This window comes from Emys orbicularis, chromosome 14, assembly GCF_028017835.1.
Source record: "Emys orbicularis isolate rEmyOrb1 chromosome 14, rEmyOrb1.hap1, whole genome shotgun sequence".
Lineage (NCBI taxonomy): Eukaryota > Metazoa > Chordata > Testudines > Emydidae > Emys > Emys orbicularis.
Window position 1 is genome coordinate 38,302,865 of NC_088696.1, and position 66,010 is coordinate 38,368,874.

A 66,010-nucleotide genomic window follows, 5' to 3' on the forward strand; every position below is an offset into this window, starting at 1 on the left:
TGGCCGTTCTTATGTTCTTGATCTTCATTGATTTCAGTGGGAGCAGGATCAGACCTTTCAAGTGCTGGTGATATGGGAACATGAGAGGAGCTGCCAGACCAGATCAGACCATTGGTCTAGCTAGTTCAGCAACCTTCCTTCAGCAGTGACCAACACCTGAGGTTTTAGAGCAGGGGTCCCCAACGCGGTGCCCGCGGGCTCCATGGTGCCCACCGGGGCATCTATGTGCGCCCGCCTGCTGGCCGCCAGACAAGCAGCCGCTGAAATGCCGCCGAGAAGCAGCAACATCAAGAAGCGTTGCCGTCGAAAATTTACTATAATTTCGGCGGCGGCACCTCTTGATGACGCTGCTTTTCGGCGGCATTTCGGCGGCGACACTTCTTGATGTTGCCGCTTCTCGGCGGCTGCTTGTCCGGCAGCCATGGTCCTCGGTCTGGAGCCCGCCACACGGAAAAGGTTGGGGACCACTGTTTTAGAGGAAGGGGGGGAAAGCCGAGCTATCATGCACAATTTGGAAACACTGCGCATGGGGGTGTGGGAATATTTCCTCCTCATTCCTGCAGGTGACCATGTTATGAAATGTCACATTGTACATGTGTGACGAACTGGGACTGTTCTTACTGTGGTCTTTGAATGCTGACAGGGGAGTGTAGCTAGGATGGTCTGCATTGGGGGATGGGAGACTGGCCGAGGGAGAATACCTGAGCATGTAACATGAGAACCCAGGAAGGGGTTAGAGGCCAGGTGACACCTATGCCCGGGAAACTGAACAAAGGCTAGAGAGAGAGTTCAGGGCTGGCTGGTGACATGGCTGGGAGACAGACGGGGACTCTGACCTCCCAAAGGGGCTAGGGTGCCCTGGGACCCCAAGATGGACCTAACTGAGGGGGTCCTGTTGTTTGTGCCTGCAAGACCTGTCTTGGACTGTATTCCTGTTGTCTAAATAAACCTTCTGCTTTACTGGCTGGCTGAGAGTCATAGTGAATCGCAGGAAGCCGGGGGTGCAGGGCCTTGTGTCCCCCCACACTCCATGACAACATGTGGGGGAAAGGGATAGCTCAGTGGTTTGAGCAATGGCCTACTAAACCCAGGGTTATGAGTTCAATCCTTGAGGGGGCCACTTAGGGACCTGGGGCAAAAATCAGTACTTGGTCCTGCTAGTGAAGGCAGGGGGCTGGACTCCATGACCCTTCCAGGGTCCCTTTCAGTTTTGTGAGATAGGTATATCTCCATATTACATCAGAATGTTGCTAGTGGTCATAGAATTATCCTAACTTCTACAACATCCTACCATAGTATTTTACCTCTGCGGGTATCGATGCAACTTGTGCAGAAGAGACCCCACCTTGCCAGCCCAATGTTAACGCATCATCATGGGAGAGCCCCACTGACCCCCAATCATTAGTTTAGTCTCTTTAATAAATCTGTAAACTCGGGGGAGGTACCGATGGACTGGAAAATAGCTAATGTGGTTCCTATTTTCAAGAAGGGGATAAAAAGTGACCCGGGTAACTACAGGCCTGTTAGTTTAACTTCTGTAGTATGCAAGGTCTTGGAAAAAATCTTGAAGGAAAAAGTAGTTAAGGACCTTGAGGTGAATGGCAATTGGGACAAATTACAACATGGGTTTACGAAAGGAAGATCGTGCCAAACCAACTTGATCTCCTTTTTTGAGAAAGTAACAGACCTTCTAGATAAAGGAAATGCGGTGGATCTAATTTACCTAGATTTTAGTAAAGCGTTTGATACTGTGCCGCACGAGGAATTACTGGTTAAATTAGAAAAGATGGGGATCGATATGAAAATCCAGAGGTGGATAAAGAACTGGTTAAAGGGGAGACTGCAGCGGGTAGTACTGAAAGGGGAACTGTCGGGTTGGAGGGAGGTCACCAGTGGGGTTCCTCAAGGTTCGGTTTTGGGTCCGATTTTATTTAATCTATTCGTTACTGACCTCGGAACCGAATGTAGGAGTGGGCTGATAAAGTTTGCGGATGACACAAAGTTGGGAGGTATTGCCAATTCGGAGAAGGATCGGGATATTTTGCAGGGAGACTTGGATGACCTTGTAAATTGGAGTAACAATAATAGGATGAGATTCAATAGTGGGAAGTGTAAGGTGATGCATTTAGGGATGACTAACAAGAATTTTAGTTATAAGTTAGGGACGCATAGGTTGGAAGTGACGGAGGAGGAGAAGGACCTCGGAGTCCTGGTTGATCGCAGGATGACTATGAGTCGGCAATGTGACGTGGCTGTGAAAAAAGCTAATGCGATCTTGGGATGCGTTAGGCGAGGTATTTCTAGTAGGAACAGGGAGGTGCTGCTTCCGTTATACAAGGCGCTGGTGAGACCTCATTTGGAGTACTGTGTGCAGTTCTGGTCTCCTATGTTTAAAAAGGATGAACTCAAACTGGAACGGGTACAGAGAAGGGCCACTAGGATGATCCGAGGAATGGAAAACCTTTCCTATGAAAGGAGACTCGAGGAGCTCGGTTTGTTTAGCCTAACCAAAAGAAGGCTGAGGGGGGATATGATTGCTCTCTTTAAATATATCAAAGGGATTAATACCAAGGAGGGAGAGGAATTATTTCAGCTTAGTAGTAATGTGGATACGAGAACGAATGGATATAAACTGGCCGTGGGGAAGTTTAGGCTTGAAATTAGACGAAGGTTTCTGACCGTCAGAGGGGTAAAATTTTGGAACAGCCTTCCGAGGGAAACGGTGGGGGCAAAGGACCTCTCTGGCTTCAAGATTAGGCTTGATAAGTTTATGGAGGGAATGGTTTGATGGGATAATGTGATTTTAGTCAAATAGGCATTAACGGGCCATCGCGGGTAAAATGAGAGTCCAGCTGTAGAATCTTGCCTGTATGCTCGGGGTTCTGCTGATCGCCATATTTGGGGTCGGGAAGGAATTTTCCTCCAGGGTAGATTGGCAGAGGCCCTGGAGGTTTTTCGCCTTCCTCCGCAGCATAGGGCAGGGGTCGCAGGCTGGAAGATTCTGTTGTGGGTGAGTCAGCTTTTGTGGCCTGCATCATGCGGGAGGTCAGACTAGATGACCATATTGGTCCCTTCTGACCTTAAAGTCTATGAGTCTATGAATCCCCCCATAACCACGTACCTGAGCATCTTGCTTCCCCCTGGCCAGAGGCTGTGGAATCACCTTCTCCATTCCCTGAACAAACCACTTGAACACCCTGCCAATCAGAAACTCCTGTTAAACTCCTCTTACAGCCCTTGCTTTCTTCATCGGTGGGGTTTGCATGCACTTGAGCCAGGGCAGACTTAGCACCACAAAGGGCCCACAATGCAAGAAGCAAATTTACCCTATATCTGTGTCCACCCTCTGCGTATTGTTCTGCACCAATTAATTCAATCAATCAATCAATTAATGATAAGGTGCCAGAGGTGGCTAGACACACTCGGCATGTTCTTGGGTTCCCTCCATTAGAATGAATGTTCCACCAGGCAAAGACGGGGGGATGCACACGGGGAAGCAATGGAAAGGGCCAGCAGATCAAAGTATTAGGGAACCCAAATATCTAAGAAACCAAGGACAGTCCCAATGCTACAGTGGAACATTTCAGAAGGATTCACACTGCACTACCTGCCACCGTCGCCACCTAGCGTCTGAGGAAAGAGAGAGGCGCCAAGTCCCGACAGGCCATCTGTAGATGCCGTCTGTGAGGTTCCTGATACGCTGTGACTTGCTTGAGAGCTTCCCTTTAGTGCTGTCCTTGTCTGACTCGCTTTACTTTCGGCTTGAGATTGTTCACAGCGAGAGAGAAGCGACACCGTGAGTTTCATTTTAAACAGTGAAGGCCTTTAAGGCATAAGCCATGTAGGTGAAATCCACCCTTGTGCAGAGGGCCAGATCCAACGAACATCACTGGAGCTACGACCGTCTACCACAGCTGAGCACTCAGCCCAAGGTCAGAACTAGGTCTATTTTGAGGGCATAAGTGGCACAGCCTGTGCCAGCCCTCTGCACAAGGGAGAGCTTCATGCTGTAGGACTTGTCAGCGAGGTAAGAGCTGCCACCTGCTCACAGTGATGCTTGTTGATTTGTATTGTAGTGGCACCCGGGGCCCAAATCACGGATCAGGGCCCTGTTGTGCTAGCCACTGGACAAACCCACAACTAAAAGACAGTCGCTGCGCTGAGGCATTTACAATCTGACAACCAAAACACCAGTATCAGCACCGCTCTCAGTCACGTATCTGCATCATCCCAAATGATCACCCGCATTTTGAACTCTAAACTCTGTTAAAACCCTCATCAGAAGGAGAAGAATGGATGGAGGGGAAGCGTCATTCTGTATTTTCAGTCGCTGGTTTCTGATTGTTTGGTTTGTGCTCAAAAATGAATACAGCGCAGAGTCTAAATGGCATCTTAGAGTCAACACTTTCAAGCGCACAAGGGGATGTTTCAGAGGGTGAAATGAAAACTGAGGTGCTGTGGAGCACTAAGGGATAAGACTCGCCCTTTTAATCTAGTTTTATAAACATTGACAGCAAAGAACGCCCCAGATACCTTTGCTCTGCTATCAATGTATCCGTCCAGGATTTCTACGAGAACTAGGACGAGTACTAACCAGTACCAATTTCCCAGGCGTGCTCGGATGGGTACTAGCCCATTAATCAGCATAGGATAGCCATATGCACCCGTGTTTGACAGCACCAGTCCCTAGACAGCACAAGTACAAGTAATCAACTTCCTTTCACTGCCTGCAACTCCAAGGCTATGAAACCGGGATACTGAGGGGAACCAGTGAAATACGATCTTAGAAAGACACTTGGCTATTGCAGACTATGAAGTTTCCATTCCTGAAAGTTCTACAGTCAGGCACCCCATTCACCCCAGCAAAAATCACTCACCTTCTCTTACGGCTGCCGCTTCAGATTTCCCCTCCTCTACATCCTGCCATACAAACACATATGGAATAGACTGACATTCCGACATCTGAATTAAAGTGACGATGCAGCTAATAGCAACACCCCATCAGCATTCATCTTCGCATGCCTTGGCCTGACAGCAGAGATGCCCGGCAGACAAACAGTAACCAGCATTTATAAAATGGACAGAAATGAAGGAGTGATTTGATTGGCTCCTGCTACTTCCCAGGCAAATGTACAACTCTGGCTAATCTGACAGCTCGGTTCTACTTTGCCATGTTATGCCTCCCAGTATCAATATCCCTCTGGGGGAAATACATTTTGGCAAAACGTATCTCCACTATCTTTTTTTGTTAATTGAGTTTAAATTTTAGAAAGCAATCACTGAAGATTGTAACACCCTGCAGATCCTAAGGAGCTATCAAAATTAAACTTTCTGCGTACTTGAGAGCTAAGCTTAGACCTCATGGTCCTGTCTACACTAGGGGAATTGTTGGTAGCACCAGTAGGAATATTTCAGTCAAGATTCACAGGGCTGATTCTGATCTCACACAGGTTTTACACCCATGTAATTCATTCCATGTAATGATATCAGTGGAGTGATTCCTACATACACTGATGTAACTGAGAGCAGAATCAGGCTGTCACCTACTGGGTATAAAATAAAAAGTTGTTTGTTTTCTTTTCCAGATGCTCTCAATGGAAAATCATCTGTTTTTCCTCCCGAGGGGTTTTTGCCTAAATAGAGCGAGAGCAGGAAAATAAGGAGCATGCTTTTCCCTTTGGTCTTTCACTGACCTGACCTAAAGGGCAGTGTTTCTTGCTCACTTTGAAGTTAACATACCCTGCTTGGGCTAAAGATGCTTTCACAAGAGAATTCTGCCTTTCAATAGAAATCTGTTTATTTTTGATCCTCAAGCTTGTTTGTATGCTGAAAATAATTCCCCGGCCCCCCTCCTTTCAGGTCAATGTTTAGTCCTGAATAGGCTGGGCAGGTATAAAAACAAGCAGGAAAATACCCTCAGGTGGATCAGATAAAGTATCAAAGAAAAATGGGTTCATTTTCTTCACAAGAGATCTCTTCTTGAGGTACAACTCCATTCAGAATTAGCCCGGATGATTTCCACTGCTGGGGTATTTAAGAATATCATTACAGTCATTATTACTGGAAGGTCAGAACTACAACTGTCACTGTCCTTAACTGACCGCAGATTAGCCAAGAACAAGGTGGTTTGCAGGACCGTGTGTCCCTGTACAAACCACACTGTATCACCACACTTAAGTCTTCTGCTGCTTTTAGCTTGCCGGGGGCTGTTTAACTCCGAATGTCCCAACCTTCATCTGTATGGGTCAGATGCTAGGTGCTCTTTTAATGCAGAGTTTTACTGTTTAATTTGTAAAACTGGAAAACAAGCAGGGGTGGAGGAAAATTTCCATATGGGATGGTGTTCACTAGAAAATTAAGTCATGTCAAACCATGCCCTTGAGGAGTTGTGCTACCAAACAGAATGTTGAACACCATTAAGTCGTCCAGGTTACAGGAACCACGATACTTAACATTGTGAGTAACACCTGCTAGAACCTAGGGCTAACCACAACCAGCTGACACAATGTTAAACACAGCTTGTCTCTCTCTGCACTGACTCCAAATTCTTTTAATAGCGTGTTAGTTAACGTGCTTCCTCAAGCTCATGTTCGTACACGACCTAATTTTCTAGTGAGGACCAGCCCAGAGACAGCCGTAGCAGCATTTACAATGGCTGAGCTGTTAGAAAGTCAACGTATGTGTATTAAGCCCGATAGATTCCTCATGGAAAACAGTATGTATGAGACAATCCTGCTGTTGCACCTTATGTTTACTGTATTTATCTTCCCATTTTTCACTTCTAGAGACTGGTGGAATGGAATCTTTATTTTAAGAGCTCACCCTTCACCCAACATATATGGCACTCCAGTCAAGGTGAATAATACGCAATTCTGAAAATTAGCATAATGGAGGCTGGAGTGACACAAGGAGTTGCTAATGGAGATTTTCACCCCTAGTCCATGAGTTCACATATGGACCAAATCAATAGTAACTGGAAGCCAGTATCACCTGACAGCTGTCTAGTGGCTCATACAAAATGGGCTGGTGGGGCTCAGTCCAGTGCTAGGGGGAAAGTGTCCATATCACAAGTGGTACTAACTGGCCCCTTTCTTGTCTGCAGCATTGTTATAGCCTTGATGGTGACTATGACTGGAGTGGTGTTAATGGGCCACTTCACCGTGAGTGGTTCCTTGAAATGTGTTAACTCCTCGTGCTAAACAATCTGTTCCACCTTGTATTTAGCTGTGAAGCTCTGAGCACGTTTCCCAGATCTGAAGAAGAGCTCCGTGTAAACTCGAAAGCAGAAGTTGGTCCAATAAAAGATATCCCCTCACCCACCTTGTCTCTCTAATGGCCCCTTTGTTAACAGTCTCAACAGAAAGATCACAGATTGAATGAGCTCCAAAGACTGAATTCCCCTCTCTCTCCTAGAAGCAGTCCCTTGGCTTCAGGATTGGAGACTGGTATATCTGCTACTTATATTGCACTGTTCTGGAGACAAGCAGAGGACTCCAGTCTCCAGTGCCGTTAAAGGGAGACTTTGCAGAGAAGGCCAGAAGGAGCCACTAAGATCCTCTTGTCTGAGCTCCTGGCAGAACACAGACCAGAAAATTCCATCCAGGCATTCCCGCAGTGCAGGGAACGGCACTGCCTTTCTGTAGAGCCCAATAACTTGTAGCCGAGCTGCAGCATCTTTCAGAATGAGATCCCGTCTGGATGGAAGGACTCCAAGCGATGGTGCATTTTGCCACACACCATGTCTAGCTGTCCCAATGGTTGATTATCCCCTATTAAAAAGTTGTAGCTTATTTCCAGTTGGAATTTTTCTAACTTCATTTCCAGCCATTGGGTCTGCCTATTCTTTTACCTGCTCATTTAAAGGTCCCCCTAATATGAGATGCATTTTCCCCATGGAGCTCCTTACAAACCGAGATCGAGACGCTTCTTAACCTTCTCTTGGAAAACTAACGAGATTGAACTCCATACGTGTCCGCATGCAAGGCACGTTTCCCAGACCTCACTTTTCAGTAGCATGAAACTAAGGTCCCGATTTAGGAAAAGATGGTTCAATAAGTAACAACCCCTGTAGAAAGCAGCTTTCCCCAAATTGCAAAATCATGTTATTAGGAATGAGTCACCGTGGGAAAGCTGAGGGTGGAGTGTACTTGAGGTCGAGAGGCTACCGTCACTTTGGGGGGCCAGAGGACTTGTGTACATGTCTGTGTGTGCACGGAGTACCATGCACGGAATACACCATCTCGTGATGACACAGTTGTCTGGCAGAACAATACAGGGAACTGTCCCATGCTACAATTGGAGCAGTCCCTGTTATCCCAATGTCTTAAAACAACATCATTGGGCAAAGGAGGGGAGGGGTCTCAAGAAAATTATTTTAAGTGACTTTACAAATTCTGGAGACAATACAAAGAAGTTACTAAACTGATCAAAAGATCAACATTAATGGCCTAGCGGATAGAGCACTGGACTGGGAGTCAGGAGCCCTGCACTCTATTTCCAGCTCTACCACTGGCCTGCTGGATGACCTTAGTCAACTCACTTGATCTATCTGTGCCTCAGTTTCCCCATATGCAAAATGGGGGTAATGATGCTGACCTTCTTTGGAACGTGCTTTGAGATCTTCTGATGAGATGTGCTAGGTATTATTGTCGTCATCATCATCAGGGGGTCTTCCTATGACAACATAGGCTGAAGTGCTTGAGCCTATACAGCAGAGGACCCCAAACTGTGGGGCACATCCCCCCCACTGAAGCTGCAGCCCTGCTCCTGGCCCAGCTCCGAGGGAGGCAGGGGGGCATGAACAGAGGTAAGGGGGGGGCGCGACCCTCAAAAGTTTGGGGACCACTGCTATACGGTCTGGAGATCATATCGTCTTATTATAGTGCATAAGTACCCAAAAAGGATCACACAGACTGGAATAAAGATCTGTTTGAACTAAGTAGTTACAGGAGAAATCGACAATGCCAGCGTTCTTTTCTTCTGAGGTTGATCGGTGTTTGGAATTCTCCATAGGCGCTGGTAGATTCCACCTTGTGGGGATTCCAGAAAAAACAACCACCGTCATGAGGGTATTGGGAGCAGCCGGATGAGTGCATGGAGCAGATGCTTAACAACACAGATTTCTGCTCCCATGGGGAGTTTTGCCTGCATCAAATCTGGCCCTGGGCAGCAATTTTCCCCACGGCCATACTGCCAGGGCCTTCCTTGCTTGTCACTGAGCATAGAATGTTCATTAAGATCAGGTGGGCAAACTCCTGTAATTACAAGGGGCCTCAGACAACGGTATCCTAGTCCTTCCATCTTCCTCCTCTGTGTTTCAGTAATGTCAGAAAAGGAGGGGGCTAGTGACCATCCTGCAGGGACCTGTGGGGGGGAAGGGTTGAGGGGAGCCGTTGCGTGCGTGTGTGGGTGTGTGTGGGTGTACCTGTAAACCTATGGAAAAGTAGGACTTGTCCTTACACACTGGGATGTGTGCGCTCATGACATGTATTGGTGCTTCTCTTGTGCTGCAGTGACTACCTCTCTTCTTTGTCTTTGCTGCACTCACCTCAAGCTTCTTCATGTTTTCCGGCTGCGGGATCATTTTCCCAAACCCCTGCACCAGCCAGCTAATCACCCTGCTGCCGGTCCTGCAGAGAGAGATCACCCACCGTTAGGCAGTTCTCCTTCTACCCTCACTAGAGCTGGAGCAGATCCATTCGCCTCTCCTCTCCTATTCTCTCCTCCGGGCCTTGGAAGATTGCTCTCGACAGCTAAGAGCCAAGTCCTCAGCTGCTGTGCAAAGCCCAAATAATCAGGTTTTTTGCAGAGGCTGGGGAAAGGACAGAATCTCTCCCCCCACCTCCCTCAAACCCAGAGTCGGGGCACAGAAGAGAGACCTGAAGCATCTCCACAAGGCACTCTCCTCCAGGTGGTACTGGCATCTGCCAACCTCTATATCCCTTCTCTGTGGGTGTTTTGGCCAGCAGATCTCCATCATTCACAGGACCAATGGTCAGACATGGTTCACCCCCAAATCACCCCCTTTTTCTGCATGGCAACATGGATTCACAGAGTTTAAGGTGAGAAGGGGCCATTAGATCATTCTAGTTGGACCTCCTGCACATCAGAGGCCAGAGAATTTCACCCCATTAACACAGGCAGTCACTGTGCAGCAAATACTTTGCAGCAGGCAGAGAGAACCACAGAGCCCCCTCGGCTAGATTAGCTCATCTGGTCAGACCTCTCCACACCAGAACTCAGCTGTTCCATTGCTTTCCAGGCCACGTACCCCCAAGCAAGGGACCCTAAATCCCTCTCAGTGTTATATACATACAGAGAATAGCTGGGGATCAATATAACAGAGCCTTATGTGCAGTTTTATACATAGAGTAAGTGAAATTGGCATGACAGACAGAAGGATGAATCAGGCTCCGATGAATTACCTGAGACAGGGTAGAGCTGAGAGGGGGCAGAAGGCAGAATTCTCACCCTGGTCTACCAATAAATCCCAACCAAAGCCATCAGAAATACTAGTAACAGGCAAGCTGACTTTGTAAAATAAGCCCCATCACAAAAACCTCATGCAAAATCAAAATGTCCAAGCCTTTTCTGGCAATTCAGACGAGTGCAGTTAGCTTCATCATCGCTGTCTGCATCTCTGTGTTTCCCAAACTTGAGTTAGACTGGAAGGGGAAGTACCAAAATACTATGCAAACACCTGTTCTCATAACATTTCCAATCCAGTTTTGCAGAGCCAAGTGTGCGGGTGTGTGGCTGGGATTCAGAAAAACATGGCGCGAGTGTTGTCCAGTGTAGCCAGGCTGATTATTGCAATTATAAAATTGCTTATTGGGGTGCAACATGCACTTGTCACAAACAACAGGTTCTTTATTCTGGGGGCTACTTAGAGTTAATTAAAAAGATGAAACTGGTGAAGCACACAGAAACTCCCTGAGATTTAGTTAATACAGACAAATATAACTGAAGTCACAGAAAAATTAATATACATCAATCTATGAATCAGATAACTACAGTAAAGTGTTTCCTACATTGTTCATACATACAGTCTTGCATTGTGTGTACTTACAACCTTTGGAGATGTTAGAAACAAAGATGGGAGGACCAGTCAGTGGAGCACATCAGAGTGTTGGTCCTGATTCAGTTACACCATTTCGAGAATCCAATGCACCCAAAATTTAGGGAACTAAGTCACGTCTTTTATACCCATTCTTTATGTAACCATTGAGATAATAAAGTTAGCACCTGCCCATTAGCCATGCGTGGTAATCTGGGTTCCATAATTATACTTCCGATCACTGACCTAACCAATATGAGTCAATCCATCTCTTCATAGACCACATGCATCACTGTGGTTTAACTACCTAGTTACTACGGTACAAGACATTGGAGAAAATCCCCCAAACTCCCTCTTACTTGGGCAACTTGCGGTGTACCTGTGCTTCTGTGGTCACTTGTTTGTTACATCTAATAAGAAGGTATCATTCGTGACCTAGGGTTCCTCAGGCCTGCATTGACTTCACTTAAAATTCAGCCTGTGGCTGACTAAAATCAAGCTTTTTACACCGGGCTCTTTTACTCTAGCAAAGCCTAGGAACCCAGTTACGTGTGCTCCCTGCTTGCTGTTACCGCTTCAATACTGCTTCCATTATTATTTCTATGAGCAGACACAGCAGGCAGATTATATTTTACCCTACCCTCTAGACCCTCCAAAATTAGATCAGGGGTCCACACCAGAGAATCAGACAGTTCTACCCCCAGCCCTGCCACTGACAGATCTTGAACAAATGCTCACGACTGCTGTGCTGCTGGGGAGATTGGGGTAGTGTGTTGCTCTGAAGGATAATGGAGATGGTGTGTGGGGAAAATCAACCCTTTTTATTCATTGAACTGAAAACTGCAGGTGTCTTTCCCTCTTGCGCTAAGGGAAGGTGGGCCTTCCATATTGGCTTGAGTGCCCAGGATTGAACAAATATGGAGACTGGATTTCTCTTCACATCCCATAAAAGGGGAATCTCTGTAGGGCAATGCTGGCATCATGGTTGTCACCGGGAGTCTGTCTCCAGCGTGGTGATGCAGATTTGTTTAAAAATCCACTTCTCCTCGAAATCTTGTCATGGTGTGTGATCTTGAGCAAATCACTAAACTTCTCTGCGCTGCCAGATTAAACTCACCATGAGCTGGAAGGATCAGACGTGCGGTGTGCTGGCATCTGCAAAGTAGCCTGAGGGACTTGGGTGCCCTCCTGTTGAATGGCGTTTAAGTGCCTCGCTGTCTTAGGTGTCTCTGGGGAAATCCTAGACATACTTTTTAATGAAAATATATGGGCAGTGTGGGGCATCCATCTCTCTCTCTCCCGTGCCGCTAATCAAACTAAAGAGAAATACTGGGCATTGCTTTTGCCTCCTCCAGGATGAGACCGGTATTGGTTCTCCGGTGGCACCCTGCCTGTCCTGGGGCTCTGCTCTCTACTTGTACCTCATTGCATTCACTGAGCAAAATGCAGACCTGCATCAACCCTACAGCCAGGGACCAGCAGGGTTAGAACAGAATTACACTGCCCGCGATGAAGTCTATCAGACCAGAAGGCCACAGCGAGTCACAGGCACCGGAGGCAAGACACCATGACAAGCTTTTGAGGAGAAGTGGATTTTTAAACAAATCTGCATCACCACTCTGGAGACAAACTCCCGGTGGCAACCATGATGCCAGCATTGCCCTACAGAGATTCCCCTTTTATGGGATGTGAAGAGAAATCCAGTCTCCATATTCGTTCAATCCTGGGCACTCAAGCCAATATGGAAGGCCCACCTTCCCTTAGCGCAAGAGGGAAAGACACCTGCAGTTTTCAGTTCAATGAATAAAAAGGGTTGATTTTTCCCACACACAATCTCCATTATCCTTCAGAGCAACACACTACCCCAATCTCCCCAGCAGCACAGCAGTCGTCAGCATGTTAAACCCAACCTGGCTGCGAGTCAGGAGGGAAGATGGCAAACCCGCTTGGGGTGGCTATCAGATTAAAGCTCCAATGGAGAACCTCGTGTGCATGAAATAAAAGAGGAAAGTGACTGAATCCATGCTACACAGCTTTCGGGGGGCTTAAGGGAACTTACCCTTTTTCTGAGGCATTATTATCTGAGCTGGAATGCAACTCGCTATGCTCCTGAAGCTCATCTTCATCTGGAGCGAGGGTAGTTATCTCTTGAGGGGGAAAGTAATAAGACAGCATCAGGACAGCTAACCTCAAACAATGGGAACCATGCAAAACCCACGATTGCAAAGGACCCTTGTAGGTTTCAGCCACAGCTGATTAACCCACAACCACCCAATCAGGCATTGGGTTTGCTCTGCGGGTGGTGGTGGTGACCTGTGATATACAGGAGATCAGACTAGGTGACCTGCTGTCCCTTCTGGCCGAAAACTCTATGAGCCCAGCATTGCTCAGACCTGGCATCAATCTCAATGGGCTGGTTTAATGAACAATACAAGCTGACGGGGGACAATGGAGACTTCGAAGGACTGTACAGCCTGGATCTTCCCAGCAGCTAGTCTGTATTATTTGTATTACTGTAGCGTCTAGGCTGCATGGTGCTAGGCACTGTACAAACAGAACAGAAAGACAGTCCCTGCCCCCAAATTACAACCTAAGTAACTTCAGGCCTGCTCCCTGTTGCCCCAAGACTGGTTTTACAATCTGTGCGAACCAAGACAGGGGCATCAAGCAGGGAAAGTGCCGTGAGGCCCTCAAAAGAATGGGGAATCCTCTCCCAGTCCCATCGCTCGTCGGGAGAGACTGGGCAGCGATTTCACTTTCCCTGCCAGTCTTGCTGCTGAAGGAGATCAGGCGGTGAGTTACTTGTGCTCACGGCCATCCCCGCAGCTCTCATTACTAGAGAGCTCAGTATCGGGTATATGTACAGGGAGTTGAGGACGTGCACAGCCCATTTCAGTCAGGGTCTCTCTCTCTCTCACACACACAGGCACCCTGACAGCTTGGGCTCATCGCTCAGAGCTGCTTGGAGTTCTCAGTTCTGGAGGAGTCACGCGTGGGGTGGGCAAGACAAGATACACTGGAGCACGCTGGGGATACAGTATAATCCCTCCGAGCCCCTACAGAGCAGCAGGTGACATGCTCCCTCCTCAGTGCGGCCAACCTGCAGGACGGGTGAGTTGCTGCAGTGCAGGGTGAGCCTATGATGACAGAAGAGGATATTCCACCGTTTTGCACCAGCAGCCACCTTTAAGCAGAGTGGCCGAGTGGATAAAGCAGTGGACTGAGACTCAAGAGATGTTAGTTCTATCCTGGCTCTGCCACTAGCTCGATGGGTGACCTTGGGCAAGTCACTTCCCTGCTCTGTGCCTCGGTTTCCCCATCTGTCAAACATGGATAATGCTCTTGAACTCCTTTGTACAGTTCTTTGAGCGCTACTGATGAAAAGTGCTATATAAAAGCTAAGTATTAATATTCTATCATTAGTAAAATTTGTACCTAGTAGGTCGTCATCTTCCTTTATGCTCTGGACTTCAGTCTGAAGAGAACACACAAAACACTGATTAAAGCCACTGGCTAACATGCTGCTCACAATAGGGGAACTATGGCATGAAAATCAAACGCCGTTACTGAGTGATCCCATCGATCTGGTTCTGGTACATACCTGGTCAGGGAAGTCCAAACTGTTCTCGAAGCTCTTCCCGACGGTCTGCAGCATCCCTGGATTCTGGGCTGGCTGAGGGACTACCTTTCCCAGCTCCTGAGATAGCCATGAAAGTACACCCCTTCCAGCACTGCAAGAGAATGGACCGGCTAGGGTCTGCCAAGCTAATCAAACTGCAGGGGACAGTTTATCTCATACGCTTTCCCTTGTGGAGATTCCCCCACAAAGAAGTGGGGTTTCCCCTCCTCCATGAAGCAGATCACAGAATCCTCTAGAAACCTTGTGGACCCTGTGGAATCTGTAGGCGATCAGGGCCAGTCACTGACAGCTCTGCTCCAGCAATGTGTCCCCATCGGTCCCTCTCCAAATCCCAGCCAGCCCAGTGGAGCCATGCCAACAGACTCCCCCAAGGCCCAGAGACCCCAGCCTTAAAAGGGAGATCCCCAGTGCTGAGGGGACTCTGGGGAAAAGATAATGCCGCCTCAGGCTGTCACCTTTCCTTAGTAAGTTCCACAGAGCTGGATAGATGATAATGCTCCATTGGCCCTGCCCCTGGCCTGCCCATTCCTCCTCAGCATCCCCTTTCTCCACTCCCCGCCCACAAGAGGACCTCAGTGGAGGGGACTCCGCGAGACCAGGGAGATGCCATGGAGGCAACCAAGCTCCTTTTGGTATGTAATTGGGGAGATCAGGGAGCAGAAGTTTCCTTCTCCACACAGATCCACCCCAGAGCCGGATGTCTAGCAGCTATCTAAAGCCCGGCTTTCTATCTGAAGTCAGAATCCATATTGGTTAAAAGTCCTCTCTCAGCTGGTATTTCCAACCCTAACTCCTCACTGCCATGAGTGTGAGAGAGAAAGAGAAAGGGAGAGAAAAAGAGGAAGACACCTTTCAGCTGAAGACACTGAGGACGGGCCTGGCTCCTGGGTTGTGATGAATGTCACCTTCTTCCCTGCCCCTAAATGAAAGCAAAAAATAAATAAATAAAAAACACTTGTTAGAAGGACCAGTGGGGGCCTAAATAGCTATATCTTCTTAGCGCAAGCCAGACTGTTTGCTTTCGAGACATTTTTAAATACACTTTCAAATCGCCATCTCTTTGGTTTTTCTTGCTGTGCAGAGATGCCAGATTCTATCAGGTAACACCAGCAGCGATGTGAAACCCGCTCTCATGCACCCTGACAAAGCTTTGCGTGTGCAGATCTATGTTAACATCGGCACAGGCTCCTCCACTGCCTGGCAATGCACTGACAGCACAGTGAGGGCTGTGGGGGAGCCACACCGCGAACATGCTGTTGTACACCTCTACGACTGAAGCAAAATGGATGAGGAGAAGGTGGTGATTGGCTACCAGAGACACCGCCCAGAGGGTGTGGCGTGGGCTAGAGGCATGGGCTGAAAGGCTGAGTGTATCTGGGCAGTGGTGAACAATGTATGTGTAAGAGTGACGTCTGGCTGAGAAATCCTAGCACAACTGTACCGGCATGACATGGAGGAAGCTCTGATTTAGAGCTGGTGTCTTCTGGGCAAGTCTCAGCTGAGCTGGCGTAAAGGGAGCAAACACTGAGTCCTGTCATGGGACCATGCTGGCTGCTTAGTAGACTCTGCTACGTGGTGAAACCCACTCCGAATGTCCGGCTTCCAGCAGGGGAGAGAGATGAGTAGCCAGTAGCTGACCCCGGAGCCCTTCCCAAGCTGGCTGAGTGGCCATGCTCTGGAGACCTACCATAAGCTCTTGCTATTTTCATTTATGAAGTTTAGATTTTGCAGGAACGTTGTTTGCAGGAACTCACCCTCTCTCTGACCGCAGTTGGAAGATTTTCCTGGACCTGTGGAGTTTCCTTTTCGCAGCTTTTAGGGATTAAAACATTAAAGGAAAGAGTTCAGGTGAAAAGTGACGTTACAACATCCATCCCTGTACTCCTAAATTGACCTGGGCTTATCAAACCTGAATTAAAATCGAAATGACTTCACCCTCTATGCTCCTTTTCTACAGTTCCCACAGTCTGGACAATGACTATAGACTGGTCCCATTTCATCTCTGTTTACAGATGGATCCATATACTGCATTCAGAATCACTTAGGCATGTAAGTTAATGGGCGTGAGTGTCTGCTCACGCGCTTCCAACTGGAAAATCAGGACCTAGTCCATTTCACTTCCTGGTTCTCATGAACTAACACAAAGGGCTGGTCCACACTAACCCCCCAGTTCGAACTAAGATACGCAACTTCAGCTATGTGAATAACGTAGCTGAAGTCGAAGTATCTTAGTTCGAACTACAAGGTACCTACCGCGGGTCCACACGCGGCAGGCAGGCTCCCCCATCTACTCCGCGTACTCCTCTCATGGAGCAGGAGTACCGGTGTCGACGGCGAGCACTTCCGGGATCGATTTATCGCGTCTAGACAAGACGCGATAAATCCATCCCAGAAGATCGATTGCTTACCGCCGAACCTGGAGGTAAGTACAGACGTACCCAAAGGTGCAGCAATTTCAAACAGTGCCTGGAAAACTGCTCATGAAAACAAGAGAATGAAAGCTCCAGCTAGAGTCGTGTATTGGGCTGCTGGCATGTGCTTAGGGTGACCAGATGTCCCGATTTTATAGGATCAGTCCCGATATTTGGGGCTTTTTCTTATATAGGCTCCTATTACCCCCCACCCCCGTCCCGATTTTTCACACTTGCTGTCTGTCAGCCTACATGCGCTGTGCAAGCCTCACTCACACTCTTGGCCAAGACACTTCTTTTCTAACCCGCACTCCCCGGCTTCGGCCAGTCTCCAGGAAGAGTCTCATCGACAACATCTGTTTGGTTGTGGTTTGACACGTAACCCCGCCCTCTATCTAACAAGTGAGCGGATGGGTAGCACCCCTTGTCCGCCCAGCCCAGCAGTGGCCAGCCCCTGAGCTCTCCCATCTCCCCTGGTTGCTCCCCGCTCACCTGCTCTGCCTCTCCAGGCCTGGGTGCGACAGTTATCACCCTGGGATCTGTGTTTTTGTCTCCGTTCTCCACTAGGGGTGGCTGGTGAGGGGTCCCAGGAGGGTGAGGCACCACTCTCTCGATCCAGCCAAGCATCCTGTCACCTGCAGAGGGGAGGTTTGTCTCTTTACTTCTTTCTAGAAAGGCCCATTGGTAAAGACATGAAACCGCCAGGCGAGCTGGTGGGAGACACAGCACGGGTTGAAATGTCAGCAGGAGGCAGATAACAGTCAGCTTTGCATCTCCTTGATGTCAGCGCCATCCCCAAGCTGTCTGACTGCCTCTCTGAAACCAGCACCTGGAGAAAAGCAGCTGGGTGAAGCTGAAGACTGAAGCGATGCTAGTGGGAAGGGAGAAGTGACTTGATGAGCTCTCATCCTCCATAATAATCCCTTCCAGAAAAGGCATTTGCCCTTGGATTGTGAAATCAGCTCACAGACTTGGGGTCCTACTAGGCCCTGCACTGTCCTTGGACACCCAAGTAGCTACAGCAGCAAGAAATGCTCACTACCAGCTGTGGTGTCCAAGTGAATGCGCCTCATCCTACTGAATGCAGCCCTGGCCTCATCTAAGTTAGGCTACTGCAATTCCTTCTCTCCAGGAAGGAAGCCCATGCCCCGAGGAAGCCACAGCTTGGTTCAGAACACAGCAACCCACGCGCAGCAACACAGGTCACTGGGAACACAACACGCTGTTATGCCACCCTCCGCACCGGCTCCCCATTGAACACAGGAGCCAATTCAAGGCTGCTGGCCTGATTTCCAGAGCCCTGCATGGCATTGGTCCTGGTCAACTGTGAGATCCACTATCCTTCTGCAGCTACGACCTCCCATGATAGCTGCATTCCACTGGAACAATGAAACTGTCAAGCAAGAGGTGTAATTTTATGAACGAAGGAGACAGAACCTTCCCAGGAACTAGAGCAAGAATTGGGAGTATGCTGCCGGAGGATATAAGGCCAAGAATTAACCTCACCACATTCAGAGCTAAATGCAAAAACTTCACCCAGGCTTTCCCACAATAATACCCTCAGTCTCACAGATTCATTAATAAAAAACACCCAACCCCCCTAAGCCTGCTTCTGGCTGGCAGAGAAGGAAGAGAAAGAGCAGGTCATCTTTTAATTTAAGAGAGGTGTTTGGGTGCTCTGGTTTGAACATAATATAAGTGGATGGCTGTGTGGGTGGGTGGATAGAAAGGTGACCCTCTGTTGGCCCTGTGCTTCTAGGAATGGAAGATCTCAGTGGAATAGCTAACGTAGATAAGTATTAAGTAGTAGGATCCTTTGAGTTGAAGACAACTCTGGTGGGTAAAGTCCTTTCCTTAGCCCTTGGATAGACTGGAATTCATTATCCAAAACATCCCTCCTGGATACCAGTAGGTGCCTCGTGTAAGCTTTAAAATCCGTTTTGATGAGACTTCCAAAGCCTACCACTCAGTTCATTGCTAATATTTAACCTACATTTTCTCTAGTGCAAGTTAAGCTAATTATTTCAGATACAGGACAGCATGGAATCATTACTGTGAGATGTGCAATACTCCTATTAACATAAGAGAATACAGCAGGTATTTTGTGAGTGCCAGCAGCCCATAGTTGGTTCTCTTTAGTGCATTGTGCAATATAATGGCTAATTCTTCTCTGTGGCCCTGCAACCAGTTCTCATTCTATAGCTGGTTGTACCTTGGAGAACGTCTTCCTGCATGAATTATTTTATAGTCCTCTGCAATGAATTTCGCAGTCTTAATTTTTGCCTATTTGTGTAATTCGTCAAGATTTTAGTGTCTTTTAATCCTGTCACCTACAGCAATGTCAATCACTTTGTATCATCCTCAGATTTGTTTTTATGTTCTCCACAGCCACTGTGTTCCTAATGAAAAGAGCCTGGTAAGATTCTACTGATACCAAACCATGAATAATTACTCTGGGTAGATTACACCCTTAGGGTACGTCTACACTTACCGGCGGCAGCCAATCGATGTTCTGGGATCGATTTATCGCGTCTGGTTTAGACGCGATAAATCGATCCCGGATCGATCCTGGAAGTGCTCGCCGTCGACGCCGGTACTCCAGCTCGGCGAGAGGAGTACGCGGCATCGACGGGGGAGCCTCCCTGCCGCGTCTGGACCCGCGGTAAGTTCGGACTAAGGTACTTCGAATTCAGCTACGTTATTAACGTAGCTGAATTTGCGTACCTTAGTCCGAAGTGGGGGGGTTAGTGGGGACCAGGCCTTAGTGTTTCAACAGAACTCTCAACTCAACTGGCTGGTGCCATGATATGGCCCTGTGTGTTTAACTTGTTTTTGACTTGTGTATCCATTATATAGTATTTTCATCCAATCCACTTTTAGAGTTTCCTCCTGAGAATTCCATGTGGAACTGTAGTGAATGCCTTACGAAAATGATGACATACTGTACAAAGTCTGCTGTGTTTCCTCTAACTACTAATCCTGAAATCCTCTCAAGGAAATAAATTCACTTACAGTAGTTTGGCAAGACTAGTTTATTGACAAATACGAGCTGCCTACTAGTTAGCGCCTCACTGTCCTCTCCGAAATTGTCTGCTTTGATTTATTTTTTTAAAGCAATTCACCATGTATTTAAATGAAATAGACCGGTTCATAGTTCCCTAGGTCACCTTCCCCCTTCAAAACCAGACACTCTACTCAGGGGTGGCTCTAGCTTTTTTGCCGCCCCAAGCACGGCAGGCAGGCTGCCGTCGGCAGCGCGCCTGCGGGAGGTCCGCCGGTCCCGCAGCTTCGGCATACCCGCCGCCGAATTGCCGCCGAATCCGTGGGACCAGTGGACCTCCCGCAGGTATGTCGCCGAAGGCTGCCTGACTGCTGCCCTCGCAGGGATCAGCAGGGTGCCCCCCGCGGCTTGCCGCCTCAGGCACGCGCTTGGAGTGCTGGTGCCTGGAGCCGCCGCTGACTCTACTAACACTTTCCCAATCCTCTCTACCCCCTGAGTCATCAATGACCATGTCCAATGCTTCCCCTGCTACTCCCTTTAGCTCTCTACAGCAAATTTCGCTGAGTCCTGCTTCTCTGAAAACAGTCCAGTGATGATTAACCAGTTCTCGTCCCAGATCCTGCCTTGTCTTACTTCCACATTAACTATTATTACACCAAATACCTTGTTACTATTAGCCTTTTTATGGACTGAAGCCCAATAACTATTAAGCATATTGGCCTTTGCCTTGGCATCTATGTTTTCCCCCGATTCTTGCCTTGTTCTAAGACCCTTGCCCGCCTTCTCTTCAGGATTTGGTGGTCTATACCAGTGGTTCTCAAACTAGGGCCGCTGCTTGTTCAGGGAAAGCCCCTGGTGGGCCGGGCCGGTTTGTTTACCTGCCACGTCCGCAGATTCGGCCAATCGCAGCTCCTAGTGGCCGCGGTTCACCGCTCCAGGCCAATGGGGGCTGCGGGAAGCGGCAGCCAGTATGCCCCTCGGCCCACACTGCTTCCTGCAGCTCCCACTGGCCTGGAGCTACGAACCGCGGCCACTAGGAGCTGCAATCGGCCGAATCTGCGGACGCGGCAGGTAAACAAACCAGCCCGGCTCACCAGGGGCTTTCCCTGAACAAGCAGCGGCCCTAGTCTGAGAACCACTGGTCTACACCGCTGCCCAGAGTCCCCATGAATCGTTGTCGTTACTTTGCTTCCTTTATCTTAAGCAGAAGTCTTTCAAGATTTGTATCTCCTATATCCATATGTGCCCAAGCTGCACAGTATAAACATGTCCTCTATGCAACATCCCCTCCCCATACTGATCTGATAAGGAAAAAGGGGCCATTTTTACACAGCCGGTCTTCTGACCACAGCCTCGCCCTGTAACTCTGCCTCCCTTACCTATTGTGTTTGTCAAACCATTCCTGTGATTTTCATGCATTTTAACATAGATGAAGCTCTCGCATAACCACATGCCCATGCAAGACCCGTGCAGTGAACAGGGAGGGATAGAAGTCCGATTGCATGAATGACAGCTGTGATTCAATTAGTAGACTGTCTGAAGTGGTAGAGTTATCTCAAAAGGGTTATGCAGGTATAACTCATTCTAGAATAGAGTTAGGTTGCTTCTAAAGAGTATTAAGTAAATCAGGATAAAATGCCAGGTACATTGAAAAAAGAAATTGTGTGTATGGATGCAAGGGAATTTATGGAGGAAAAACTAAAGTTATACCAAAAAACTTTCCAGTGTAGACAAGGCCTGACTAATGAGTCCTCATGGAACTCCTGTGATGTAGGTAACTGCTAGGATCTCCATTTTATGGATGGGGAAAGTGAGGCGGAGAGATGAAGTGTAACTGCACCTTCAGACTGCCGCTCAAATGTGCATTGTGTTAGATCTTGCATCTCATATATGTAAGTGTGACATTACACCCCATATTCTTCATAGGAATATCTGTGTGATATGAATACGGCATAACTAAAATACGTTTTCTGCAAGATGGGTTATGTGAGGTATCATTGGAAAGGTTATGATTTACTGGATATGATTAACCTATTTGTAGGTATGTATCATTTCTGTATCTGAAGTTAGAAATATTGACTATGTAATAATTACAACTGTGTTTTCACCTGGGGAACGCCCACCAGACAGTATGCAAACAGCCAGGATGGGCCATTAGGAAGGACAATAGGTCTTTGAAGATACTAATCTTCCTCCTTCCTGAGAAGCTTCATGGGAGGCTGTTTTTTTGACACTGCAAGGTCATGTGATCATGTCACCTGGTACGGGATTCCATCTTGAGCTGGTATTTTTCCACTGGAAGGGGGTGGGCTAGGAAACAAAAGATTCCCGCCACATGTAAATCCTATTTAAGGCTGGGGAGTGAGTTAATCTAGGCTCTTCTCCACTGCCTCCCCGCCCAAGAAGGAAGACTGCTGAAAACACCTGAAGAAACAGAGGAACTAAGCTGGGGGGAGGCAGAGGCTGAGCCCAGGAGAGAAAGGTCAGCCTGTAAAAGGAATCCCTGGAGATTTAAGCTGAAAGCAGTGCAGTTTACTTTCAAGAAACTGCAACCTGCTTGAAACAACATTTAGGGTGAGAAATCATTATTTGTAGCCAGTATCCCTTAGTGTATTAAGCTTAGTTTGTGTGTTGTGTTTTATTTACTCAGTAATCTGCTTTGTTCTGTTTGCTATCCCTTAGAATCCCTTAAAATGTACCTTTTGTCGTTAATAAACTTGTTTTTTGTTTATTCCAAAACCCAGTTTGTGCAATTCATAACTGGGGGAAGCTGTGCATATCTTCCTCCACATTGAGGAAGGAGCGAATTTCATGAGCTTACGCCAAGGGTTCTCAAACTGGGGGTTGGGACCCCTCAGGGAGTCGCGAAGTGATTACATGGGGGGTCACGAGCTGTCAGCCTCCACCCCAAACCCCGCTTTGCCTCCAGCATTTATAATGGTGTCAAATACATAAAAAAGTGTTTGTAATTTATAAGGGGGGGTCGCACTCAGAGGCTTGCTGTGTGAAAGGGGTCACCGGTACAAAAGTTTGAGAATCACTGGCCTACGCTGTATAAATCTCTCTACAGCCCAAGACAAGATAATTTGGGGTTTACACTCCAGAGGATGTGTGCACCAAAGTGCTGGGCAATTCCCCGAGCTCCCCCACAGAGCTGATTGCAGACTGTGTGATTCTACAGCTGGGTGTGTCCCTACCTGTGTGTGTGCTGGAAGGGGATTTGAGAGCCTGTCACAGCAGCACAGTGAGGGGAACCCAGGCTGGTGGGACAGGCGGGCTCAGTGGGACCCCAGCACATCAGGGGGCACCCCAGAAGGGGGGGCCAACCCATCACAGTAAGATCAACCACTAAGGCTGAATCAGAGCCTAAAAGAGGAAGCACATGAACTGCAACTCCAAGACACTGCCCGATCAACTACAGAGTTGATAGAGAAATAGGAATATTCTGCACTAACATAACACCACTATTATCCGAGGATGTCAAAGCACTTTACAAAAATCAGTTACAACTCTCCTCACCCGGTGAGGTAGGTTAGTAGCATCGTTTCTATTTTATGGAGGGGAGAACTTGCCCACGATCACCCACTGGAAACAGAAACTGGAAGTCTTAACGCCCAGTCCCCTGCTCTAACCACTAGACAGCATTGTGCTTTACAATGGCATGTCTGTCTCTAAATATTTGCACCAAAACAAACTCTAACTGGACCTCAGTTCATCTACAGGACAAACTGGTTCTAAAACTTAAGCAATGCATGGATTTGAGTTTTCCTGGCTGCTCCAAAACTTAAAAAACAATGTAGCTATTGTATAGCTTTTAAAGAAATATTTTGGATTTGGGCTAATACAGTGTCAATCGAGTTTCAGCTGCGCACAATGTAAACCAGGACGTAAGACATGAAATGTCAGTTTAAAAATACAATAGCATGTCTTCTAATGGAAAAGTGACTAGATCCTTGTGGCATGAATATGCTCCAGGAGCCGTAAATGTGAATTGATGCAAACAGTCAGAACCAGAGGAACTTGCTTTGCTACAGCTGTGGCCTGACTGCATGCAGATGTGATCGTCTCAAATAAGTGGCTCCCTTTGCAGCTGTGTTCTTTGCCCATACACACATGCTCGGCACCAGAGACCTGTGCCCAACAGCTGTGCCCTACTTCCACACACGTACCCTACACCCATTCATGTGTTCCCTCGTCATATACCCAGCTACCGTGCAGCTGTAACTTTTGCTCGTTCATACATGCCCTACTCCCCAGTCCCTGTGCCCAGGCAGCTAGCCCATATTCCCAAATGCCTGCAAGTCACTTGCTGTGTCCTGCAGTACCGGAGCACCACAAAAAGGCTGAATCTGGGAGCAAATTCTTTTCCTGCTGCAAATGGCAGCTCTCTCTGTTGCATGTCACCTGTTTGCAAAAGAATTACACCTCTACCTCAATATAACGCTGTCCTCGGGAGCCAAAAAATCTTACCGCGTTATAGGTGAAACCGCGTTATATCGAACTTGCTTTGATCCACCGGAGCGCGCAGCCCCGCCCCCCCCGGAGCACTGCTTTACCGCGTTCTATCCGAATTTGTGTTATATCGGGTCGCGTTATATCGAGAGGTGTAGTTCAGGTCATCTGCATTGATTTATGGGCATCTCAGGAAAACATGGCACTCACTCTTCAAAGCATCTAGTTCTTGTTATGCCGCAGGTGGAATCCATTAAGGTAAGAGATAGCAAGTATTTCTTGGGCTATTTGGAGCTCCTTAATCCACACATACCCAGCAGGAAGCAAGAGTTTATCCCATGCACAGCCACAGCCTTCTGTCTGCAACATGTTGTAAACTCATCCTGCTCACTGGAAACAACTCGGGGTTTGGAAGTTCACCCTCGCCCTCCACTTAGCACAACAGCTTTTGCGTGCTCAGAAATCTTTGGATCCTTAGTCAATATAAACCCATAGTGAGGCACCTGATGAACACTGCCCTGATTGCTACAGGTATAAATGTGTGTGGGGTGCAAAAATGCACATTCAATTGCACACCTAATTTGTGCGTGCAACTCTTGCCTCCCACCAAAAGTGCATGCACAGATTGGGCATTTTTTTATTATAAGTGATACTTTGCTATTATTGGTTACTTGGTAGCAGTGTGTTCAGTGCTGCACAAAATACAGAAACTGTCTCTGCCCAAAGAGCTTTGAATTTAAAAGATTTTAGACAAAAACAGACCCAGAGGACAGCAATCACTTCATGGGATGGTTTCTTCTGGAGAAACTGTTGGGTGAGCAGGATAGTAGAGAGAACACACAACAGGGTTGTGTGGCCTAGTGGTTTTAGCACCAGGAGTTTAGGGTAGTCACATCCCTCACAAGTGGCAAAGTCAAGAGAAAGTTATGCAACTCCCTCCAAAATGAGCGTGGATAAAATCTTCCAGGGCTAGAAGTGAATGTTGGTTCCCACGGGAAAGCTTGAAATCTCTCTTCCCATCAAGGTCAAGAGATAGTAGAACGTAACCACCTCATCCCTGGTGCAGGAACGAATATTGCGCCAAGCAGTTGATTTTTCACGGGGTGGAAGAGCTGTGCGTAGGGCGGGACTTGCACAATGGTAAGAAAGATGGAAACATTTCCCTGGCAAGTTGCTTTAACAAAATATGGCAGCTCTTTGAAGCTTGTCATGGGTTTGGAATGTGATAGTTAGACCCGGCAGAGACAGATTGGTGGGCAGAGTGCTGGTGAGAGGGTCAAATGTGCAGGATAAACTGCAGATAAATTATCATCAAGTTTTGCAATTTATCATATATATTATTATTATTTATTATTATCACTGATGCCAAGCCCCAGAGCGTGCTAGGTGCTGTCCGGATATCCAGAAGCACTCCCTGCTATCTAGAGCATAGGGGTGCAGTGCTGAGAAGACAACGGTACAATGCAGAGGTGGGTTAAACATTCGTGGGTCTCATAAGAAGTTGGTTTTCAGGAGAAACAGGAATCACAAGAGACCGATGATTTGCCCGTGCAAGTAACCATTGGCATGGCAATTGTACTAATTGCATGGGCAAATGAGGTGCACAATCATGCACACATTTTTGTACACACATGCATGGTTAAAAATAAGACACATGATGTCTGCTAGCCTCTCTCTCCACGCACAAACACCCGGTAGCAGAGTATATCCATTCCATACCGCTCCTTACCACTGACTAGTATTTGTACACAATTCACGCCAGGCGAGCTTATCTTGGGACACTGTGCGTGGCCCTATTGGTTGAGCTGAGAATGCCAGGGGCGGGACATTGGTAGAGTTCCACTAGAATTGCAACAACAAGTGAGCGCCTCTCTTTCACTGTACCCGCTCACACTCCAGCCGCCCCCTGTCTGGTTTCTAACCTATTGCCTTCCTTCCTTTGAATACCACATGGCCCTGGAACCGGCAGGAGGCACAGAAATTATTAGCAACTTTAAATAATCCGAGAGCCATTTTAAAGTTCCCTAGGGTGGAACTGAACTTGTATCACTCAGTTAGTTACTGGTTAAGCACAAGTGACCAAGCTTCACTCTCTGCTACGGGCATCACCCACCTGCTGTTATTCCATGTTCTCATAGTCACCTAATTACATGTCTGCCCCACTATCCCGCACCTGCTCCCTGTATCATTCCGCTTCAATTGTCACTTGCACCTCTGGCTCATTACAGATCAAACACCTCCAGGAGCTGTACAAAGTTGCCATGATCCACAGTCTATCATCTTCCTCACATCTTTCACTGAAGATCAGAGCTCTCCTTCATCTTATACAACCCTGCTGTTATTCTGCCTTCACTCACTGCTCGCTCCTCTCTCTCATTAGCGATCTGAACTCTCCACTCTCACTCACCGTTTTATGATACTCCTCACTGTTTCTAGTGAAAGAACCCAATTCCTTTCTTAGCAGAGACTGCAAAATTCAAATTAGGATGCACACTTTCCCAAAGTTTGGGGATGTTTGGATAAAAGATGTTGGTTTCGGTCCATCTACCTCCTCCCCTCCATTAGCTAAATTGAACAGGGAGGGGGCTGGCATGCAATCACTGACAGCTTGGGAGGCCACAAAGCTTCAGCTACCCCATCCTTCTCAGACCCCATCTCCACATCCCTCACACCCTTTGTGGATTCTCCTAGTGGCCCAGTAGGTGGCTTCTGCCTTTCACCCCTTTGGTTCTTCCTGATACCAAAGGGCGAAGTGCCAACCAGGATCCCAGCAGCTGCAGATTTAGGGGCAAAGGATCTCTAAATCATTCCCAGTATGGGGTCGCTCCCATGGGCTACTGTCCAAAACTCTCAGCTGGTCACATTTCAAAATGCAAACAGACAGGCCGTCACCCCTACTGCATGGTCCCTCTCCACACAAATAAATCCCCAGCAATCCCCCTCCTGTTTCCCTTTACCCACAACCTCAAAGACAGAATTTCAACATCCAAACCAAGGCCAGAGAGTTGGATTCAGCCTATGGCTTCGGCCCTACAGCAAGCTCCACAGGCTACGAACCCCCAGAGCTGTTGCCCTGTCACTTCTACTATACATCAGCCTCTCCGCTCATTTCATCTTCTTCCACGCTCACTCCAGCCGCCCGGTAACAGGACTTACCACAGGGTGTAGTCTGGAGTAATGCAGAGGTCCTGATTTTCCCTGTGTCATAGGAAGTCTCCTGCCAAAAATGCCCGAGAGGAAATGAATCTAAGGAAAGGAGTTTGTGTCCTTCTCTGTTTACCTTGTGATGTATTGTAGCAGCTAGTGCGAGAGCCTGGATTACACGGAGTCACTCTAATCCTGGCAGGGGATTAGCAGAGCACACCGTATGAAAATGGGATTAATGGAGTAGAGCTGTCCTATAATCCAGAGGCACAAGACTGTCCCATAACTCAGACACACCAAAGTGCGTGACTATTCCAGACCACAGGGGTGTGTAACGATGCCCCACATGACTGACCAACAGCCCAGTGTGATCTCTATTCGCATCGCTTTCTGCGCTGTATATCAGACATGGATCTCTGCTTCTTAGCATGGCACTTGGGAATCTGCACATTCCTCTTAGTACTTGCCGCAGCTGGAGACGTGAACTTTATAAAGCACCGAAAAGACCCCCGAATTCAGAGATCTAGGGCTGCCCCAAAACTCAGGTACAGGAAACTACGGAGCTGTCCCAAACGATAGCGACTGCAGGTTTATCATAATACTGTAGTCCAAGGGCAAGCCCTGAAACTGATGCAAGACTGCATGCCAACACAGAGGTGCTGGACTCTAAGACTGTCTCCTAAACCAGGAGTCTGAAGGTGGGGGACTGTAAATATTAGGGGCACAGGAAAGATCTGTCTAAAAGCCGAAGGGTAGGATGATGCCAGGCTCTGCCCTAGCTCAAGATTTAAGAACACGGAGGGCTGCCCCTCCTCCCAAGGCTCCATCCCCACTATCACACGGGGGGAGAAAGCAAGTCTGATGGTAGGCAGAGGATGTCATTGAGCTAATCCTGCCTTTGCTGAGGATGCCAACTGCAGGCTGATCCATTTGCTGCTGACCCTGTGAGGCTAACAGGATTTCCAGGTGTCCCTAATCCCTCCCTCGCTGTTTTTACGTGCTTCTTCTGGAGAGCAGGGGGCGCTGAGTGAGGGCGCAGAATCCTCCCGTCCATGGCTGGATGGCCCAGGCAGACAATCCATGCCAAGCACAGCCCACTTTCTGCACTCCTCTTGCTGCCAGCGGGCAGGTGAGTGGGTGCATTCTGGGTCAGCCTGTATCAGCACTGACTTCAGAGCCTGGCAGAGTGAAAGGCAGGTGGATTGGAGGTGTAAATGCAACAGGCAGTGGAAGCGGGATGCTCAGCCTACCTTAGATTAAATTTTCCCATGATGCAATAGAATCCAGGCCACTTTCCCAGAGTGCAGCTGTAACCCCTGTGCCTTGTGCTGCGATATTTGATGTTAAAGTCTAAAGAAAGGCAGAGAAACAGGTGGGGAGGAAACATGGACTTTTGTGTGAATCCTCTGCTCAGCAGCGGAGCTAGAAAGGCCTAGAATCACCCAGAAGAAGGGTCTGCGAGTTACTAGATATCCTTAAAAAGAATAGGAGTACTTGTGGCACCTTAGAGACTAACAAATTTATTGGTAGCTGTTTCTGAAGCTGTATAGAAAGTTTCCATTAAGGGCAAGCAGGCTTGCAGGCCATACACATATTAACAATCTGACAGTTGAGCCACTCAGTGGGGGAAAAGTTATAAGTACAGGCAATAAAGACAGTCCTGTGGAGTCAGTGGCTGATCAATGCAGGACCAAGAGATATTTTTGCTGTGAGGGCTGGATCCCAATCCTGTACCACTTTGGATAGAAGCTACAGGTTTCCTGTCTCACCAGGAGCTGAGGAGACCAATGTCCTATTAACCCAAAGCCTGGAATGCTGCTAGCTGGAAGGTGCCTCAGATTTTAGTTTGCTGACAAGATTTGGAAGTGTTTGGACAGGAACAGAGATGCTGCATCTTCTCAAACTCAGAAGAATCCCAGTGGCACACACTACGGCCACCGTATAGAGACTGAGAAGTCATCACTGAAAGATGAGAGGGGAATGTGTTCATACATGGGTGCTAAAGTATTGAAAGTAAATGTCATGTTAAAATCGGACACGGAATCTGACAGTGGCAGCAGAGTGGTAAGATACCGTATGAGGAACACCAGCAGATTTACAATCTAATAGCTTTTGTTTAAGAGCTTTTCATAAGCATTCCAAATACGCTCTGCAATATTTTTGCGTGTGTTAAATATTTGTGTACTAAGAATTGTGGGGTACTTGGTTTGAACTGGGGGCTGTAATTAACTCCCACATGCAGGGCCTTGCATACAATAGCTCTGAGGCCTAACTCTCTTAAATGTTTTCCAAAAAGACAGAACCCTGGTCTGTGCTTCCAGAGCCGAGGTGCAGGAAATGCGCGTGGAATAGAGTGGTACATAATATAATCCCCAGCATGCCCTAGCGCCCCCCCGCCCCTGGCCCCGCCCTGACTCCACCCTTTCCCCGCCCCTGCCCCGCCCCCATTCCAACTCCTTCCCCAAAGTCCCCGCCCCAACTCCGCCCCCTCCCTGCCCCTATTGGACCCGTTCCCCAAATCCCCGCACTGGCCCTGCCTCTTCCCCGCGCACACCGTGTTCCACCCTCCTCTCTCCCAGCCGCGCAAAACAGCTGTTTTGCGGCGCAAGCGCTGGGAGCTAGGGGGGGAAAGCAGGCATGCGGTGCACTCAGGAGAGGAGGCGGAGGTGAGCTGGGGCGGGGAGCTGGCGATGGGTGCAGAGCACTCATCAATTTTTCCCTGTGGGTGCTCCAGCCCCGGAGCACCCCCGCAGTCGGCACCTATGGCTGAGGCACTGTGAGCACTAGACTCAAGGCTCCAGCCTTCACTAGGTCCCCTTTAACACTCCCCGTACGGAGGAAGTAGCAGGATTATTTGCCTAGGCCTGCCAAAAATAAAAGGTGCGAATACACCACTAGGCACAATGACTTTAACACAAACAATGGACACCTACCCACCAGCTCCTAGCGCAGCCTCTACAGGGGGGGGAATAGAGGCACGTGGCATTCCTCAAGCCTTGCACTAGGGCTGCTCCCTTTCCAGTCCATCCATCTCCCAGGGAAATGCCGATCTCAGTTAGAGATCTAGTCCATCCATCCATCTCCCAGGCAGAGCTCAGTTATTTCGTCCATGGTCTCTGGGACCCACCTGCACTGCCCTCCTGGAGGCCCACACATGCGCTTGTCCCCACATCTCCTGTCTGCCCACTGCAGCAGTGTCTTGTGGCTGCAGCTAATGCTGACCCCTTTGCCCAGCTGTCAGCTTTCCAGACCCAGCTCCCAGGCGGCCTGCTTCTCAGCCTTCCCTCCACAACCGGTTCCCAGACTGCAGCACTCCTGCTCACATGCAGCCTTTGGCTGTCTGCCCGGCCTGGTGCCCTCCGACAGCGCGCGGTTCCTTTCTCTGCACTTGCAGCATTATGGACCCCTGGACTAGCCAGAACCTTTCCCTACGGCTCAATCAGGTTCCAGGGGAAATAACCAGTGAGGAGCCGGCAGGTCCGTGACACTATCCAGCAAGGCAGAGAAAGGGCTGGGCTTTCATTCATCTCTGTATCTGAAGAGGGTGGGGAAGTGATTCATCATTATTATTAGCTGATCACACAGGACAGAGTCTGGAAACAGAAACCCTTCATCAACACACAGGCCTAAAGTTTCAAGCCATAGATTCAAAGATTTTAAGGTCAGAAGAGGACACTGTGATCAACAATTTCCACCCCACCATCAACTTCAGCCTGGACCAGTCCACACAAGCGGTCCACTTCCTGGACACTACAGTGCTAATAAGCGATGGTCACATAAACACCACCTTATAGCTGAGGCACTGTGAGCACTAGACGCAAGAAACCTACTAACTGCTACACTTACCTACATGCCTCCAGCTTTCATCCAGACCACATCACATGATCCATTGTCTACAGCCAAGCCCTAAGATATAACCGCATTTGCTCCAATCCCTCAGACAGAGACAAACACCTACAAGATCTCTATCAAGCATTCTTAAAACGACAGTACCCACCTGGTGAAGTGAAGAAACAAATTGACAGAGCCAGACGAGTACCCAGAAGTCACCTACTCCAGGACAGGCCCAACAAAGAAAGTAACAGAACCCCACTAGCCGTCACCTACAGCCCCCAACTAAAACCTGTCCAGCGCATCATCAAGGATCTACAACCTATCCTGAAGGACGAACCCTCACTCTTACAGACCTTGGGAGACAGACCTGTCCTCACTTACAGACAGCCCCCCAACCTGAAGCAAATACTCACCAGCAACCACACACCACACAACAAAAACACCAACCCAGGAACCAAATCCTGCAACAAACCCTGGTGCCAACTCTGTCCACATATCTATTCAAGGGACACCATCATAGGACCTAATCACATCAGCCACACCATCAGGGGCTCGTTCACCTGCACATCTACCGATGTGATATATGCCATCATGTGCCAGCAATGCCCCTCTGCCATGTACATTGGCCAAATCGGAAGGCCTCTACGCAAAAGAATAAATGGACACAAATCTGACATCAGGAATTATAACATTCAAAAACCAGTAGGAGAACACTTCAACCTTTCTAGTCACTCAATAACAGACCTAAAAGTGGCAATTCTTCAACAAAAAAACTTCACAAACAGACTCCAACGTGAAGCTGCAGAACTGGAATTAATTTGCAAACTGGACACCATCAAATTAGGCCTGAATAAAGACTGGGAGTGGTTGGGTCATTACAAAACAAAAACCTAATTTCCCCCATACTAATTTCCCCCTACTGTTACTCACACCTTCTTTTCAACTGTTTGAAATGGGCCACTCTGATTACCATTTCAAAAGTGATTTTTCCTCCCTTGGTATCCTGCTGTTAAGTGAATTGTCTCGTTAGACTGACCTCCCACTTGGTAAGGCAACTCCCATCTTTTCATGTGTTTATACCTGCTCCTGTATTTTCCACTCCATGCATCTGATGAAGTGGGTTTTAGCCCACGAAAGCTTATGCCCAAATACATTTGTTAGTCTCTAAGGTGCCACAAGAACTCCTCGTTGTTTTTGCTGATACAGACTAACACGACTACCACTCTGATACTAATCATTTTGATCGCCCTTCCCTGTATCTTTTCCAATTCTATCTTTTTTGAGACGGGGCGACCAAAATTGCACATGGTATTCAAGGTGTGGGTGTACCATGGATTTATATAGCGGCATTATGATATTTCTGTCGTCTTATCTCCTCCTTCCCTAATGGATCCTGATTCTATTAGTTTTTTGACTGTCACGGCACATTGAGTGGATGTTTTCCGAGAACTAGCCACGATGACGCCAAGATCTTTCTTGAGTGGTAACAGCTCATTTAGATCCCATCATTTTGTATGTAGAGTTGGGATGATGTTTTCCAATGTGTGCTACTTTGCATTTATCAGCATTGACTATCATCTGCCATTTTCTTCTCTGGCGCTAGGGCAGAAGGCAGCCAGGCTGCCCCAGCTCTTCCCCTCTCTCTGCTCCCCTTGCCAGCTAGCAGCCAGCATGGAGTGAGAAGGAGGCACCGGAGCCCCCTCGTGCCCCCTGGCAGGGAGGGGAGAGGCTAATGGGAACAGGGTGGGCAGAGGTTGGAATGCAATACCACAAGGGTCGGGACAAATGGGGCATTGTTGGGATGGAGGATCCTAGAGCAGAGGGGTGGCTGGGGTAGGTGAGAGCTCCCCTATTGTATCCAGTTTACAGCTGCTCCCTAGGCTCCAGGGTGTCCCTTCCCAAAATCTGCCCCTCCCCCAGACTCCCTGTTTATCCCTGGTTCTCCCCACACACGCTCCCCTCCCACCTGCACCCACTCCTTGAGGGGACGGAGTCAGTGACCTATTCTCATCAGGGGAAATGTCTCACACGGAGCTGCACAAAGCTTTGGATGTGAGGGGCTAACTTTAGGCTGCCGAGTTTGGAAGTGCTGGCCACGGCCTTCTGCTGCATGGCTGGGTGCTGTTCGCACTGCGGGCCTGGCTGTTCTGAGCACAACGGATGCCCTTTAGACACCCACCCAGCTAAGCGCACAAACTGAGAGGCCCCTTTCAAAATTAGCGACTCCTAAAAGTGAGCATTTTCCTTACCAAGGTAGGGGAGCCCGATCCTTCAATTCAGTGAGGCTGCACCGACTTAATGTGTCAGATCCTGAGATGACTGATGTATTTTCTAGGGCTGTCAAGCAATTAAAAAAATTAATCGCGATTAATCGCGTGATTAATCGCATTGTTAAACAATCATAGAATACCATTTATTTAAATATTTTTGGATGTTTTCTACATTTTCAAATATACTGATTTCAATTACAACACAGAATACAAAGTGTACAGGGCTCACTTTATATTATTATTTTTGATTACAAATATTTGCACTGTAAAAAAACAAAAGAAATGGTATTTTTCAATTCACCTCATACAAGTACTGTAGTGCAAACTATTTATCATGAAAGTTGAACTTACAAATGTAGAATTATGTACAAAAATTACTGCATTGAAAAATAAAGCAATGTAAAACTTTAGAGCCTACAAGTCCACTCAGTCCTACTTCAGCCAATCACTCAGACAACCAAGTTTGGTTAGAATTTGCAGGAGATAATGCTGCCTGCTTCTTTTTTACAATGTCACCTGAAAGTGAAAACAGGTGTTTGCATGGCACTGCTAGATATTTACATGCCAGATGTGCTTAAGATTCACATGTCATAGAATATCAGGGTTGGAAGGGACCTCAGGAGGTCATCTAGTCCAACCCCCTGCTCAAAGCAGGACCAATCCCCAGACACATTTTTGCCCCAGATCCCTAAATGGCCATTTCAATGATTGAACTGACAACGCCAAGTTTAGCAGCCAATGAGCTATTTCTCCCCCTTCATGGCCTTCATCTTCAACCACCATTCCAGTGGACGTGCATCCATGCTGATGACGGGTTCTTCTTGATAACGATCCAAAGCAGAGCGGACCGACGCATGTTCATTTTTATCATCTGAGTCAGATGCCACCAGCAGAAGGTTGATTTTCTTTTCTGGTGGTTCAGTTCTGTAGTTTCCACATCAGAGTGTTGCTCTTTTAAGACTTCTGAAAGCATGCTCCACACCTCCTCCCTCTCAGATTTTGGAAGGCACTTCAGATCTTAAACCTTGGGTCAAGTGCTGTAGCTATTTTTAGAAATCTCAAATTGGTATCTTCCTTGCGTTTTGTCAAATCTGCAGTGACAGTGTTCTTAAATCAAACAACATGTGCTGGGTCATCATCCGAGACTGCTATAACATGAAATATATGGCAGAATGCGGGTAAAACAGAGCAGGAGACATACAATTCTCCCCCAAGGAGTTCAGTCACAAATTTAATTAACGCATTATTTTTTAATGAGCATCATCAGTATGGAAGCATGTCCTCTGGAATGGTGGCCGAAGCATGAAGGGGCATACGAATGTTTAGCATATCTGGCACGTAAATACCTTGCAATGCCAGCTACAAAAGTGCCGTGCGAACACCTGTTCTCACTTTCAGGTGACAATAGGGTGACCAGACAGCAAGTGTGAAAAATCAGGACGGGGGTGGGGGGTAAGGTGCCTATATAAGAAAAAGTCCCAAAAATTGGGACTGTCCCTATAAAATTGGCACATCTGTTCACCCTAGGTGACATTGTAAATAAGAAGCAGGCAGCAGCATCTCCTGTAAATGTTCACTCTATATGCATCCGAAGAAGTGGGTTGTAGCCCACGAAAGCTTATGCTCTAATAAATTTGTTAGTCTCTAAGGTGCCACAAGTACTCCTGTTATTTTTGCGGATACAGACTAACACGGCTGCTACTCTGAAACTTTTTTGTCTTAGCGATTGGCTGAACAAGAAGCAGGACTGAGTGGACTTGTAGGCTCTAAAGTTTTACCTTGTTTTGTTTTTGAGAGCAGTTATGTAACAAAAAAAAATCTGCATTTGTAAGTTACACTTTCAGGATAAAGAGATTGCACTACGGTACTTGTATGAGGTGAATTGAAAAATACTACTTCTTTTGTTTATCATTTTTACAGTGCAAATATTTGTAATAAAAAAATAATATAAAGTGAGCACTGTACACTTTGTATTCTGTGTTGTAATAGAAATCAATATATTTGAAAATGTAGAAAAACATCCAAAAATATTTAATACATTTCAGTTGGGATTCTATTGTTTAACAGTGCAGTTAATCGCGATTAATTGTTTTGAGTTAATCGCGTGAGTTAACTGCTATTAGTTGACAGCTCTAGTATTTTCCTATCCCAGGAGTGAAACATCAGGCACAGTGTCCTCAGTTCTCTAAGGTGCATAATTCCGTATTGGCTTCCCCCACTGAACATGGGTTATTGCAGCTGGCACCACTATGGGTGGATCTGTAGGGTCCTAGGTGATCTCTGTGCTTGGGGATAGCTTTGGTTGTGGGGCAATGCAGTTTCCCACGTCAGCGCTCTCCACTAGGGATGCTGTCCAGTAGGTTGCAGCCACCCAGCCCTGTGACTTTTCTCCCTCTGCAAACAAACCAGCTCTTTATCAGGAAGCTGCAGCAGCTGGCTGGAGGCCTGCGGGGCTTGGAACTTTCCTTTCAGCCAGGCTGAATGGGGGTCACCGGTTACCAGGTAACTACAGGGACACTGCTCTGGTTACTTAGCAACCCTGCCCTCATCACCTAACAACTACTTTTGATACTGGCTGCCTGTTGCCATGGGGAATAAGGGATCAGTAAACAGAATGACTGGAGTCCACCTCAGGCCTGAGACAATGCGAAGAAAGCTGAGAAAATAGGTATCGCTTCGGTTTAGGTATTTATAATTATTTACTATTTATGCTGTGGCAGTCCCCCAAAATGTGCTAGGCTCTGTACAGACATTTATCCTCGATCCTAAAGCCTGGGTGTTGCTTTTCCTTTGCACTGTCTTTGTCGTGTCTTTCGGCCAACCCTGCTCACAAGTAGGGTGACCAGACAGCAAGTGTGAAAAATCGGGACAGGGGGTGGGGGGTAATAGGAGCCTATATAAGAAAAAGACCCAAAATTCGGGACAGTCCCTATAAAATCGGGACATCTGGTCACCCTACTCACAGGGGAAGAATCTAAGGAGTCCAGCAAAACTGGCACGTCCTGGGGCTGACGTCTCTCTCTTTAAATCTGCAGGGAGCTTTTCTCCTGGGCAGGGCCGGCTCTGGCTTTTTGGCCGCCCCAAGCAAAAAAAAAACGGGGCGGCCAGAACAGCAAAGCAAAAAAAAAAAACCTTCGACGCAGACCGGCTAGCGGGGGGGAGGGGGAGGGAGCGGGCGCGCGAGAGAGAGAAGGGGGGCGGCCAGGGCTACAGCAGGGCGCTGCCACGCGGCCCTTTCCGCTGCGCCGCGTGGCGCCGCCTGCCGGGAGGGCTCCGCTCCGGGTCGGCAGGGAGGGAAGGACGAGGACTGCCCTGCCGGATTTGCTGCAGGGCACTCCCGTCCTCCGCGCCGCCGCCCCCTACAGGGCAGCCGGAGCAGAACAAAAAACAAAAAAAAAGCGGCTGTACCGCCCTAGGATTGGGCGGAATGCCGCCTCGTTCAATCTGCCACCCCAAGCACTAGCTTGCTCGGCTGGTGCCGGGAGCCGGCCCTGCTCCTGGGAGTCAAACGTTCATCACACAGCCGCCATGCCAGTGCCGTGAACTCCCTGCCAAGTGTTTCCTGAATGCAGCAAGATGCAAATTTCAGAGCTTCCCTTCCCCAAGTTCAGAGGGGTTAGAAGCCAGGATTTGAGTTCAGCCCTCTTTGGAGCGAGGAGTCCGCTGGGAGGTGGTTCAAAGGTGAATATGAACTTTCCCAACGTTTGGGGGGGATCCAAACCAGAGTGTTGATTCCGGTGGACCCCTGGTATGTGGGTGATTGAGTCGTTTGAGAGTGAGATCAGCTCACAAGAGAGACTGAACCAAATAGTACATTTAATGGCTTAATTGTGTCCATGTTTTTCTAGGCGATTTTCACCATTGATTTTACTGATTTCAGAGTAAGAGGTTTTCCATTGACTTTAACCAAGTTCTTCCCCCGCTTTGCAGATTAAAACAGGCTTCCAAGCAGCCATTGTTCTCTGTCTCTTCTCCCCCTCCTGCTTCGGAAACTCAGGGACGTGATCTACATTCCCCCTTTTTGCCTCATTTGCAGTCACGTACCCTCAGCAGATCCTGGGCACATTGTTATTTCTAAAGTGCTGTAAGGGCCACGGCTCCTTACAGCTGATCAGGTGAGGTGCCGTACGAGACTGAAATCTCTGCCCTCCAGCGTTTATCCGATTCCACTGCCTTTGCAGTGAGCAGCTTTCAACTGACTTCAGTGAGAGTCGGATCAGGCCCTAAAAAGTCCTGAGCAGCTCCAGTACAGACCAATGCAAACAGAACAAAGCCAGGGTGGCTCCTGGACAGTGCAGCTGGAGCTGGGCTCACATTAGCTAGGAAGCTGATCCCAGCATTCAAGGCAGCATAAGCAGGCACAAAGTGAGGAGTGGGCATAGGGCACGGAGGATGTAGTCAGGAGGGAAGCGTGGGCGCAAGGCAGGTGTTAAGGTGTCTCTGTCTGAAGATGGGCACTGAAAAAGCACCTCAAAGTAGGAGCCGCTTCTGAGAATTTGATCCCGAGTGATAAGGCCACTGTTGTCCTGAGATTGCACGTACACCCGTCCCTGTGCCTTCACCAGGACTGCACAGGGGTAGCTGAGCTCAGAGAGTGGAATGTTTCATCACCTGCCTGGTATGCCAGCAGCAAGCCCAAGACCATGTGTCTTTTGAAGGGATTTATTTAGGGGCTCATGGAACACCTAGCAAACATTCATTGGGCTATCTCCATTTGACAGGATTGTGTGTTGTTCCTTTTGCTATCATACCAGCAACAAAACAGGGAAACAAACCATGCCTCCTCTCTAGGGGATAAAGTGGACATCCTGTACACAACACGATATCAGGACACACGGTCTGTCGGTCAGGATGGATATAGAGCTGTTAGCAAATAAGTGCCATGTTTTTGCACTTGTCTGTTTCATTTTGCTCTCTCTTTGGCTTTCTAGTTTACAGGAATGGCCAAAGTAATTGATTTGGTACCATGGCCTGAAGATGGCCATCCTGTCTACACAGCCCCAGCAGTGCTACTGCCCCTGGACCCTAGGAAAGCCATGCTGGCTGGAGTAAAGGACAGGCTTTTCCACCCAGACCTGCCAACCTTACGGCAAATGGACATGGACTCAGCAGGGAACAAACTCCCAGATGAACATTCCAGGACAACCACCACGTGCACCAAAGGTAATGCTGCCACTTGGCTTTGATATACTCTGTTGGGAGGCAATATGGGCCTGGGGATAGTGCACTAGATGGGGACTCAGGAGAATGGGTTTTATTGGTAGCGCTGCCAACGAGTCACTTCAGTTCGCGCATCTGTAAAATGGAGAAAACGTCCTCACCCCCTTTGAGGTCCTGGGCAGAGAAGCACTATATAAAGTGCTAGGCAGATAACACCACTATTTCTCACACTCTGATGTTATCCTTAGAATATCAGGGTTGGAAGGGACCTCAGGAGATCATCTAGTCCAACCCCCTGTGCAAAGCAGGACCAAGTACAGATTTTGCCCCAGATCCCTAAATGGCCCCCTCAAGGATTGAACTCACAACCTTGGGTTTAGCAGGCCAATGCTCAAACCACTGAGCTATCTCTGCCCCCTATAGAACAGCAGCCTGGTTTTCACAGGTGGTGAGCCCCTACAACTCCTAGGGAAGTAAACGTGAGCTGTGGTTGCTCAGCACTTCTGGAAGTCAGGCCGCAAGGTCTCCGTCTACCTGCAGCCACTGGTAACCCAGAGCAGTCTCATAGCCTAGGTCACACGGAAACTGCGGTGAGGCACTAAGGTGACTTTCTTCTGTAATGTCGTGCAGTGTCTGGGCACCAGGTGAGTCCGGCATAACCCGAGGGACTCAGCTAAATACGCAGCCTGCCCTTGACTACTTTACTGATGCTTGTATGAAGTGCGCTACTGGTGCACAGACGGACAATTCTACCAACCTGTATTCAAAGTAAGATTAGGCTGGTTTCAATAATAAAGCCCTCCCATCCCAGGGTAACTTCTCACTTGTATGCACGCACTTGCAAGCGTGGCATAGCCCAGGGGTTCTTCTGTAATCTTTGCCCTGGCTCTATAGAAAGATGGTCTAGATAATCCTTAGTCGTGCCATGAGTGCAGGGGATTGGACTAGACGACCTCTCGAGGTCCCTTCCAGTCCTACAATTCTATGGGCTCGCCTGAGGTTTGCAGAGCTGGGCACACCTCGTGGTCTCTAGGCTTATCCCTGAACCCACAGCCAGCAGCTTTTCAGTTCTTTTTGGAAGATGAGACCCCATGGCCACTCCTGAGAGGCCAGGCCTGGATTCCTTCCTACAGGAACAGTCCCCATTCACTATCTGCAGTTCAGATTAGCGACGATAAAACCAGATGTGTTTGTCTTAGAAAAATGGAGAGGGAAAAAATCAAAGCAAGTAAAAGTTAAGCAGAATAAGACATGACTGTCTAGACGTCACAAAGTCTACCTAGCCAGGCCAAATCCCGTAGTTAGTGTCTATTGATCAGTTCCTTTCATCTCGGCAATGGCCTAGATTGCTCTTGCCAGCAGCAGGCTGGGTTCAGTCAGTTCCAATGCATGTCTCCCCTTGGCTAAGGCTTGTATCCTCTCTATTTAATAGATTCCAGCTCCTTTGTCTTAGGGTGTCAAAATCCCTCCTTGCAATGTCAATCCTCCAACCCAGCCTCCCTGCTCAATTAGCACTGAGACATTGTTCATTAAGTTTGTGATCCCCGCTCCCCCAAACTGAGAGCAGTTCCTCCCCAATTAGCAGCTGCAGGGTAGTTAGCATATCAAAGAGTTCTTTTCATGCTCTCTAGGGGCTTGGGGAATACAGAGTTAACAATGTCCTCCTAAAGGTGTTGTTTGGCTTCCTGGCAAGACAACTGTTCCCGCTGTGACTGTGAGCAAACGTTCCCCTTTGAATAAGAACTGTTAGCATTTAAAATGCCACCGCCTCATAGACAGTGCCTTTGTTTTCCTGCCTGAAGGATTGGGGTAGCATATTTCCTTTACCTTGTCTATACACAGAAGTTGATTTGAATCAGCTGAACCAAAATCAGTTTAAAAGCTGATTTAGGGCTTGTTTACATGGGGAAATTTACCAGTATAATTATACAAAGCACTATAAAGGGGTTAAGCTAAACTGGAAAAAGACACCTTCTGGAATAAGGATGTGGCTTCACTAGGGTGACCAGACAAGTGTGAAAAATCAGGACAGGGGGTGGGCGGTAATAGGAACCTATATGGGGAGGGATAGCTCAGTGGTTTGAGCGTTGGCCTGCTAAACCCAGGGTTGTGAGTTCAATCCCTGAGGGGGCCATTTGGGGATTTAGTTGGGGATTGATCCTGCTTTGAGCAGGGGTTGGACTAGATGATCTCCTGAGGTCCCTTCCAACCCTAATAATCTATGATTCTATGAGAAAAAGATCCAAAAATTGGGACTGTCCCTATAAAATTGGGACATCTGGTCACCCTAGGCTTCACTCAGATAATCAGCACCTGGGTTAGTCTAGTCTGGGTATGAACAGTCACATTACAAAGCCTTACTGTGTCCTCACATCCCATCCCATGGGTCTTTGTGCTGAACTGCTCTGTGAGTCTTTCCAGGTTGGAAGGGACTTCAGGAGGTATCTAGTCCAATCCCCTGCTCAAAGCAGGACCAATCCCAGCCAGACAACTTGTCTGTTTTACTGGGCACAGGAGGGGATTGTGGGAAGGCACTGGACAATGCTCGGCACTAGAGGGGTTTAGCCTGCATCCTGGCTGCAAAGTGGGCATTACCAGACCAAGTGAAAGTGGCAGCCAGGTTTTAATCTATAGCCCAGGCTGGGGCAGCTAGCCTGGGTGGAAAGAGCCACTGGAATTGAGTGAGGAGGTTTTGTGTGAGAGGAGGCTGGGGCAACACCCAGTGAAGAGCCAAGTGCAGCGAAGACATTCCCTAAGAGTGTCTCCACAGGGAGTGATACTCCTCTAACTATAGTGCTATCATTATACTTGGGATAGCTGTGCTAATGACTTTCCCCATGTACACAAGCCCATTAAAGCTAGCGCTGTTGGTGCAGCTTTGTGCCTGCCAGGCCTCGTCCACTTGCAGAAGTTGTACCCATTTACCCCCAAAAAAGACAACCCCTGCCCACAGGGCAGGCTTACCTCGGGTTTTAATTTACAGAAACCAAATTAACGCTGCTTTCAAACTAGCCCCCAGGGTGCTAAATTCCATACCGTGCACACTCGTCCTGCACAGAGACCCGAGGCCAGTGTCGTCAAGGTTAGGCCCTGCCCATGCTATATGGGTTAGGGCCCGGAGAGCTTTCTTTCCCTGCGCTGGCTTCACCCTGATGAGTGACAGCCTTTTGATCGGGCCTGCTGGGTCCTGACTGGTCTCCGCCTCCTGCCGGCCCTACCAGCTACTGCAGATCCAAGGCTGGCTGGTTCTGACTGCAGCTGATCATGTGAGGCCACTCCAGGCAACCGCTGGAGGTCTGAACTTGCTGCTCTTCTCTGCACGGAGGGCCATGCCCCAAGCTGGCAGCGCCTCTGGCAGGGCACAGCAAACACCTAGAGCACCCCGTCACATGGCCCCAAAGAGATTCTCATAGATTCATAGAGTTTAGAGCCAGAAGCGACCATTTCGTCTGATCTGTAGGTCACAGGCCATTAAATCTCATCCAGTGACCCCCCCCCCCCCCCATGTTGAGCCCAGTGACTCATTTGGGGCTACAGCAGCTCCCAGAAAGGCGTCCAGTCCGGATTTGAAGACAGCAAGAGCTGGAGAATCCACCACTTTATATGCAAGCCAGGCCTGATACGCCATCTGAAATGCATTGTCCTTCTCGAATAGTGGCAATATGTTTGGAACAAGAAAGGCTCATATTGTCACAGATGACATCATCTTAGGTCACTGTCATGTGATCCTCACAGTCAGGTGAGGACAGTCAGATTGCCTCCTAGTGGTTGCAGATGTGAGCTAAGAATGCGGCTAAGAACAGGGTGCATAGTGCGATTTCAGGGGGCCAAGCCTTCCTCTCTACACCAGCCATCTTGGGGTGCACTTCCATTTGTGGTACCAAAGGGGGGGCTGCCTGTGTGTCCAGGGGAGGGGTGTCACGCTCTCTAATCCTGAGGCCTAGTGACACAGAGCTGAGACCTTAGGCAGCTGTCTGTGCCCCGTTGTCACAGATCCTAGCGAGCACCCCCACTTGGCCTCCCACTAGGCCTGCTGTGAGGGGGATCCAACCTTCTATGCTCTGAATCCCCTTGGGGTTCAAGCCCCTGTATACTGAACAAAGTCCAGCCACTGCCCCAATCTGGGAGTCACCTTGCAGACGCTTAGGGCACAAACGTTCTCTCAGGCAGCCCCCTCCGAGTGCTGGAACCTGCCGTCCACACCCCTCTGGGTACAGCAAAGCAGTCAATATGGATACATGGTCCAGTCTAACACCTTTATGTACCAAACAAAGCACAGGAGATCATAGAAAACGATCAAACAACCGAAAGGCAGTGTGTCCCTCCCTGCTCACCCTCCCTTCGGGGAATCATCCATGTTCCACAAGGCAGGGTCAGTCCTCCACCCCCTTGCCTGCCCTGCCCCTTGCAACAGCCTCCCTCATCCTAATCTGGTGCAAAATGACTCTCTCCCCCATTTCAGTTTTCCCCAGTGAGTCCCTTTATAGACTCCTGCTGGGGTCACCTGCGGCTCTTGTTCTGCCTTTTGGTAATTTTCCACTTCTCTCAAGCCCCCCCTCCAGTGGTTTCCCCAGGAATTGAAATTAGGGGGGGTGTCCGAATTTACGGGGGGGGGGGGTTGTCAGGACCGATGAGATATATAAAAGAGATATGAATAAAGTAAATGTTTTGTTAGGATAATGCAAATTTAACATAAGGATAATGCAAGTTACACCAAAACACATAACAGGTCTAGATTTCTAAAAATATATAAATTTAAAAAAAAATGTATTTAATTTAAATTGACTTTTGAAAAGTAAGCCATCATGGGATAAGAGGGAAGTCCTCTCATGGGCCAGTAACTGGTTAAAAGCTGGGAAACAAAGGGTAGGAATAAATTATCAGTTTTCAGAATGGAGAGAGATAAATAATGGTATCCCTGAGGGGTCAGTACTGGGACCATTACTGTTCAACATACTCATAAATGATCTGGAAAAATGGGTAAACAGTGAGGTGGCAAAATTTGCAGATGATACAAAACTATTCAAGATAGTTAAGTCCCGGGCAGGCTGAGAAGAGTTACAAAGGGATCTCACAAAACTGGGTGACTGGGCAACAAAAATGGCAGATGAAATTCAATGTTGATAAATGCAAAGTAATGCACATTGGAAAACAATCTCAACTATACATACAAAATGAAGGAGTCTGAATTAGCTGTTAACACTCAAGAAAGAGCTCTTGGAGTCATTGTGGATAGTTCTCTGAAAACATCCACTCAATGTGCAGCGGCAGTCAATGATTCCCAACATTCTGTTTGCTTTTTTAAAAAGAACAGGAGTACTTGTGGCACCTTAGAGACTAACAAATTTATTTGAGCATAAGCTTTCGTGGGCTACAGCCCACTTCATTGGATGTAGCCCACGAAAGCTTATGCTCAAATAAATTTGTTAGTCTCTAAGGTGCTACAAGTACTCCTGTTCTTTTTGTGGATACAGATTAACACGGCTGCTACTCTGAAACCTTTGCTTTTTTAAGAAAGGGATAGATAATAAGACAGAATATATCATATTGCCTCTATATAAAGTCATGGTACGTGTACACCTTGAATACTGTGTGCAGATCTGGTCACCCCATCCCAAAAAAGATATATTGGAAATGGAAAAGGTACAGAGATGGGCAACTAAAATGATTAGGGGTATGAAACAGGAGGAAAAATTAAAATGACTGGGAATTTTCAGCCTAGAAAAGAGACGACTAAGGGGGGATATGATAGAGGTCTATAAAATCTTGACTGGTGTGAAGAAAGTGAATAAGGAAATGTTATTTAATCCTTCACATAACACAAGAACTAGCAGTCACCCAATGAAATTAATAGGCAGCAGGTTTAAAAAAAAAAAAAAAAAAAAGGAAGTACTTCTTCATACAACATAAAGTCAACCCGTGGAACTCTTTGCCAGGGGATGCTGTGAAGACCAAAACTATAACAGGATTAAAAAGGGAACTAGATAAATTCCTGGAGAATAGGTCCATCAGTGGCTATTAGCCAGGATGGGAAGGGATGCAACACCTTGCTCTGAGTGTCCCTAGCCTGTTTGCCAGAAGCTGGGAATGGGCAACAGGGGATGGATCACTTGATGATTCCCTGTTCTGTTCATTCCCTCTGAAGCACCTGGCCTTGACCACTGTTGGAAGACAGGATACTGGGCTATATGGACCATTGGTCTGACTCAGTATGACCATTCTTATGTAAAAATTAATTATAATAATAAAAATGTTTAGTACAGAAACTCCCCAACATAATGACCTCTCAAGATAGCAACGATGTGAGATAACAACCGTGGCAAATAATGCATTTTAAAAATCTTGGCCTACTAGGAAACATATTTATATAAGTTTCCATTCCCCGTCACAAATCTAGCATTCTGGAGCAAAGTCACTAAAATATAGTCCAACAAACAAATGTTTTTTTAACGTGCCCCTCACTTTTCCCTCCACCGCACCCCACTCACCGGTCAGTGGAGACTCAGAGTTCAGAGGTGCTTTCACGTGAGTACACCTCCCAGGTGGGGGGCAAGAAGGCACCTTGCTCGTTCCTCCAGCTGCTCACTGTTAGCTCTGGCCACGGCTGTTCGTTGTGCCACCGTTCACTCCACCGCTCTGTTGCCAATGGCCCTGCGCCATCACCTTCTGCTGCCACCTGCCACTGTGACCTCTGCAAGTTGGTCTCTTGAGGTTCCACCCAGCTCTCAGTGATTTCAGCTGAGCTCTCAGTGGGGGAACCTCGCTGCTAGTGCAGTCTGGGCTGTCTTTTACACAAAAACACTGTCCCCACAGGAACACTGTCCCCACAGCAGGTCTAAGCACTTAGACCGGATTATCAGTGATTTCAGCTGCAGTGGTCACTTAACAGAACTTGATGCCCTTTACTCATACAATAAGAACAACAACATTTCATTCCCCCACCCCCACCCCCACATTCAAGTGATTTGTAACCCAACCCCAGCCAAAATCTATCACTTGGGCAACACAGCTCTGTTTGCTGGATACCTAGGTAGATTAGGTGTGAATGTAAATACAATCTGGTCCTGAAGCCTTTCCCCCCAGCTCATCACTAGCTGTCAGGGAGAGCTCATTTAGACTTTGCTTACAAATCATCATTTGAAATTATTAGTCTGGCCAACATCACCGAAATGAATGCACTGACATTGTCATAAAAAACAACAGCCGTATAAGGGAACTAGTCTATGTTCATACTTTTCAAATCTATTATACTTTTAGATACACATATTTTATCATACACTGTATATGCTTTTAAAGTGTGTATTAATGTTTCAATTTCAATTCAAATTTCCAAACAGTCACTACATTGGCATGTTTCAGAGTAGCAGCCGTGTTAGTCTGTATCCGCAAAAAGAACAGGAGTACTTGTGGCACCTTAGAGACTAACACATTTATTTGAGCATAAGCTTTCGTGGGCCCACTTCATCGGATGCATAGAATGGAACATATAGTGAGGAGATATATATACATACAGAGAACATGAAAAGGTGGGAGTTGCCCAACCAACTCTAAGAGGCTAATTAATTAAGATGCGCTATTGTCAGCAGGAGAAAAAAAACTTTTGTAGTGATAATCAAGATAGCCCATTTAAGACAGTTTGACAAGAAGCTGTGAGGATACTTAACATGGGGAAATAGATTCAATGTGTGTAATGGCTCAGCCATTCCCAGTCTCTATTTAAGCCTAAATTGATTGTATCTAATTTGCATATTAATTCAAGTTCAGCAGTTTCTAGTTGGAGTCTGTTTTTGAAGCTTTTCTGTTGCAAAATTGCCACCTTTAAATCTGTTACTGAATGGCCAGAGAGGTTGAAGTGTTCTCCTACTGGTTTTTGAATGTTATGATTCCTGATGTCAGATTTGTGTCCATTTATTCTTTTGCGTAGAGACTGTCCGGTTTGGCCAATGTACATGGCAGAGGGGCATTGCTGGCACATGATGGCATATATCACCATCATTGGTAGATGTGCAGGAGAACAAGCCCCTGATGGCATGGCTGATGTGATTGGGTCCTATTATGGTGTCACTTGAATAGATATGTGGACAGAGTTGGCATCAGGCTTTGTTGCAAGGATAGGTTCCTGGGTTAGTGTTTTTGTTGTGTGGTGTGTGGTTGCTGGTGAGTATTTGCTTCAGGTTGGGGGGCTGGCTGTAAGCGAGGACTGGCCTGTCTCCCAAGGTCTGTGAGAATGAGGGATCGTTTTCCAGGATAGGTTGTAGATCATGGATGATGCACTGGAGAGGTTTTAGCTGGGGGCTGTACATGATGGCCAGTGGTGTTCTGTTATATTCCTTGTTGGGCCTGTCCTGTAGTAGGTGACTTCTGGGTACCCGTCTCGCTCTGTCACTGTTTCCTCACTTCCCCAAGTGGGTATTGTAGTTTTAAGAATGCTTGATAAAGATCTTGTAGGTGTTTGTCTCTGTCTGTGGGATTGGAGCAAATGTGGTTGTATCTCAGGAAGTCGGTGGTGTCTCAAAGATAGCTAGGAGTTCTGGTAGTGTAGGGTCTGAGGAGAGAGTCCACATAGTCAAATAAGACTGCTGTAAGAGTGGCAATGCCTGAGATGATGGGGCATCCAGGATTTCCAGGTTTATGGATCTTGGGGAAATTCAGGGGGGGTGTAGGGAAATCACTGCCCCCCTCCCTTCAGATGAGAGGAAGACGTGTCTCCTGCCGTCTAGAACAAACCCATTGTCCCAGGTTGTTTTACTTCCACCAGCTTGTCGAGAGCTGCTGATCACTCACCGGGCTCCCTGGCTTGGCAGAAACATGCCACAACTCTGCTAACTCTGGGTGGACCCACATGCCCAGAGGCTTTCCTTGACTCTGTAGTTTCATGATCCAACTTCATCAGAGCAGCCCCAGTTCAGAAGCGGTGCCAACTTCATCGCACCCATCCACACTAACATACCCACTCTTGTTACCACCGCTGGAGGAGCACCCGGGGTGGCAGGCTTCCGAGGCAGCCGAGCATACAGAGGGCCTCCGCGGCCCTGTCTGTGCTGAAGTCTCAACACAGTTCCTGCTAAGCTGGTTTTTAACACTATTATTTATTTGGAGTATTTCAGAAAAGTCTAGAGGCCCCAACAAACATCGGGGCCTAATTGTGCTAGATTCTGTGCAAACACCTAGTGAGACACACTCCCTGGTTCAAACAAAGACAGATGCAGCGTGGGAGGGGAAACTGAGGCAAGGAAAGGGGCTGTGACTTGCCCAAGATCACCCAACACGTCAATGGCCAAGCCAGGCAGGAACCCAGGTCTCCTGACTTCTAGCCTGGGGTCGTACCCACTAGACAACACTGCCCCCGCGTGGTTTTAATCAGCAGAGGTGAGGCCAAACTGTTTTAAAGCCATTTTCTAAAGCCCTATTCAGACTGTTCCATTGCAGGACCCCAGGGGTCGCCCTTGGGATCTAGGATCACTCCTAGTTTCCAAAAAATGTTCTAATATAGTTTGGCCCTGTGCCTGCACTGGCTGGACCAGCTGTGACTAGAGCCAGTTCAAAGGCAGTTTTCAAACAGGCTGCAAAGCCCAGAGCTTTGTCGTGGACACGCTCCTGGGCCAGACAGGTGGGCTAGGCCAAGCCCGCGCGCCACCCTTTGGAAGCAAACAAGAAGGCCGCGGGTCTCATTTCTCTCCCTTCTGTTTCCCGCAGAGGATTTTGCCAACGCATCCTTCACTCTGGTGGGAGTCCCCAACAAGCGCCTCCCGTCCCTGGTGAGTCACTTCAGCCAAAGGAAGCGGCGTTATGAGGGACATTTACACATCTGTTGACTTTCGGTCCAAGTCCTGGCCTTCGTGTAACCCACTTGTGCCTTCCCCGCCCTGTAAGCTCAAGCCTGAATATTATCCAGATCCACCTCTGCATAAGCACTGAGGGACCTTCAGACATGAGCCAGCATCAGCCGTTTGCTCTGCCCTGTGCAAACAAACAAGGAGCTACAGTCCCTGTTCCAAGGCACTTACAATCCAGACCAGGTACAGACAAACCAGCTCATGTCTACACTAGGATAATGTTCTGGAATTTGGCATTCAGTTTCCACCACTGGTTCCCAGCTTGTCCCCCAACTGGGGTTGAAAAGAACAAGGCTGCTAGTAGACAGAGCCAAATCAGTTTCAATACCAGCTACAGAAACATGCCAAACACCTCCTTCCAACCAGGGCAGAACATCCCTTCTGGCACGGTTGTCAAACCAATTGGTCCATTTGTTTTCAGCCCTGGTTGAAGGAAGATGTGGGGAGGGGACCTATGGCTGACATCTGTTGCCCTTGTCTATACTGGACTATTCAATTTTCCCATCAATGCTACCATCAACACAGTTCCAGCAGCGGGAGCCTGAGTGTAGACAGGGCACCTGCATCCTGTGGCATCTTAACCACCATGTTGAACCAGATCTGGGCAGGGTTAGATGACAGGTAGTTAAAACACCAGCAGAGGCTACTGAAAAAGAAAAATAGTCCAACTCTAGAAGAATGGTTCAAAAAAAAATTTGGGAGGTGGTTATTATGGAAAAAATAATGCACCAATTACATACTGTGCTGGGGTGTGTTCCTGTGACAGGATGTATAAACCCCTCACTGGACAGCAAAGGGTTAAAGAGCAGTTCTGGGCTTGGGAGATCCCGCCCCTGTGCCCTTGCAGAGCATGCACCAATTGGAGGCGGGGCTTAAAAGGGAGCCGGCGGGCTCAGTTGGGGTAGGGAGGAGTTGCTCTGAGAGTGCTGCAGGAGGATGTAGCCAGATTGGGAGAAGGAATGGCGGTGAGCGGCAGTCCTTGCGGGCCACAGCCGGATAGGCAGCCTGTGAGATAGCACTTGTGGGGACAAACCACAGCATGCTGTAGGAAAGAGGGGGATAGGAAGTGACCCAGGGAGCTGACTTGACATGCCCCAGGGTGGAAGATGCTGGATGGGCTTTACAGGGCCCTGAGTTGGAACCCAGTAGAGCAGGAAGGCCTGAGTTCTCCTACTGCAGCCACTAGGTGGTGGACCATGGACCCGGACCTGTTCTCAGCTCCCCACACTGGCCCTGAGAGAGTTGCATTAGGCCAGGTGGGTCCAATCAGCCAATTAAGCTGCAAAGGGGGGAGATTTAGGCTGTGTGGAGAGTGCTAATGAGAGGGAAGCTCACCTGTGAGGAGACAGGCAAGGCTTCTCTAAAGCCAGGAGTCTGGTTACAGTGAAGGCTGCAGAGAGGAGGCACTGCAGTCTGTCTCCATGAGGTAGGTAGGAGGAACAGGAACACCTGAGAAAGAGGTTACCTAGCAGCCTTAAGAGGGGGGGTCTGACTAGGAACACTTCACTGGAGAATGAAAAGATTGGGGACACATGGTAGGACATAGTCCAGGGAAAAGAGCGCTAAGGAAGGTGTAGCCATAGCCCTTAACTACTTGCTGTAGGGCTCTGGGCTGGAACCCAGAGTAGAGGGTGGCCCCTACCTCCACTGCAGAGTGGTAGTGCAGTGCTAGGGGTAGTGAATAGGAAGACTGCCGGAGTGACACAGGGCAGCGGGTGTGAGGCCTGCCTGATGCTGCTTGTGGAGAGAAACGTTGAAAGACCCCTCCCTCCCCCCCAGAAGGGGGATCACAGTGGGACCTGGCAGGAGAGCTGAGTCACGAAGCCACATTGCAACTCTGTGAGCAAAAGAAGAGCTGCCAAGGTAGAAGAAGAGAAAGGGGGTGCTGAACCAGGTGGAGCTAATCCTCAGAATTGCCAGAAGGAGGCGCCACCCAGCAGTGAGCAAAGTGCCCTGTGACACATACCCAGCAAAACAGAAGATAAATAAATAGTCAGATATTTTGTTACCATTTATTCAATACTCAAAGTACATGCACTTGCCCAAAAAACAGCACATCTGTCCAATTTTTTTGAATAGCAACATTTGACAGACATGCCTGGTCTGTTAAATGTATGTAATCAGAGATTTCAATCAGTAAAAATCACACATAAAAAAACCCCAAACAGCAGATGTTCTCCACTAGGATGCCCATGTGGCTTGCGCCACAGGAGGCTGAACTGCTGGTGGCAGAAGTGGGAATTTTTAAGGGGAAAAAATATCTAAGCCCTAATTCTCATTTGTACTAAGGCCACTTTCAGCTCTCTAGCAGCTTAAAGGATTTTTCTGCTTGTTTAAGAACCCTTTACAACATCTTAGCATAAATGAGACTCGGGGCTGTAATGTAGACACATTCTTGGACAACTGGTGGTGAATATCCCCTTGTGATAAGGACATCAGCTACCACGTGGGGCAGGACTCATTGCTGAAAGGCTTTGGGGAAGAACTGTGTTGATAAGAAGGAATTTAAGGGAGGAGAGGGGGAGAAGGAACAGTGGGATTGGGAGTGGCAGGAGAAGAAAAGGTGTAATTGAAATTGTAAATATACTTGTTTCTTTATGATAGATTTGGCCCAGATTTCTCAGGTGTGTGGGTCTTGTTCTCTCTTCAGGCACTGGGGGGCAGCCTGAGCACAGGTTTGCTTCATGGCTCTCTCCCCCAAGGCTTAGCTTTCTCCGAAGCTAGTTACCTGTGAAAAGCAAACAGAGATAAAGAGTTGACTCAGTTCTAAGCAGGATTCCCCTACGCCCCACTTCCCATCAGAGTTGGATCCATCTGGCTTTTACTCCAAGCTCTGTTAAGCTTCAGTCTTTCCTGTTTCAGAACAGGAGCAAGTAGCTTGCAATCACTTCTCAGCTCACCTCTGACTAGTGAATTCCGTCGCCTCTGCATTTTCTGTTACCATGTGCCATAACCGTGGGGCCTAGAGATTAAGGCAGCAGGGCAGTTTCTACAGGTACTGTTATCTGAGGATTTTAGAAGCCAAAGTAAGGTCAGAGAGCAGCCAGACATAAAAAACTGTAGAGAGGTAAGCAAGGGTGGTTTTGCAGTGGAAGAAGGTAAGGATCCTGGATTGCACCATAAAAAAGCTGTTTGCGCTGAGTGAATTCACAGAGAACGCAGCCACTCATTTCAGATGTTCAAACCCCAGTTTAGCCCCAAAAGTGGGATCATTTTCAGGGCGGGTAATATGATGCCAGTTATTAGACCAACACATGCTTTGCAAAACCCCAGCTGACAGTCGTTGGCACAAAGGGGCTTCTCATTGCGTATTTATTGGCCTATTCAAAGGCACGATGTTGTGTACTTTTAGTAACCAATGCAGATATGAACATTTTCTCTATGTAAAGACCCGTGTGTGATGGAGTGGGCTGAGCATAGGAGCCAGGAACCCCCGATGTCTAATCCTGGCTTTGACACTGACTGGCTTTGAGCATGTCACGTCACTTCACTGCTCCTCAATTGTTCCTGTTTGTAAAATGGGGATAATACTTGCCCTGTCTCACAGAGCTATCATGGAGATCGAGGTTACTCGACAGTTCTGTAGCACTTTCTATCCCAGGCTCTCAACGCCCATTGAAGGCATGGATGAGCTGATCTGCATAAACCCTACAAGGCAGGTATCTATTAGCAGCTCCATAGACTACACAGCAGTCCCCCAGATGGTGGGACTGAAGCCCAGCCAGGTTAATAAGACATAGCTGTAGGTTCAGCAGGGAGTCACTATCAGATCTGCTGGCTCCCTGTACTCTCCCTTGGCCCAGATCCCCAAAGGAGTTTAAGGATCTTAAGTGCAAGATTGTTCTTCCCCCATTAATCAGTTAAGGTTGACGAGACTTTGCCAAGTCTATAGCATTACACATATTTGCTGCATAAAAATAAACCAACTAGCCAAGACTCTGGAGCCAGGCCTGTGCCAGGTGGATGTGGAACACTCTGACTATAGGCGCCGACCTCTGCTCCCGCCGATGGGTGCTCGACCCCCCTCTGCCCCTGGCCCCGCCCCCACTCCACCCCTTCCCCCAAGTCCCCACCTCTGCCCTGCCTCTTCTCACCCCTGCTCCGCCTCCACCCCGCCCCCATTCCACCCCCTCCCCCAAGTCCCCACCCCGCCTCTTCCCCCCGAGCGCGCTGTGTCCCCGCTCCTCCCCCTCCCTCCCGGAGCGCCACCAAACAGCTGTTTGGCAGCGAGCAGAAGGGCTGGGAGGGAGGGGGAGGAGCAGGAACGTGGCGCACTCAAGGGAGGAGGCGGGAAAGAGGCAGGGGGAGCTTGGTTGCTAGTGGGTGCGGAGCACCCGCTAATTTTTCCCCATGGGTGCTCCAGCCCCGGAGCACCCATGCAGTCAGCGCCTATGAGTCTGACTGTAAAAGGATACCAGATGGCTCTGGATTTTCTACTTGCTGGCTGCGGATTAGGGGGAGGGAACTAACCTCTATTGTTGTATTGGCCTGCAGGTCAACTGCATGGGTGGGATGCAAAGGGTTCAAAATGGCTGCTTGCCCTGCACCCCACCCCTCCCTGCTGAGCGCCCAGCTGGGAGCCTGGAGTAACCTCTCTCTTTGGCTTTGCTACTCAGGGGATGACCGAGCTGGGCCAGTCGCTCACTGCAAGGTACCGAGCAGGGAAGATGGCTCCACTCACTCCCAGCACTAACCACGAGGAATGGCCAAGCTACACGCGGGCTATGGATGACTGGTCACGATTCGTCTCCTCTGCTGGAGAATTCAAGCTACCCAGCGTGAATAAGAAAGGTACAGCCAGGCACATGGTAGGGACAAAGCCTCCCTTTGAAGGAAGGGAAAAGCCAGCGTCATTTCATCTCTTAGATAGGCAGCTCTACGGCCTGCCCGCCTGCCTGCCTGTTTGGGAGACAAGCTCAGATGCTGCCTTCTTCTTTTGAGGTCCCTATTGAGGTTTAAATGACTAGCGGCTCTTCCAATGAGCAAGGTGAAGCCAGGCCAAGACTTCACTGATAAAATTACAGCTGTGATATTGACCAACACGACACCATGGGAGCGCCGAGGAATTGTATGTGCCACTGCCTTCTGGCTCTGCCAGGGGGTTGTAAGGGTGGCATTTCCACATGTGTACATGCTGCGTCAGAGCCAACCCATATGCACAGTAAACTGTCCTCTCTTTTTGGAATAGCCGTGCTGTCAGATCAGGGCTACAGAGCCAGCTGGAGATATAGAGGAGTTGGATGCAGAAATCCATTCACTCTACCTGTATTTTCCAGAATGACTTGCTAATCCCCAGAGCCCCGTAGAGAATGTGATTATGCAGAGTTTTATTTTTAGTTGCCACGTCTGTGGTATTCTAGATTCTTACCTTTCATAGTAAAAATATTAAGTCTCTAATCCTGGTGGTGGCAAAGAAAGCTTTCTGGGTGTGGAATGAATGTAACCAATGCAGTGCCTGAGCTTGCTCAGAAAGGTGCAAAAGTTCCCATTTGTCTCCATGGGGTGTTAACTCAGGAACTTAGTGATGACAAGTCAACACCAGTTTGCTGATCACTTTGGCAGAACGTGTTTCCTCCAAACCACCCCCAGCAGAAGCCCCAAATGTAGTACAGAAATTGGCAGCAAACTGGCCAGGGCAGATTTGAAGGCAGTATAAAATAAAATGAAATTAATATCTAAATATATTAGACAAGGGCACCCAGATGCTCTGGTGATGGGCACCACATCGGTACCGGGCTGGCTGGGGCAGTGAAGGGGAAAGGACAGGAGGGGCTGTTGCTTTATTATTTCGTTTTACACAGACACTGGCGAGCAGGGCGAAGCAGCTCTCTTGGCAGAGCAAAGACCATCAGTTCGGACGTGCTGACTGGAGCTCCCTCCACCTTTCTCCCTCAGTGCACGCGCGGTGGGGGGGCGGGGGGGGGGCAGAAATATGTTAGGCTCTTGCTGCCCACCTTGGAGGACAGGAGTCTAAAGCACAGGTGGGATATTCACAATGAGGAAGTCACTCTTGTCGCATTCCCATGGGTTGCCAGGCTGTGTTCTCCCAGGATGCTGTGCGGCTATCAATTAAAGCCATAATTAAAATATTGGCATGCGACAGGGTTGGGGTCACTAGTGATAATAACATGTGCACCGTTCTCTCTCCCCCCAGTGCTTGGGTTCAGCTGTTATGCTGTTAGGTACTTAAAGCCAGATGTGTCTCAGACGTGGAGGGTAAGGAGTTCTCCCTGCTACTGAATCGTCGTGCTGCTGCCTCCTGCTGGGAGCCCCGGGGATCACAGGTTGCTTGGGGGAAAGTGGAATTTATGTTTAACCTCCTCAAGACAGGCATTTTGCATCAGCACATGGGCTATCAGCCACGGCCACCCCGTCCTTTCTGTATTGCTCACTCAGGCCTGGTCCCCACTAAGCCCCCACTTCGGACTAAGGTACGCAAATTCAGCTACGTTAATAACATAGCTGAATTCGAAGTGCCTTAGTTCGAACTTACCGCGGGTCCAGACGCGGCAGGCAGGCTCCCCCGTCGATGCCGCATACTCCTCTCGCCGAGCTGGAGTACCGGCGTCGACGGCGAGCACTTCCGGGATCGATCCCAGAACATCTCTTGCCTGCCGCCGGACCCTCCGGTAAGTGTAGACGTACCCTTAGATGGAGGTCCCAGCTAGAGGGGAGGGGAATTCTAGGAGTTGCCAGTATGGAGAAATTGAGACCCACTGGGTTAGTGGAACACTGTCATGGGCAGGAGGCCAGACTAGATGATCACGCTGGTCCCTTCTGGCCTTAAAGTCTGAGTCTAATTCACTTCCGGAGCTGGTTGGCTGATGTTGGGGAAGGCTCTTAGTGTAGCTTCATAAACATGGGAGGAGGAAAGGGCTTTTCCTTCATAGCCTACCAGATTCCTAGACCCCCCACAAGGGTTCTCCGATTTCTCTTTTACCAACTAGGACTCGAGTTCATATCACACCTGGGTTTTACCACGGCAGAGAATTCCATTTCACCATTCCCCACCCCATAGGCCGCCCTGGGATCCACTGCTCCAGCTTTACTCTCTCCATGGGCACAGTTACATGTACGCTCACGCCCCCATGTGTGTGCACCGGGGGGGCTGCATACATACAAGTCAGGTCCCTTGGGAGATTTGGGTCCAGAGATATAGGGAAAAGCTGCCTGGCAGTTAGAAGGGGGAAGGGGACATCAGGAGAAGGAAAGGAGCAGGCAGCTGCCAACTGGCAGGAGTATCTTTATAGTACCAACACCGGCTCACCAGTAGCAGCAGCTGTAACAGCCCCGGGCCGCCTCAATCCCAAGAACTGAACAGGAAGCAGCGCAGAAGTTCTACATTTCCTTCACAGTAATAAACCCCCACCACTCCCAGACTGGACCTTCTAGCCTGAAAGCTTCTAGAGTGCTCTACAAGTTGTACTGCACATTCCCTCACCACTAAAATGCAGCCACCTCTGGGGTGGAACACGGCAACCCTTCTGCACCTGCCACAAGGTTTTTTGCTCTTGTTTCAAGACGGGGAGGCCCCATGGGCTCACCAATGACCACAAGACGTTAGATTTTACATCTCATTTGAGCAACTGTGACCCTGGGCACCAGAGGCAGACAGACCTTGCAGTCCCTTCTAACCCTATGATTGGCTCAGGCCTGACTGAGACAAGAGCGCCACCTATTGAAACATGTGCACCACTGCCTACAGCAGCTGGATTTGCCATGATTATGTCCCATCCAAGATGTGACCTATTCTAGCACTTATTAGCTTCCAGACCTCGCCGTGTTGTGGAAGGAGGTCTTCCCCGGTCACAGAAAAGGTTTCGAGGTACCTTTATTCTTGGGAAATACAGTTTTGGTTCCTTTTCTTGAGACTAATGCAACCTGCCACTATAAATCAGATGTGACTGGATTGAAATCAATAGAATGACACTGGGGTAAAACAGGTGGGAGAGGAGAATCAGGCTCGGGGCCTAGATTCTACACTGGGCACGCAGCCAGTCAGTCAGGGGGTTGCTATGGAAACCAATGGGAAACTTGACATCTACCCGTAGTGGTCAGGAGAGGCTGGACTCTAGTGCAGTGGTGCCCAAACCTCTCCCCCCCACATACCAGTAATGGAACATGTCCGTGCCACCCTGGGCCAGGAGCGGAGTCACGGAGTGATACTCCCTCCCCACCCTCCCGTGGGGACTGGCCTGGGGCCTGCCCTGCTCCTCAGATGTTCCTCTGTGCCCCCCTAGGGGGCACGCCCCATAGTTTGGGGACCACTGCTGTAGTGGCTGGACAGGTGGCAGCAAAGGGGTGCAGATGGGGGGGCTACTTGGTTAGAGTGGCCATCTCTGACCACCCTCCCCGCTCTGCACTGTCCTTCCAGTACTGCCTCAATCAGAACCCCAGCCTGGACAGATATGGACAAAAGCCCCTCCCTTACAACAGCACGTAAGTAGCCCCCAGCCCCCCAACCCAGGCTGCCCTTGTAACCCCGTTGTGCCTTTCTGTGACTCACACCGTCTTCTGATCCTTTGCAGCAATGTCTTCAGGAGCTTTGGGTCAGCGTACAGGTAAACAGCAGAGACGCTTCTGAATTCAGCAAGTGGGCCAAGGCCAGTAGTAAAGGGGGGGAGATTTGGGGGGACACGAGGGTGGGGAGTGCATGGAGGGAGGTAATGTGCTATTTCACCCTAGGGAAGTTGGCTGTAGGGAAGGAGGAGAGTAATTTGCATACAGCCCCTTATCACCCTCCCTCTGCCAGATATTCCCTGAGGGCCAGGCAGTAAACTCCCTACTCTCCGCAGGTGAATAACTGCTCAGCAATGGAAGGAAGGGGTTCACGGTCTGGCTCAGAAGCCAGCACCATCACCGGCCTCAGCTGGGGAGGAGACAAATGCCCCACGCCCCCCCGTTCTGATTTGCAAGTGCTAATTGGATTCCGCGTGCACACACAAAATCAGGGGACCAGCTGTCCTGCTTTAGCTTGCGGATGGATGGGATAATCCTAACCCATCTGCCTTTGGCCTAGCCTAAATTTGGACAACACAGTGCTACTGTGCAACTCTGCCATCACACTGGACTGCTGGCAAAAAAAAACCTGTCCCCATCATGAGCCTGTGCAGAAAGCTAGCACACACAGGGAAAGCAGTTAGTGAATCATTCATCCCCCGACGCCTTGCAGTTTAATGTCTTTGAACCTGTAAGAAGCACCCGTGCATACCATGGCTGTAAAGACTTTACAAACAGCATTGTGTCTACTGAAGCAGAGTATATTAATACCACACTGTGGCTGAGAAGTTTACAGCACAACACTCAGGGACTTTAAAAGTTGTGGTCCTTACACCAAGTGCAATTCCTCCTCCTTGGCAATCACTAGTATTCTGCTTTAGTGTCCAGGATTGCTGTAACTAAACCAGCATGTGGGTGTATGGAAGTGTAGCTTGTTGTGACTGCAGTCACAAGTTATACTTCTTTTTTTTTTTTCATTTGCACAGTCTTGCATTTCACTTCTCCGCCCCTGCACGCTATTAACCTAGCACAGGCTTTCCCGAGGGATTTTTTTTAATTGAAATAAATCCATTTCAGGTTACACGCTTTGTAATAAATACAGATGCCAAATCCAGCTAACGCCAGTTCGGTGTATGTGCTCAAACATTGATCCCCTGCCAAAATGAAAACAACAAGGAGTCTGGTGGCACCTTAAAGACTAACAGATTTATTTGGGCATAAGCTTTCGTGGGCAAAAACCTCACTTCTTCGGATGCATAGAGGTTTTTACTCACGAAAGCTTATGCCCAAATAAATCGGTTAGTCTTTAAGGTGCCACCAGACTCCTTGTTGTTTTTGTAGATACAGACTAACACGGCTACCCCCTGATACTTGCCAAAATGAAGTAATTTGCATGTGTATACATGGAGCATCTACTTGTGTGTGCATGCAGGCCATTCGAATCAACACACTGGTTTCTACAAGCTCCTGCTAGGTGAGAGAGAGGGGGCCTGGTACCCTAGGACAAGACAACGGTTGCCTGACTAGTTGGTTCCAAATATTAGAGGCAGGGGCATGTTTACTCTGCACTTTCGAGGAAGCGAATAGCTGTGCCTTAAGCTGGATCCCCAAGAAGAATAGGGAGGAGAGCTGAGGTAGAAAGGACAGAGAAGAGACGGGGAGGGTCCCTGGAGTGGATAGAGAATGGGTGGGACTCGGGGAAGGAGAGAGAGGGAGAAGTGGATTCTCTTAGAAAGTGCTCCATGGGAGGAAGAAGGGCTAAGGCCTAGTACAAGTGCTTAGAGGAAAGGGGGGGTCACCCAGTGAAGGCATTTGAAGCCATTTGTTGTGCTTCATCAAATGCTGTGTCTGTTTTCCTTCCCAGCCGCTCGCACTACCTCCAGCCCTGGCGCTAGACGGCAGGAAACAGGAAAAGGTGTGGAGCCAGAGGTGAATCTACTTGGCCTCTGACAGCCAGCTCCAACAGCCAAGGCGCACAGGATCCGAGAGCAGCCGTGGGGAAGGGCAGGACATACACCTTGGTTGCACTTCCTAGCAAATAAAAAACACTCTTAAGATGTCTAAATATAACGAAGAGAGGATGAGGGAGGGGCTTCCCCAGGGTTTTCAGACCTTTCTCCCCCCACCCTGCCATTCAGCCTGAGCTGAGGGGAAGCCAGGAATGGAAAGTTGGTGTGAGCTGAAAAGAAAGATGTTTGCTGGACGTTTTCAGAGATGCACCAGTCAATTATACACAGAAGCACCAAAAGGCCCCAGTCAAGGATCAAGGCACCACTGTGCTAGGTGCTGTACATATATCAAGATATCTTCTCCTTCCCTGCCATGCACATGTAGCTCAAAGAGCGAATGCTGGACACTGAGGCAACCCTTACCTTGTGTCCTGGCAGTTGGACATGCTCAGAGTGTCCCTGTTCCCTCTTTCCTCCCACCCATCTAACCTGCTAGCATTTACTTCCTATCATTCACTGGGATAAGGCTCATCTCTCCCGCACCCAGCCCCACCTCCAGAGCACTCTGTGCCTCCCAGGGCCGGGGCGCTCTCCCTCCCAGCAAATACCCTGACTGCCCAGAGCACCAGAACCTCCCAGCCCAGCTCTCTGTGCCTGCTTGCTAGCTTCACTCCTAGCGCAGTTCTGCACAGCCTGGCAGGATAGGCAGAGCAGATTTACTAATAGTTGGAAGGTGCCTTTAAAATGGGCACAGGCCTAGACTGGACCAGTGGAGCTCTTTAAACTTGGGTGAGTCAGCCTCCCTGTGCCTCACTTCCCATCTGTGAACTGGGGATGGATATTCACACTGCCCTGCCCCTCAGGACTGTCGTGAGGATAAAGACATGAATTGTGCAGTGCTCAGATACTCGTGATAGGAGCGAGACACGCAGGGCCGGCTCTGGCTTTTTTGCCGCCCTAGGCAAAAAAGCCACCAGCCGCCCCCCTTTTACCCCCCCCCCATTGCGGCAGGGGAGGGCGCCGAGCCCAGCCGCGGGCCGCAATCCCCGACCGGCCAGAGCGCCGGGGGGAGGGCGGAGAGCCCGGCCGGGGCCCTGCTCTCCCCGACCGGCCGGAGCGCCAGGGGAGGGCGGCGAGCCCGCTGCGGCTCCGCTCTCCCCGGCGGCCAGAGGCAGCGCCGGGGGGAGGGCGGCGAGCCCAGTCGCGGCCCCGCTCTCGGGCCGGAGCGCCCCGCCGCGCCGCCCCCCTCCAGGCGCCGCCCCAAGCACATGCTTGGTGGGCTGGTGCCTGGAGCCGGCCCTGGAGACACGTACCCTAGGTAGACAGACAAACTGGGTGTAACAAAGCAAATTACTGGAGAGCCAGGAAAAGCAGCACTGGAATGGGACCCCGCTGAGCGGACACAGTCTTCTGATGCCCAGGCCAGAAATGCATGGCCCTGTTATCAGCTGGAGAGGAAAGGGCCATTGCATTAAATTTTACACTGACCCCTTGCTTAAGCGACATTCCTGGGCTATAATGCTACCCAGAGACGGGTGCGAAGGGAAGGCATGGAGCTGCATTATGCCAGCAAGAAATACCCACAGTATGTTTGATACTGAACCATGGGGCAAAAATAGATTCCTTCGGCGCTGCAGCGTCCGACGTCTGTTGGCTAACTTATTCCGGCAGCTCTGCTTCGTTTGAAATTGTAACAAAGGGGAGCTGCCCCCGTACGGCGACCAAGGGCAGCAGCAGCGACTGAACACCGCAACTTCAGCACCAAAAGGGCAAGCCCCTGCCACCGGAGCTACTCTGAACAGAGTTGCAGCTCTTTGAGTGGCTAGGGCGAGACATCCTAACTAAGCCAGCACATTTCAGAATCACCTCTTAGTCGAAGGTGCCTACATGAAAAGAATTCTAAAGGCTTTGAGTCAAAGACTAACATCCTATTCTATCGTTTGGCTTGGAGAAGAGTGGACGCAGACACAGAGGTAATGCCAGGGGTATATTAATTCTTAAAAACCTACACCAGAAAAAGCCTGTATTAAGGTGGTGGACAAGCAATCACAAGCCAATTGATCACTAAGAAAGGCCAATAGTGGCAGATGGGAGCCTAGTGGTGTTCAGTGTCCCATACTCCCAGGAACTAGACCGTCACCTCTATGAAATGGGTTTAGATTGAATGTGGTTTATTCCTTCTGGTGCAGCAATCATGGCCTGCACGTTGATTAATAACTGGTGCCATGCAGCTCACTGAGCGTGGTACAGGTTTTCAGGATGGCGGCACAGGCCAGGGGATGGGAGCACTGGCCTGGGATTGGGAATCGAAAGACCAGGCTTCTTATCCCAGCTCTGCCAATGACCTGGTCAAGTCACTTCACCCCTCCATGCTCCTGCTTCCCCTCCCTCCCTTGGTCTTGTCCATTAGACTGAAAACTCCACAGGACAGGGAGCGTTTCCTACCCTGCATGCACAGCCCCTAGCCCCAGTCTCAGTTGGAACCTCGAGGTTCCTGTAATAACGTGTGTATGAATGAGGGTGAAGCATCTACAGCCAAGGATAGGCACAGGAAACCTACTACTAAAGAAACCACAACGGCATGATGCTGTATTTGCTTCTAATAGGGTAATTATACTATAGTGGTGCAGTCCTAACCCAGCAACCACAGCCACACCACTCCAGCCAGGGCATACAGCAGCAATGCTCACAGTGCGGTAGGAGACTATAAAAACGATTCAGCTAGTTGCTCAGTCACAAGACAAGTAACAGGTTTGGGGCGGGTTGGTGCCTGCAGTGTAGTTATGCCCTGGGCTGTTCACATTCTGCCTACCCTCAAACACAAGGACAAGTGCCAAAAATCTTACCTGAAAGCTACGAATGCTTTTTTGGGACAACTAAAAAGCCATTCAGTGTACATTAAGCCTGAGTAATTATTGGTTTTGAGGAAGGATGAAAAAAGAGTCTGTAAAATGAAGGTTATCCCTGCTCTGGTTCAGTGTCTTTCAGGTGGAAAACATATCACACGTTTATACAGAGCACAATTCTGTCACCCGTGCGTGGAGCAGTAGGATTTACCTGCAGAGGTAGGGGCATCTCAGCGAGAGACCGGCTGGCAGAGTCAGGCCCAGAAGAGAGCAGGCAGACACCCCAGCTGTCTAGTTGCTTGGAAGATCTCGTAGTACTTTCTTGTTCATTGATGAGACCCAAGAGTAGCGGGGAGGCTTCTGTTACCTGCCATCTCACATCCCGGGACAACTTCGGTGAACAAGGCATTGCCAAGGGCATTTAACAAAATGGAAAAATGGTGTTAAGAGGCAAATACTTATTTCTGCGTGGCAGGCCCCTCCAAGCAGGGTTAGAAGGCACTTTTGGTACAGAAATCAGCGTTTACCAATTCTGTTGTGCAGTTAAAACCTACATCAGAACTGTGTGTTGTTCAGTCCATTCACATTGCTGTATAGGCCATGTTCATTGCCTGCAAGGAGCCTTACCTCTGAAAGCTTTAGAGGGGCACCAATATGATGACTACCACCAGCTTTGATTCCAAAGGAAGTTTCAGCTCATGCTGCCCAGGCCTCAGTGGGTTTTGGCGAGCACAGTAGTCTTGTGCCTAGGGTCAGTTAGGAGTGGACAGGTTAAGTTACTCGAGAGCAGGGCTTTAGAGCCATGAGGGAGGATAAAAGGGGGAGATACGGTGCTCTTCCCAGACTATCCATGGAAGGTGGATGAAGCAGGTTAGGGAGGATGATCAAAAGGCAACTTACAAATAACAGGACATATCCGTTTCTAAGACAATTAGGAGGTTGAATCAAATACAGTATTTCACTTTCCAGCGGGCTAGGAGTAACAGCACAGAACATTACCAGCTCCTGTCAGTAAACACAGACTCCAGTCCCTGAAATGGAGAGAAGCCTCCATGATCTTTGACACAGGCCCAATTAATGGGATCGCACAGAAAGGTGGAAACTAAAGATACAAGCTGAGAAATAAAACAGCCCTTCAGTACTTTCAAAGCAGCATGAAGCCTTTCAGTTGAGTGGATTTCAACCACTTGTATGGGTAGCCTTCCCCCCTGGTACTTAGCTGATTGCATCTATCGAAGCCCCACATCACAGTAGGATGGTAATAATGCCTATAGATTAAATAGCCTCTGTTGCTACTCACATTCCCACCTGTGTGGCATGCTGGTTTAAAGTTAGACTGAGAATGACTACAGGAGAGGTTTTCTATGCTGATAGAGCCAGTGAAAAGATTAGGAGTGCTTACCTTACAGAGGAGACAACACGGAGCAAACATGTGAACGATATACAAAACATCGAGTGGTCTGGACAAGGAGGATGGACTGGACGCTGCTACCCACCCTCTCAAACATTTTAGATGGGGAAAGTGAGGCCACAAGGTGAAGTGCCCAAGGTCACTCAGCTAATCAGTATCAGAACCAAGAACAGAACTCTGGTCTCCGGATTTGTGGAATGGAAAAAGCAGTAACCATTAAACTCCTCAAAGCAGCACTGAACAATGCAAATACATCACAGGCAACACAAGCTGGTAGGAGAATTCCAGAGTAGCACCATTGAGTTACTAAGGGTGGGCTTTTTTTTGGTGGGGGAGACACAGAATAGGTTTTTCCAATCACAGAACAGCCTTTTTTTAAAAAAAATTAAGTTTGGTGAGAAATTGTCACCGTTGTGAATAGTCTCTCTTTTCTAAACATCTTTCCATGACATTTTTAATAATTAATGGAGATATCCTATCTCCTAGAACTGGAAGGGACCTTGAAAGGTCATTGAGTCCAGCCCCCTGCTTTCACTAGCAGGACCAAGTACTGATTTTGCCCCAGATCCCTAAGTTGCCCCATCAAGGATTGAACTCACAACCCTGGATTTAGCAGGCCAATGCTCAAACCACTGAGCTATCCCTCCCCATCCTTATTCATTTCTCAAAGAAGTTTTCTAAATTACTGAAACTCCTCAATGACCAAACCCCGGTTTGCAGTAACAAAACACAGGTTTTGGTAAACGACAAATGGCTATCGCAGTTTCAAAAGCTACTGCAAAAAAATTTAAAAAGGAGGGAGGGGGCCTCCAACTTTGAACCCTGTGAAACAGGAACCACTTCAACATTTTGGGCAGTCATTTTCCCACTGTTTGGCCAGCTCTACTTATTACTCCAGTTAGGGTTTAACTAGCTCTTAACCCTCTGATTTATGCATATTTCTTGGTTTTATCACTATTTAATGAATTCCAAGTCAAAAGACACTTACTGTGCAAAGCTGCCAGTGTTTGGGGGAGGGGGGGGAAACCTGCCCCAAAGACACAGAGTGTTATCTGATGCTCTAGAACAAAGTTCAAGCAGTTCCATATTTTAAAACCTTAAAACACAATTTAACTCCCCCCGCCCCATGTCTGGCTTGGAAATAACCTTACAAAGAATAAGGAAGCCAGGCAGTGGTGAAGGGCAGCCCCCATTTACATCAATAATTGGACACAAGGTTTGAAAAACAGGACACAGAAGTTTTAATGGCATATGGTCAGAATCATGCGTTTCTCTCTCCTCCAAAAAGCCAGGAACCCCAGCAGCACAGAACCACTCATTCAATACTGACCCAGAAGGGAAGACAGCCACCTAGCTGAATTACCAGCACCACCTTCCTGAAGGATCTAGGCCAGGGGTTCTCACAACAAAATTTTTGGTGGCCTCATAGTGCGGCCACCAACTCTTGCTGGTGGCCGCTCTGACAATTTCCCCCTAAAATACTTAATTAACTTTAGGAAAAACAAATAAGTATGCACATATACATGTCCATATCATTGTAATTTATTTATGATGGGGGTTTTTGCAGACTCAATAATAAAAATTATGTACAATTGTCCCTATTCTTTACAGGACCTAAACAAAATAGAAACACAAAAAAATGGGGTTTTGTTTTTGTTTTTTAGACTTGCTAGCAAGTCTGCTATTGTAAAAAGTGATGTTTGTTAATATCGCTTTTCACAGCAAACTTACTCATCCCCAGCAAGCTGGAGGACAAATTTAAACCCTGGATGGGGAGACGGGTAAGGAGGCAGGAGGGCATGGGGTGATGGAGGACTGGATGGGGAGGTGGAGGCGGCAGCGAGGGTCAGGGTAATGCAGGGAGGGGGTGAGTCCAGGGCTGGAGCCTGGAATCCTGCTGCACGGGTGGGGGCTGGAGGAGGCAGCGGGAGCCAGGGGCAATGTGGGGGGGGGGGGGTGAGCCCAGGGCCGGAGCCCGAAGCCCAAGCCCCACCGCCCCCAGGAAGGTGGAGAACTCACACTGGTTGCCTGCTCCTACAGTGTTTGTGGTTCCAGAAGGGTGCATGGACCAACCCCTGCTGGCGACCCTGGGGGAAGGGCCGCTGCTTTGCCCCCCTACCGCCCCGCAATCACCACCCAGGAGGCTGTGGCCGCAAGAAAAGCCCATGGTGGCCGCATCTGAGAAACGCTGATCTAGGCCTTAATTAAAAGCTTTCACAGCCATGTATATGATGCTGCCCTGCCCAGGTTAGGGGGTCAAAGTCTCAGGCAACTGTCACATTTACAATTAGAAATCTCTCTTCACAATAAAGGATCTAAGCATGCAATAGATCCAACGTCTAGAATACAGAATTGGAAGATTTTCCCTCCCCCTCAAAACCAGGAAAATGTAACGTGCTGTCCACATAGTACAGTGTGATGGGCTGTTTCTAGCGGGCAAAGAATTTCATTCACTGATGCAAGTGCTTCTTAACACAGACCTGAGTTCTGTTCCCAGCTTT

The 66,010-nt window shown here is 48.6% G+C and overlaps 1 protein-coding gene across 1 annotated transcript; it reads left to right on the top strand.

Moving 5' to 3' along the window:
- The first annotated feature begins 36,289 nt into the window (after positions 1 to 36,289).
- SPMIP8 (sperm microtubule inner protein 8) lies at positions 36,290 to 59,198 on the top strand. Its single transcript, XM_065416817.1, has 8 exons — positions 36,290 to 36,310; positions 38,740 to 38,971; positions 48,665 to 48,726; positions 53,421 to 53,595; positions 54,959 to 55,020; positions 57,179 to 57,243; positions 57,333 to 57,365; positions 59,168 to 59,198. Exons 1-8 carry the CDS (start codon positions 36,290 to 36,292, stop codon positions 59,196 to 59,198), a joined length of 681 nt encoding a protein of 226 aa, XP_065272889.1.
- Positions 59,199 to 66,010: the final 6,812 nt, after the last annotated feature.

What these genes read in the sequence shown, in the direction of transcription:
- SPMIP8 (XM_065416817.1), top strand. Translation starts at nt 36,290, where the DNA reads ATGGGGGTCACCGGTTACCAG. An exon ending in TGGGGGTCACCGGTTACCAG is followed by an intron (nt 36,311 to 38,739) that starts GTAACTACAGGG and finishes TTGGCTTTCTAG; the next exon opens with TTTACAGGAATGGCCAAAGT. An exon ending in ACAAGCGCCTCCCGTCCCTG is followed by an intron (nt 48,727 to 53,420) that starts GTGAGTCACTTC and finishes TTTGCTACTCAG; the next exon opens with GGGATGACCGAGCTGGGCCA.